We start from the raw sequence: 67951 nt of genomic DNA on the forward strand, positions 1-67951 counted from the left end.
ACTGCCACCAAAACTTAGATAAAGAGCACTACTTTGAACCCTTTGCAAGATAATTCAGAAACCATCAGATGCAATTAGTCTCGTTAGTCATGACCAAGAATTAAAACCTATGAGCCAAGTTACTGGTTTTTTTAAATCTAAATCCAATCACAATATGATTTTTAGAGCTCTAGAGTGTCTGGTCACTCCTTCCAATTGGCAATCTTTCAAGGTATATATATATATATATATCTACACCTTCATCACATCTCAGTACCAATGCACAATGTGGGTCCACAAATCATAGTCATCTTACCGAAAGCACTTTAGTTAGATAGACCAAAGATAAACCTCAAATGAACATTACTTTTTGCAATCGTTTCATAGTTTTATTCCATTCATGAGATAGTAAACATTACAAGTTTTATTCAGAAACCGTCTCTCTCTCACACACACACTTCAACTTCTTTGGGCGAATTCAAAGACAACAGCAAGTTCTTTTTCCTCCTTGTGGGATGCATGGACCACGTGTAAGGCGGTCAGCATGACAAATTCTTGCACAATCAAATGTAGTCTTGCATGACCCAAGATACTTCTTACAGTCACTATCGTCATTGAGATAAGCAGCATTTGGTTTAATGTCTGCATCATAAGTTTCACGTTAAGAAAAAAAATTAATCTTTTAAACCCAATTAAAGGAAGAAAGAAAGAAAAAAAGACAAAGAGAGAAAAACTCACCAATAGATTGAGCAAAGAAGATCACAGAAATGAGGAGAAGAAAGACTAAATGGAATTTGACTGAAGCCATTGCTCTTTGCATTGGCTCACCTTTGCAAAGTAGTTTCATAGGTCTAGAATATAAAGGCATCATAAAAAAGAGACAAAGAGAAGTTGGATGAGTTTTAGTTGAATAAGATTTGTTTCCTTCTTTTTCCGCAATTGTTTTGCAATTAAGGAATACTAATAGTAGAGTTTGTTTTAGTTTGTTAGTGTGTATTTAGACTCTTAAGAGAGTCCATCGAAAACTTCGACATGAATCTGTTTTGTTGAACTCCTATGTATAAGATATATTGTGGCAAGTATTCAGTTAACAAGTAGGCTGAGTGATCTGTCTTCCTCTAAAATTCTGGTTTTCTAATTTTTGCTATCGTTTCATCAACAGAGTGCTATGGTGGATCTCTACCTAAGTGCGGAAAAAGAAAAAGGGAAAAAAAAAAAAAAAGTTAGGGAGAGGAGGTTGAGTAATCATGGCAGCCAATAGTTTTTTAATCATCACAGTTGCCGATTGCCGTTTTCAGCTGAAGAAGTACCAATTCTGGAGTGTGAAGTTGAAGACTCTTTTCAAATTGCAAGATCTTTGGGAGCTTGTAGAAGAAGTTTTGGTGATCTTGATGAAGTAGCAAAACTAAACGAAAATTGAGTTGAAGAAAATACGAAAGCTCTCAACCAACTTCAACAAGTTATTCATAAGGATATCCTTTTAACAATCTTGATTGCAGCAATATCCAAGGAAGCATGACTGACATTACAAAAGGAACTCCAAGAACGAGACAAAGTGAACTTCTCTGAGCCTTTGTGAGATGACTAGGAAACCACATGTGAGAATTGGACAAAAAAAAAAAAAAGGATAGATTTTGTGGCTATTCCAACCACTGAATGAAGTGAAACATTATACGGTTAGTCATGTGTCAAATTTCACGCTCTAATTCAATCAGATAGTCTACCATGTATATTGTGCATCTCTATGTATGCCAAATTGCCATTACAGTATTCCAACAAAAATAAAGGTATATTGGCTTAAATTCGAAAAATATTTTGCATGAGGACTAACTGTAAGTTCTCAATTATGCACTGTTGGAATTTGAAACTGGTTTTTAAGGCATGAAATTATTAATATTTTATAATTTTTATAATGAAGGTTAGTGTTGATGTTATTCTTTAATAAGCACTTAAATGGCGAATATATGTCGTTTGGAAAATGAGTTTGAGTGGATAACAAATAAGCTTGAAGGGAAAAGACATGGTTAGCTAAGCCATATCCTTTGGATATAACCCTTAGTAGGTGCCCTTTCTTCTTCTATATAAACAGAAGACTTGATCCTTAATTGCTCAAGCAACAATCCTATACCAATCTTAGTTTTTTGCTTTTCGATCAAAATTTTTTTTTTTAAAAAACTTATGTTAAAGAACTACCTATATTTTGGCATCAAGGTTGAGTACCTTGTCACAGATGGACCTCGTTTAACATTAACATATTCCACGGGCTTAAGTTCTATGGTGTTTATGTTGTCCATCGTTGGGCATTAGCTGGATTGAATGTATAGGACAGTGTATTCAAGCATAGCTTTTGTAGAATTATTTATGTTAACATAGGCCGTGTCGTTTTAACATACACATATGCTCCCACAACTTACTAGGTGATACGGAGAAATTATGATCAAACCGGGTTCATACCTGGTTCGACCCTCGACCCCGGTCGAGACAGAGGGAACCGACTCGCTCCCGAGCGAACCGGATCCAAAAGATGGCTTGCTGAGGAAGAAAACTTATTCAGCTACAAGCATGCCCTAATCCTACTTATGGATTAGGGTAATTACCCTAATGATGGCAAACTCGAATTGACGGCTGCGGCTAATCATTATCGAAGGGATAATCATCGCATAACCTAAATAGTTATCTCAGGAGTCCTCTACTAGTCCAAACTAGTAGAAGTCTATTGCTCAATGGATCTAACTGTTAAGATCCAAGACTACCCGAAGAAGGCTCAAGTGCATCCAACGAAGGAGATTCGAAGGTACACTCTATATAAACCTCTCTACCATACAAGGTGGGGGGATCGAAAACACACAATCTGAGACTCAGGTTCAGATACATACTGATAGACGTAAACTATTAGAGGCTTACGATCTAGGTCACCTTTCCCAGTTCTTCATTCCTTAGCTCTGTGCTTCTAGCAGAGCCGTTTGTGATTAAGTTCATCAACTGACTTAGCCTTCGGAGGTGGACTCCCGACCCCTGCGGTCGGGCCACATCTGACGCTTTCATTTTGCAGGTCATCACGAGGAGATCTAAGGGCTGAGCAGATTTTGGACGCATCATTTGGCGCCGTCCGTGGGAAAACGACTTGAAAAGCCATGGTGACTAGATCAGCAGCAGCCGCTGCACAGCGCAATTCCGGTGTTCAGATCCCTGGAGTGAATAATCTAGATATTCCCCTGGGAAGCCAAAATCCTATCAAGGTAGATGGTGGTCAGAGAGGACGTAATCCTCCAGACACATTCCAAGATCAATTGGATCAAGTAAAGATTCAACTTTTGGAGGTGAGCCAAGCACTCCGCCTGCTCACCAGATGAGTGGTTTTACCACAAGAACCTGATCAACGTGATTCAGGGAGACGTGTGTTACCACGTGATCAAAGATTGGCTGAAGACCAGAATATCGCTCAGAATTTTCGTGAAGGAGACCGAGGACCTAGGAGGATTGACGATCAACCTAGGCGAGACGATCGGTTCGACAGACCGCAAGAGAGTACAACTGATTCAAACACAAGGTTGTATACAGGGGTAAGAACTCACTCACCAACTGTCAGAAGAACCGTTCGCGATGATCAAGAAGTTCGCGACGAGCGGAATGTTCGGGAAGGACGGGCTGTTCGTGATGATCGGATAGCACGGGATGATCGTGTTAATCGAGGTCGTGATCATATTGCTGAAGATCACCCGACCCAGATTGGTCAGGAATTGGCCAACATCAATGAGAAATTAGGGCAGCTGGCTAAGGGCAGGATAGCTGAGGATATTTAATCAGTCATTCGGAAGACCCCCTTTGCCGAGCCAATTGCGGGATACCAGTTTCCCCATAACTTTCATTTGCCTACCTTTTCTACATTCGATGGCTCCGGAGATCCAACAGCTCACATAGGCTATTACCAACAGACCATGGCGGTTTCGTGTAAATTCGATGAAATTTTATGCAGGGTTTTTGGTTCATCTCTAACTAGAGCAGCACAAAAATGGTTTTCGAACCTCCCCTCTGGAAGAATCGTAAACTTTGATGAATTGGCGCGCAAATTCATAGGGCGATTCCAGAGTGGAATATAGGTCAAGAAAACGGAAGAAACCTTGTTTACTGTCAGACAAGGAAAGAACGAATCAATCAGAGAGTTTTTGAAAAGATTCAACAAAGTAACGATGGAGATAGAAAAATTTGGATGAGCAAGTAGCCAAAACTGCTCTATTCACGGGACCCACTAATCGGAAACTCCTGGAGTTATTACTATAGGATATGTCTGCGACTTATGCTGAGTTGGTACAGAGATGCCAGAAGCAGGCTGAAGTCATGGAGATTCTTGACGCGCGCCAAGGAGATAATAAAGTCTCCAATAAGGAACTGAAGGCTCCTGAGTAGAAGCAGAAGCCAGAGAAAAATGTCCGTGATCGGGTTGGAAAATCTCAGGCTTGGCGCCAAAGGTCTCCCGGTAAAAGTGAGTACACTCCATTGAATGTTCCTCGGGCTGATATTTTAAATATCATCAAAAGAAAAAATATCTTGAAGTGGCCGCCTAAAATTCTTTTGAAACCCGGAGAGCAGCAGGATCGAGAAAAGTATTGCCGATTCCACAAGGACTATGGTCATTATACAAATGACTATCGTCATCTGAAAGCAAATATTGAGAGATTAATATCTCAGGGATATTTGTCCAGTTTTGTTAGCAGAAGCAGGGAGGAGCCACGTGAGCCACGCGCGGCTGCTCCTAAAAGGGATCGTTCTGTTAGTTCAGAACGATCAAGGGAGGCCCCGAAGTCTAAGAAGGGCAAGGAGGTGATTGAAGCTACTCGGTCACCGATCCTTACCATCTTCGGGGGACCAGAGCCCGAATCACTCCTGAGTTTGAAAACAAAATCCAAATTTGTCGGAACCGGAGAGACGCAGAAGCGAAAAAAGCTTAATGGTGAAGATTCTATCACCTTTAGCGAGGAGGACGAAATAGACGTTTGTTTACCTCATGATGATGCCATAGTCATCAAGGTAGAGATTGCACGTCGGGAAGTGCATAGAGTTTTGGTTGATACAGGGTCTGCAGCTGACCTAATTTCCTACGAAGTGTATCAAAAATTGAAGTTGGACCAGGACTTGATGAAACCTTCATCCACACATCTATATGGTTTTGCAGGGTCATCTGCGGTGGCGGAAGGATCGGTCCAGTTGGACTTATCTATTGGAAGTTTTCCTAAGGAAACAACCGTCCGAATCAATATTTTGGTGGTTCGGGAACTGCCAGCTTACAATATTATCCTCGAGCAACCATCTTTATCCAAGATAGGTGATATTGTTTCGACAAAACACCTAAAGATAAAATTCCTGACTGATATGGGAATTGGTCAAGTCTCCTCTGACCAGAGGATCTCTCAGCAATGCTACGTTGCCTATTTAAAAGACAAGGAGGGCCCGAGGAAGGTAATTGCCCTACCTATAGAAGTTCGAGACGATCGGGAAAAGCAGAGATGCAAAGACCCGAACCAGAGGAGAAGTCGGAACAAATCCAGCCATGTACCGAGGATGAGAAAAAGATTACTTATATCGGGTCCGAACAACTGGAGGAATTTAAAGATGAGTTGAAGTTATTTCTTCAACCGAATAAAGACGTATTTGCATGGTCCGCTGAAGACATGCCAGGAATCGATCGGCTGTCGTCGCAGAGCATAAACTCGGATAGATCCTAAGGTGAAACCAAGTGATACGTAAAAGGAGAAATTTCTCCATTGAAAAGTATGAAGCCGTTCGTAGCGAAGTTGAAAAACTCAAGAATTCTGGTTTCATAGAACCAATTGAATGCCCAACTTGGTTGCCCAACGTGGTAATGGTAAAAAAGGCGAATGGGAAGTGGAGGATGTGTACATACTACATAGATCTTAACAAGGCTTGCCCTAAAGATTGCTATCCGTTGCCTCGAATTGACCTCTTGATAGATGCGACTGCAGGATATGAAACTCTAAGTTTCATGGATGCCTACTCAGGGTATAATCAGATCCTTATGAATAAGGAGGATGAGAAGTTTACAGCTTTCATGACTGATCGTGAAAGCTATTATTATAAGGTCATGCCTTTTGGCCTGAAGAACGCAGGAGCAACATATTAGAGGGCCGTCAACAAGATTTTCAAAGAGCTTATAGGAAAGATTGTTGAAGCTTATGTTGACGACATGCTAGTGAAGAGCTTTACAAAAGCAAATCATATTGCAGATTTGATCGAGGTATTCTCAAGATCGCGAAAGTATCAAATGAAGTCGAACCGTGAAAAGTGCGCCTTTGGAGTCTCCTCGGGCAAATTTTTGGGCTCATGGTATCACAGAGAGGAATTGAGGCTAATCCTGCCAAAATACAAGCTCTGGTTGATATGGAGGCTCCCAAAACTGTTCGTGATGTGCAGTGTTCAAGGCACTCAAAGACTTGAAGGGCAGCAAGGAAGCAAAATGGACCGAAGAGTGCCGTAAAGCTTTCGAGGAGTTAAAAGAAGCACTCGGACAACCACCGATCTTGTCCGAGACAGCAGAAGGGGGAAATATTACAGCTATATCTAGCGATGTCCCTTTCGGCGGTCAGTGCAGTACTTGTTCGTGAAAAAGATAATAAACAGTGGCCGATTTACTATGTAAGCCACGTGTTGCTAGATGCGGAGACAAGATATTCGCAGATTGAGAAGCAGACTCTGGCTCTCATGATGGCCGCCAGAAGCTAAGGCCATATTTTCAGGCTCATCCAATTGAGGTATTTACAACTTTTCCTCTTAGTAAAGTTCTTAATAAACCTGATTTGTTTGGAAGGATGGTGTCCTGGTCGGATGAACTCAGCGAGTTCCAAGTGAGCTTTAAGCCCATAACTGCAATCAAGGCTCAGGCATTAGCCGATTTTGTAGTAGAAACTACTGCACCGGTGGAGTCCACCATCGAGGATCCCATTATACCAACCACTTGGGAGGTATATGTAGATGGTTCGAGTAATAAAGATGGAGCAGGAGCTGGAATTCTATTAAAAAGTCCAAGCAGATTTATTATTCGATATGCTTTGAGATTTGCATTTGAAGCAAGTAATAACGAAGCAGAATATGAGGCTCTGATAGCTGGACTTCGGTTGTCAAAAGCATTGTCTATTGCAGATGTTACTATTTGTAGTGATTCTCAACTTATAGTCAACCAAGTCCAGGGGGAGTATGGTATTAAAGAACCACGCTTGCAGAAATATCGAGAGATAGTGCAGGCATTTCAAAACCAATTTCGGAATTTGAAGATATCTCAGATTTCAAGGAAGGAAAATTCAGTGGCAGATGAGCTATCCCGACTAGCCAATGCCAAAGAAAAGAATCTAGACCCTTCGGTCTACATTGAAGAGATAACTTTTCCAAGTTATCATGAGAAAGAAATTTCTTATATTGAAGCAGAGCGTTGCTGGATGGATCCGATAATCGAGTATCTGAGAGATGACAAATTACCTGAGGATCCGAAAGAGGCAAAGTTGATCAAGATACGATCAGCTAGATTTGTCATGAATGGGAGACATACAAAGATCTATCGGACCCTATGAGATGTAGGCCCCAAGGAGCAAAATCGCTTGGCGAGGTTCATGAAGGATTTGTGGAGCTCACATGGGTGGACGAGCCCTGGCTCACAAAATTCATAGACTTGGGTTATATTGGCCTAAGGTCCAAGAGGCTGCTATGGAATATGTTCGTCGGTGTGGTAAATGTCAAATTCATGCTACAATATCGAAGCGCCCGGCTGAAACCATGACTTCAATTCTGGATCCCATTCCCTTTGCGATGTGGGGAATTGATATCATGGGCAAATTCACCAAGGCGTCAAAGCGGACGGGAATATCTCGATAGTAGCAATTGATTACTTCACAAAATGGGTTGAAACCAGTGCACTGGCAGCAATTACTGAGAAAAAAGTGGAGAAATTCGTGCTTGAGTCAATTATATATCGCTTTGGGATTCCAAAGATTATCATCACTGACCATGGTACTCAGTTCGACTGTCCGCAATTTGAGCAATTTTATGGAACATATATGATCGAGCATCGTATGTCCTCAGTGGCATACCCCCAGAGCAATGGACAGGTAGAGGTTACTAATCGAACGCTACTGTAAGGAATAAAGAGAAGACTCGAAGTAGACAAAGCTTCTTGGGTCGAAGAACTTCATAATGTACTGTGGGCCTATAGAACTAAGGTTCGAACACCCACAGGAGAAACTCCATTCAGGTTGGCATATGGATCCGAAGCATTGGCACTAGTGGAGATAATGGCGGGGACATTACGGGACCGTGAGTTTGAGGAAAAAGCAAATGAACAAGGACTGCTTGATAGTCTTGATCTGTTGGATGAAGTTCGGGCAAAGGCAATAGCACGAACTCAACATTATCAAAGAAGGATACCGTCTCATTATAATACTCGAGTGAAGAATCGTCGGTACTTAGCCGGAGATTTGGTGTTGAGAAACACCCTAGCTTCCGACCCGCGTCACCAAAGAAAATTGGACCCTTCCTGGGAAGGACCTTATATGGTTGTAAAACCAGTTGGTTCGAGGAGCTTACAAGGTGAAGAACATCAACACCCGTAAAGAGTTGGATCGGTCGTGGAATGCCAGGCATCTCAAAAAGTTTTATCCTTGATGATGATTTCAATTTTGTTCGCGATGTAAACATTTTCAACTCAATCAATGCAATTTTTGGCTTTCAACAAACTATCTTTTGATTGGGGGGCATCATACACCACATTCAAGAACAAGATCCAACTATAAGGCATCGGATGAAAATCCGTGTGGGTCCTTCAACACTTATGGAATTTTTTCGGATCTTCTTAAGTCGAGGCATCGGATGAAAATCCGAGTGAGTTCCTTTTGCAAGGCGTCGGTTTGAAACCCGAGTAAGTTCCTTCAAGACTTATTGAATTTTTGAATAATCCTTAAGTAAAGGCATCGGTTTAAAACCCGAGTGAGTTCCTTCTCAGACTTATTGTATTTCTCCGGAAATCTTTAAGTAAAGGCATCGGTTTAAAACCCGAGTGAGTTCCTTCTCAGACTTATTGTATTTCTCCGGAAATCTTTAAGTAAAGGCATCGGTTTAAAACCCGAGTGAGTTCCTTCTCAAACTTATTGTATTTCTCCGGAAATCTTTAAGTAAAGGCATCGGTTTAAAACCCGAGTGAGTTCCTTCTCAGACTTATTGTATTTCTCCGAAAATCTTTAAGTAAAGGCATTGTTTCAAACAACTAAGACCTAATGCAACAGCGATTCAAGTGGCTAGCAAAGTTCAAGATGAAGTTAATTTCTTATTTCTTCAAAAGATCGAAAGAGGCCAAGTATCAAAACAATTACAAGAGCTGGATACAATCTTCGGTCAAAAAAGAAAGTCATCATCGGTGACTGTTAAGAAGTTATACAAGATCGACACAACTTTGCTAGAACAAACATATGAGTCAACCATTGATGTGGATTCAAGGAAAAGGAGAAATGAGGATTACAAAAAATATCTCGGTATGCATAAGATCCTCCGCAATTTCATACTCTTTGTCCAGCTTGTCCAGGAGAAGCATGGTCCTCGACCAAACTTGCATTCAAGACGAGCTCGTCATAATTGACTTCTTCCAAGGGAGAATAAATAGGAGAATCTTCCAGATAATGCATAATATCTGGATCGGAAGGTGGAGGATCAATCTTATCTTTGGTCCAGTCAGGAGGAGGAATACCCGTGTCGGTAAATACTTCAGGATGGCAAAACAAGACCGTAGGGAGTCGTATCAAAATGAGGATCCTTCCTTAATATTGATTCCCATACTTCGTTCTCACCATCCTAGTACGCTTGCAAGTTATAAGCATTCAGCATATCAACAAAGGGCTTACTGTGTAAATACTTGAAGACGCAAGCTCTGCGAACATCAGTTGGAAGGGATTCGGGCAAAGGAACGACAGCTTGCCTTTGGGGTAACGTTTCAGATCCTTTGGCTCCTGACTTTCCAACTGCTCGCTCCAGTTGCCGGATCTTCTCCCTGGCATCATCCAAGTCCGACTGAAGACGACCGATCATCGAATTCTTTTCTCCTACAACCTCCCAAGCTAGTTTCCGAAGGCGAGCAATCTCAGCATCTTTAGCTTTAGAGATTTCCCGAAGCTTGGAAACTTCATTGCTCAACCTATTGAGCCTATAGGATGCTTCCACTTGGTGGTGGAAGTTACCAATAAGACTCCTGCAAATAACTTTCGAGTTAAAAAGGAGCAGAAGAGTAATTTTTCAGAATCAAAAGATAATGAAGAAAGACTTACATCACCAGTGACTTCATAAAGACTTCATCTGAGAGTTTGGAAAGCACCGCGCTCTCGAAGTCATTCGAGCAGCAGTGCACCATTCCAACGCTCTGTCAAACTCGTTTGACACTAATTCGGGCGAAGGATAAGAAGGATGAGCTACACCAAGAGAAGGATGAGCTGCATCACCTGTCACCCGACGGCGCTTCCTAGTGGCAAAATCCTCCAACTCCAAAGGAGAGGAGGAGGATGCCAAACAAGCACTGGAATTGGAAATAGGAGCAGCGCCTGCTGGGACCACACCTTCATCAGACGCCAACATAGTTGCCTCAGATGCCCGAAGAGTCTCCTTCGGGGGTGCACCAACGGTCTCTGCAGCAGGGGCGTCAGCAGCGCCATCAACAACGGAGTGATCAAGATCTTCCTGGGAAAGACGAGCGATCACTTCGGGCAAAAGAGGCGTATGGGCGGCATCAATAGAAACTGTGGGAATCTGACTTGAAGATTCACCAACAGCAGTCGCCTTACGCTTGGAGGATTCACTAGCTGAAACCACCTCACTGGCCCCAACCACCGCCGACGGAACGATTTTCTTGCTAGACTTCGCTCTGATAAAGTTCGGGTTGATCTTGGGAGCCACTATGCAAACAAAAAAGCCGTATCAGTATAGATATCCAACGACAACAAAAAAAAAAGGGAAAACCCTAGTTCTCTATCACTTCAGAAAAACCCGATTAACTAAACCCCAAGTACTACTACTGTGCAGTTTACTCAAGGGGGAAGTGGGGAAAGAGATGAGTAATCAAAAAAAAAAACTCACTTGTTCAGAAGTTGATAGAGCTATTGTTGGAGTACGAGGAATACGGAAGCAGGCAGAAGGACGGAATGTCGCTTTAGCACTTTAGCAAATCTAACTTGCAGATAGCAGGATAAATGGAGAGTACCCACGAAGGCTTTAAATAGCCTTAGGTATTAAGACGACGGTTGAAAGCTAAGGACAACCAACGACCCAGATCGAAATGACGCTTCGAAATCCGCAGAAAGCAAGATCAACGGTCGGAGGGATGCCACATGGAAACATGTGGAAGCGAGCACCCGATGCAGAGATACCTCCAATCGTCGCACCGCCATTATAATAATGGGTGTATTTCCGATTCATTGGAAACAGTGAATGGTATACAAAAGCAAGAAAACGTTTGGACTTCGCAGAAGGGAAACGTGTGGACTTTGCAATAAATGAAGTAGTGGGGAAGATTAATGCATCTTTCCGAAACGCATCTTCACAATATTTCTACAAGATTATTATTCGTCGAAGAATGTGAAGTTGAGTGATAAGTTTTATCATTTATACTTTGATATTCAAGACAAGATTTCAGCAGAGACAGGGGAATTGGAAAGGCCAACATGAAAAAGAAAGGTCTATTCATTAACAAGGAGGTCAATCTTTACAAAAAAAAAAAAAAAGATAACTCCCTAAGCCTCTTCTTCATTGTTGCCCGAGGGACCCCTGGTCGGGAGGACTTTTCTCAGGATCTTGAGAAGAGCCTTCCTCAAGAATGACATTGATCGAGTCCTCTATAGCAGCAACAACTTGAGACTCGGCTTGTGATTTCTCCTCCTGGAAGCGCCGGCTCGTCAGCCAGGTATGCCTCATATTGAGGGTCACTGGAAAAGGATCATTTTCTTCCCGAGCCCAGTCTGGGAGATCCATGCCAACTTTCCCGAAGACCTCTTTATGGCACACCTCACGAAAGGGAGCAGTATCGAAGGAAGGGATTGATGCGAGAATTCGCTCCCAAATGTCATTCTGCCCCAAGCGATAAGCTTGAATGTTGTAGGCACCTAGCAGCTCGGAGAAAGGTACGTTGTTCAGGTATTTCTAAACACACTCCTTCCGAAGCTCTAGCTTGATATGCTAGGGCTTGTTAGGGACCGCCCACTTCAGATATTATTCGTTCTTCCTACATTGAAATTCAAGCTTGTCACCGAACAACGTGGCAGCTTCCTTTTGCTTCCTGGCCTCGCGCTCGGCAGCAGCGGCCTGAGCCTTGAAGCATCAAGGGCCTCCTTGAGGGAGATCACTTCTTCCTCATGCTTTCTCTGCAGCTCCTCAGCAGCTGCAGTCAGCCGATCTATCTCAGAATTGGCCTTGGCCAAATTCTCCTCACAGGTGTGCAGCAAAGAGTTGTTGCAGCCAACCCGGCTCAATGCTTCCATGTGTTGATAGAAGCTCAACACGGCATTCCTGGGAAGGCGGAAAATATCAGAAGAAGTCATAATAAATTATGAAAAAATAAGTAAGCAAGAAGACCGGTACCTTGTGGATTGACTAACAAGGGCAACGTCATCCAAATTTTCAAATTCCTGGCGATCAGAAGGAATAAGACTGAGGGAGCTCCACTCAGCAGCTTTCTCAGGGTCCCGAGTCACCCTGTCGGTCAACTTCAGGGTCCACTCGGGGGTGAAGACCTCCTCACAATCCGTTGAAGCTTTGGATTTTTTATGGGAGGAAGCATCAATTGTATCATGCCTCCTTTTGGTTCGGGCGGAGGAGGAAACATTGGACCTCTCCACCATTGGCTTCTTCCCTTTACCCGAAGCCATCAGCCACGGGCCTGATATTCCTGATACCCCTATAAGAGGGGTCGGGAGAGGGAACAGAAGCCTCTTGATCTACGGTCAAGGCTCTGGGTGATCGTTGCTCGGCTGTCGCAACGGCCCTAGCGGCCTTCACTCGCAAGTTCTCGGGGTTCATTCTTGGAGGCACTGCAAAGAAGAACAAGAGTCAGAATTAAAGACATATCACTTCAAGAAAATTAAAGGATGATGGTTAGAAGCTCACAATGAGCCAAGCCCCAAGATCGAAGAATGGAGTTATACTCCACCTCAAGTCCATGTATCTCTTGATACCATGGAATGGATTTGATCTTCCTGACGGCCGCCTCGTCTTCTTTGGATAAGGGGAGGCCTCGGTTATTCTTGGAAGAAGAAGTACACCGCCTCCAGGCGGTTGGGAAGTTAAGATCCGATGGAAGCGCTCGACAGAAAAAGTATCGTTCGCGCCATTTTTTGTGGTTAGAAGGGCAAGTTCCTTTGGCAAGGATGCTTCCCCTCCAATCAAGTTCAGCCTTGTTACGTTTGGACAGAAAAACCCATCCGGGAGGATGGGAGATAGAAAGAACATGAAAATGTACAAAGAGAGAAAGAGATGGCGTAATGCCAAGTTCAAAACACAAACCCAAGAAGCCGACGATGAGACGCCAGCTATTGGGAAGGAGCATTCCGGGACAAATGTCCCAATGATTCAGAACTGCGGAGAACAAAGGATTAAAAAAGGGAAAGCGAACCCCGCTTTCAAAGTGCATCTATGTACGAGAGAAAATTCACCCGAAAGGGTTGAATCAACCCTCTCATCAGAAAGGGGAGCCCTAACCTGATAAGAGGAAGGAAAATCAAAATCTTGGATGGCTGAAAGAAGGGTTTCCTCATTATAAATGGAGGGAACAGAGCCAGGTCCACCATCGGACCTGGAAGCTTGAGGCTGCCTAGAAGACTCGACAATCTTGGAAGATCCAGACTCGAGGAGGGCGGAAGGAGTTTCGGTTTTTCTCTCTAAACCTTTTTGAGAAACTTCAGCAAACTCACGCCGAGGGACGAGTTAGGGTTTTGTTATCACTATCCGACTGTTTGGAAGCAGGAGAAGCAAAAGCTTCACTACTATTACCAACACTGGGTACCAGAGAAGCCCTATTATCCGCCATTACTTGTTTCAGTAAACTACAAAAAGAAAAAGACCAGTAAACTTACTGATTCAGTGAGGCAAAAGCTTGAGAGCAAGAAGGCGTGAAGCGAGCAACAAAGGTTCAAATTCCAGATGGGAAGAATGAAACCTACGAAGACAACGAACCGCTTTTAAAACACCCGCACGAGTGTTCAGGAATCTGAATGATCGAGATTGATTCAAAATCGACGATCGAGATTGAAAGACGTTTTGAAAGTTTGAACTCAGGAATCCTAAACAGGCGTTCGGAAACCGTCGCTAGGATTACGTGAGCCACGACAGATCGACTGCAAGGAGACACGTGGCCTTACCCTCACACGCTCGAGGAAAAGTGACCACCGTATTAAATGTGATATGACATTTAATGGAGCACGCAGAGACTATCGCCTGATGAAGAACCTAGTTAAAAACCAAGCCCTCGGGATCGACCGAACGCTTGGTCTGGGGGGCTCGTGATACGGAGAAATTATGATCAAACCGGGTTCATACCTAGTTCGACCCTCGACCCCGGTCGAGACAAAGGGAACCGACTCGCTCCCGAGCGAACCGGATCCAGAAGATGGCTTGCTGAGGAAGAAAACTTATTCAGCTACAAGCATGCCCTAATCCTACTTATGGATTAGGGTAATTACCCTAATGATGGCAGACTCGAATTGACGGCTGCGGCTAATCATTATCGAAGGGATAATCATCGCATAACCTAAAGGGTTATCTCAAGAGTCCTCTACTAGTCCAAACTAGTAGAAGTCTATTGCTCAACGGATCTAACTGTTAAGATCCAACGACTACCCGAAGAAGGCTCAAGTGCATCCAACGAAGGAGATTCGAAGGTACACTCTATATAAACCTCACTACCATACGAGGTGGGGGGAACAAAAACACACAATCTGAGACTCAGGTTCAAATACATACTGATAGACGTAAACTATCAGAGGCTTACGATCTAGGTCACCTTTCCCAGTTCTTCATTCCCTAGCTCTGTGCTTCTAGCAGAGCCGTTTGTGATTAAGTTCATCAACTGACTTAGCCTTCGGAGGTGGACCCCCAACCCCTGCGGTCGTGCCACATCTGACGCTTTCGTTTTGCAGGTCATCACGAGGAGATCTAAGGGCTGAGCAGATTTTGGACGCATCACTAGGGAGTCAGCAAATCTGGCGACTTCTCTAGAAATATTAAGAAATTCCACTCCTTCCTAAAATTGTTACCCATATATTAATGGAAAGAACTGTAAAGCCCATAATGGATCAAATTACATGGGAGAAATGGATGCTAACGGCTTCAACACAAGGCGAATTTGTGAGGCGCTTATAGTCTTACCTCAACGATTTTTGCTCAAAAGTTTTTTCGATACTTGGATCTCAAGTTACAATTTAAACTCATAACCGGCCCATGAATTCAAGCCATACAACTACGATTACATTTTACCCCTCTTCTTGTAATTATATAGTTTCTCGTCATGAAAAGTATGATTTCGAGGTCAACTTACCAAATTGGTGCTCTAAATTCAGGATTTATAATTAGATCAATAACAGAGGTTGGCATGTAAATAGATGCCTTCATGACACTGATATTTTTTTGGTCTAGAGGAAAATTATATTAGATTCTTTAGAGTAATTCTAGAGGAGTTAAAAAGAGTCATGTACAATAAAGTTGGGTAGAGACTGCCACCAAAACTGAGATAAAGAGCACTACTTTGAACCCTTTGCAAGATAATTCAGAAACCACCAGATGCAATTAGTCTCGTTAGTCATGACCAAGAATTAAAACCTATGAGCCAAGTTACAGGTTTATTTAAATCTAAATCCAATCACAATTTGATTTTTAGAGCTCTAGAGTGTCTGGTGACTCATTCCAATTGGCAATCTTTCAAGGTATATATATATATATATCTACACCTTCATCACATCTCAGTACCAATGCACAATGTGGGTCCACAAATCATAGTCATCTTACCGAAAGCACTTTAGTAAGATAGATCAATGATAAACCTCAAATGAACATTACTTTTTGCAATCGTTTCATAGTTTTATTCCATTCATGAGATAGTAAACTTTACAAGTTTTATTCAGAAACCGTCTCTCTCTCACACACACACTTCAACTTCTTTGGGCGAATTCAAAGACAACAGCAAGTTCTTTTTCCTCCTTGTGGGATGCATGGACCACGTGTAAGGCGGTCAGCATGACAAATTCTTGCACAATCAAATGTAGTCTTGCATGACCCAAGATACTTCTTACAGTCACTATCGTCATTGAGATAAGCAGCATTTGGTTTAATGTCTGCATCATAAGTTTCACATTAAGAAAAAAAATTAATCTTTTAAACCCAATTAAAGGAAGAAAAAAAAAAAAAAAAAAAAGACAAAGAGAAAAACTCACCAATAGATTGAGCAAAGAAGATCACAGAAATGAGGAGAAGAAAGACTAAATGGAATTTGACTGAAGCCATTGCTCTTTGCAGTTGCTCACCTTTGCAAAGTAGTTTCATAGGTCTAGAATATAAAGGCATCATAAAAAAGAGACAAAGAGAAGTTGGATGAGTTTTAGTTGAATAAGATTTGTTTCCTTCTTTTTCCGCAACTGTTTTGCAATTAAGGAATACTAATAGTAGAGTTTGTTTTAGTTTGTTAGTGTGTATTTAGACTCTTAGGAGAGTCCATCGGAAACTTCGACACGAATCTGTTTTGTTGAACTCCTATGTATAAGATATCTTGTGGCAAGTATACAGTTAACAAGTTGGCTGAGTGATCTGTCTTCCTCCCAAATTCTGGTTTTCTAATTTTTGCTATCGTTTCATCAACAGAGTGCTATGGTGGATCTCTACCTAAGTGAGGAAAAAGAAAAAGGAAAAAAAAAAAAGTTAGGGAGAGGAGGTTGAGTAATCATGGCAGCCAATAGTTTTTTAATCATCACAGTTGCCGATTGCCGTTTTCAGCTGAAGAAGTACCAATTCTAGAGTGTGAAGTTGAAGACTCTTCAAATTGCAAGATCTTTGGGAGCTTGTAGAAGAAGTTTTGGTGATCTTGATGAAGTAGCAAAACTAAACGAAAATTAAATCGAAGAAAATACGAAAGCTCTCAACCAACTTCAACAAGTTATTCATAAGGATATTTTTTTAACAATCTTGATTGCAGCAATATCCAAGGAAGCATGACTGACATTACAAAAGGAACTCCAAGAACGAGACAAAGTGAACTTCTCTGAGCCTTTGTGAGATGACTAGGAAACCACATGTGAGAATTGGACAAAAAAAAAAAGGATAGATTTTGCGGCTATTCCAACCACTGAATGAAGTGAAACATTATACGGTTAGTCATGTGTCAAATTTCACGCTCTAATACAATCAGATACTCTACCCTGTATATTGCGCTTCTCTATGTATGCCAAATTGTCATTACAGTACTCCAACAAAAATAAAGGTATATTGGCTTAAATTCGAAAAATATTTTGCATGAGGACTAATTGTAAGTTCTCAATTATACACTGTTGGAATTTGAAACTGGTTTTTAAGGCATGAAATTATTAATATTTTATAATTTTCATAATGAAGGTTAGTGTTGATGTTATTCTTTAATAAGCACTTAAATGGCGAATAAATGTCATTTGGAAAATGAGTTTGAGTGGATAACAAATAAGCTTGAACGGAAAAGACATGGTTAGCTAAGCCATATCCTTTGGATATAACCCTTAGTAGGTGTCCCTTCTTCTTCTATATAAACAGAAGACTTGATCCTTAATTGCTCAAGCAACAATCCTATACCAATCTTAATGTTTTGCTTTTCGATAAAAAAAATTTTGTTTATTAAAAAATAATTTGAAAAACTTATGTTAAAGAACTACCTATATTTTGGCATCAAGGTTGAGTACCTTGTCACACATGGACCTCGTTTAACATTAACATATTCCACGGGCTTAAGTTCTATGGTGTTTATGTTGTCCATCGTTGGGCATTAGCTGGATTGAATGTATAGGACAGTGTATTTAAGCATAGCTTTTGTAGAATTATTTATGTTAACATTGGCCGTGTCGTTCTAACATACACATATGCTCCCACAACTTACTAGGGAGTCAGCTAATCTGGCGACTTCTCTAGAAATATTAAGAAATTCCACTCCTTCCTTAAATTGTTACCCATATATTAATGGAAAGTACTGTAAAGCCCATAATGGATCAAATTACAAGGGAGAAATGGATGATAAAGGCTTCAACACAAGGAGAATTTGTGAGGTGCTTATAGTCTTACCTCAACGATTTTTGCTCAAAAGTTTTTTCGATACTTGGATCTCAAGTTACAATTTAAGCTCATAACCGGGGCATGAATTCAAGCCATACAACTACGATTACATTTTTACCCCTCTTCTTGTAATTATAGAGTTTCTCGTCATGAAAAGTATGATTTCGAGGTCAACTTACCAAATTGGTGCTCTAAATTCAGGATTTATAATTAGATCAATAACAGAGTTTGGCATGTAAATAGATGCCTTCATGACACTGATATTTTTTTGGTCTAGAGGAAAATTATATTAGGTTCTTTAGAGTAATTCTAGAGGAGTTAAAAAGAGTCATGTACAATAAAGTTGGGTAGAGACTGCCACCAAAACTGAGATAAAGAGCACAACTTTGAACCCTTTGCAAGTTAACTAAGAAACCACCAGATGCAATTAGTCTGATCAGTCTTGACCAAGAAGTAAAACCTATGAGCCAAGTTACTGGTTTATTTAAATCTAAATCCAATCACAAGTTGATTTTTAGAGCTCTAGAGTGTCTGGTCAATCATTCCAATTGGCAATCTTTCAAGGGATATATATATACACCTTCTTCACATCTCAGTACAAATGTACAATGTGGGTCCACAAATCATAGTCATCTTACCGAAAGCACTTTAGTTAGATAGATCAAAGATAAAACTCGAATGAACATTACTTTTTTCAATTGTTTCCTAGTTTTATTCCATTCATGAGATAAACATTACTAGTTTTATTCAAAAACCGTCTCTCTCTCACACACACTTCAACTTCGTTGGGCGAATTCAAAGACAACAGCAAGTTCTTTTTCCTCCTTGTGGGATGCATGGACCACGTGTAAGGCCGTCAGCATGACAAATTCCTGCACAATCAATTGTAGTCTTGCATTACCCAAGATACATTTTACAGTCACTATCGTCATTGGGATTAGCAGCATTTGATTTGACATCCGCATCATGAGTTTCACGTTAAGCAAAAAATAATCTTTTAAACCCAATAAAAAAAAAGTCGAGAGAGAAAAACTCACCAATAGATTGAGCGAAGAAGATAATAGAAATGAGGAGAAGAAAGACTAAATGGAATTTAACTGAAGCCATTTCTCTTTGTCAGTTGCTCACATTTGCAAAATAGTTTCATAGGTCTAGAATATATGGGCATCATAAAAAAGAGATGAGCAAAAGTTGGATGAGTTTTGGTTGAACAATATTTGTTTCCTTGTTTTTCCGCAAGTGTTTGGCAACTTAGGAAGACTAATAGTAGAGTTTGTTTTATTTTGTTAGTGTTTATTTAGAATCTTAGGAGAGTCCGTTAGAAATTTCCACATGAATCTGTTTTGTTGAAGTCCTATATATAAGATATCTTGTGGCAAGTATTCGGTTATGAAGTTGACTAAGTGATCTGTCTTCCTCTCTAATTCTGTTTTTTGCAATCATTACATCCACAGAGTGCTATGGTGTATCTCTACCTAAGTTAGACGAAAAAGAAAAAAAAATAAAGAAAAACAGAGAGAGGAGGTTGAGTAATCAAGGCAGCAAATAGTTTTTTAACCATCACAAGTTCCGATTCCATTGTTCAGTGGAAAAAGTACCAATTCTTGAGTTTGAAGATGAAGACTCTTTCCAAAGTGCAGGATCTTTGGGAGCTTCTAGAAGAAGTTTTGCTGATCTTGATGAAGTAACGAAACTGAAGGAAAATTTAATTAAAGAAAATGCAAAAGCTCTCTACCTATTACAACAAGCTATTCATGAGGATATCTTGTTAACAATCTTGATTGTCGCAACATCCAAGGAAGCACGACTGACTTTACAAAAGGAATTCCAAGATCAAGACAAAGTGAATTCTTTGCATCTAATTTGTGAGATAACCAAGAAACCAAATGAGAGAATTTGACAAAAAACAAAAATAAGGATAGATTTTTTGTCTATTTCAGCCACTGAAAGAGTGAAACATTATAGGGTTAGTCATGTATCAAATTTCACGCTCTATTTGAATCAGATATTCTACCATATATATTGTGCAACTCTATGTCTGTCAAATTTTCATTACAGTATTCCAAAAAAATAAAGGTATATTGACTAAAATTTGGGAGATATTTTGCATGAGAATAATTGTAAGTTCTCAATTACATATTGTTAAAATTTGAAACTGGTTTTTAAGGCGTGTGATTAAAAATATTTTATAATTTTCATATTGAAGGTTATAACTGATGTTATTCCTTAATAAGCCCCTAAATAGCCAATAAATGTCGTTTCGAAAACAAGTTTGAATGGATAATACATGATTAGCTAGCCCATATCCATTGAAGATAACCCTTAGTAGGTGTCTTCTTTTCTTCTATATAAATAGAAGACTTGATCCCTAATTGCTCTAGCAAGAATCCTATACCAATCCTATAAAAAAATTTGTTTATTAAAAAAAAAATTCAAAAACTTATGATAAAGAACTACCTAATATTCGACATCAATGTTGAGTACCTTTCACACATGGACCTCATTTAACATTAACATATTCCACGGCCTAAAGTTCAGTGGTGTTTACGTTGTCCATCGTTGGGCATTAGCTGGATTGAATGTATAGGACAGTGGATTTATACATATCTTTGGTAGATTTATTTATGTAAACATAGGCCCTGTGGTTCTAAGATACACATATGCTTCCCCATCTGACTAGCGAGTCGGCTAATCTGGCGACTACCCTAGAAAAATTAACAAATTCGACTCCATGCTAATGTTGTAACCCATACATTAATGGAAAGAACTGTAAAGGCCCATAATCGATCAAATTACTAGGGAGAAAAGGATGTTAAAGGCTTCAACACAAGGGGAATTTGGGAGGCGCTTATAGTCTTACCTCAACCATTTTCGCACATAAGTTCTTTCGATACTTTGATCTCAGTTTAAAATTTATACTCATAACCAGCCCATGAATTCAAGTCCTACAAGTAAGATTACCTTTTACCACTTTTTTTGTAATTATATAGTTTCCCGTCACAAAAAGTATGATTTTAAGGTCAACTTACAAGAGTAGTACTCCAAATTCAGGATTTATAATTAGATCAATAACAGAGGTTGACATGTAAATAGATGCCCTCATGACACTGATATTTTTTGGGTCAAGAGAAAAATTATATTAGGTTCTCTAGAGTAATTCTAGAGGAGTTAAAAAGAGTCATGTACAATAAAGTGGTTTAGAGACTCCCACCTAGATTGAGATAAAGAGAACTACTTTGAACCATTTGCAAGTTAACTAAGAAACCACCAGATGCAATTAGTCTCATCAGTCATGACCAAGAATTAAAACCTATGAGCCGAGTTACTGGTTTATTTAAATCTAAATCCAACGAAGATTTGATTTTTAGAGCTCTAGAGTGTCTGGTCACACATTCCAATTGGCAATGCTTCAATGTATATATATATATACAAACACCTTCTTCACATCACAATACCAATGCACAACGTGGGCCCAAAATCATAGACATATTTCCAAAAGCAAGAAGTGGTCTTCAGGGATTATACCCATATTCATAACCCATATGATGAGACAAAACTCTCAGCGGCCAATTCCACAATTGAAGCCGTTGATCCATCTAGTGTGCATTCGACATCTATACCCACCACATAATTCGAACCAGGTCAAACATCGATGAAGATTCATATTGATGCTAATATTTATATATATATTTCACCTCCAGATACGGGGCAACAGTTGATCATCAATGGCAAAATTGACTCATCCACACTCTCCATTTTCCTTTTCAAAAGACCAACTCATGTTGCATCACCCGCTTGAAATAAACCCTTATGACAGATGATAGTGACACATGAATGTCCAAAAAGAATCTCTCTCTAATGATTAACTAGTAGCCACCTCCTTTTTCCAACAAAACTGAGAGACGTCTCAAGTTTTTTTTTTTTTTGGGTTGAAGAGACGTCTCAAGTTTCTTCCTATGCATTTAGAAAATTTGGTGGAAACTTATTCACTATTTTCATTACTCTTTTTGCTTCCTTCACTTTTGAATTCTTAACCAGCCCTTCAACCAAATCCCTCATTGTTCTAAAGTTTGGAATCTTATCTTTAGTTATACTTTCCTTGTAAACCTCAAAGGCCTTGTTAATTTCCCCTTTTCTACATAGATGATACATAAATGTCCTAAGAGTTGCAGCATTAGGAGTACAAAAATTTTCCTCTGAGGCTATCATGTACATTTTTAACTTCGTCAATCAAACCACGCTTAGAGTAACAGGGGGCCAAAGGTAGTTGTAACTGATGGTGTCTCTGGCTTCAATCCTGCAGAACTAATCTCTTCAATCAAAGCCAAGACATCCTATAGTTTCCCATGATGGGTTAAAATCTTCACATTATCAGCACAAACATTTGAGGAACCCTTCTCAATCATTACCTTCCAGGTTTTCCCAACTTCATCGATCTTAACATTCTTATACAAGGAATCCAAGATTGCCATATAATTGCTGTAACCTCTACATCCTCTCTTCCATTTCTTTCAAAACTGGAACATACCCCTCACACAACAACTTGATTAAAATACCATAAGAAACCTTATGAGGAGAAATGCCATATATCTGAGAGAATAGGTAATGATCAAATTTCTTGCATTGATTAAATGCAGAAAAAGGAGCATTAAAGGGTATAGTAGATCTTCGAGTGCCAAGTTCATCCATCTGATCAAAAGTCTTCTGATCAGTCATTTCTGCAAGACCATAAGATCAAATTAAGGTGGCAAGGAAAGATTTTTCCAGTGATCTTGGGAACCTTCTTGTGGGATTCAATTAGAGCTTCGATGTCAATAAAGTGATGAGATTTCACTAGGAGCCTGACAGCGAGGTCTTGATGAGCAAGCTATCGTAAGGGTTATCGAAGAAAGGCGCTTCACAAGGTTGAACAGAAAAATGAAGAAAAAAAGAAAGAAGTTTTGATAAAAGAATGCAAATTACCCATATTAGTAAATTTAATGAAGGAGATAAATTAGTAGATCATGATAATATCATAAAACAAAATCTAAAAGATAATACATATTTATATACTCAAAGACAAGATATTAATAAATCAAGATAGGTTTAATCTAAAATGTATTCTTACTCAAGAACAAATTATTAAATAAAAAGAATAAATCATTTACTGATAAATTATGTAAATCAAACATCATCTAAAACGCATTCATAATTAAGATCAAATTATAAATTTAAAAAAATAATCAATCACTAAGAAATCATGTAAAACCATAAACTTGAACGTAGAAAAATAAAACAATAACATATTGAAAGTATAAAGATTGTACTTATCATGGCAAAATCACAAAAATAATAATCACCCTTAGATAGAGGGCCTTCAACACTCTATATTATCTTCTTCTTTTCCTACATCCTTGTATTTCGTCTCTATTCTTACTTAACCAATACGGATTTTCAATTATGTTGTTTAATATACTCACCATTAACTCCACGTTCTCACCATCTTTCTTCTCTCCCCTAAATATTCCCTCTATTTTCTCTCCTCTTAAATCCTCTAAAACTCCACATTTTTCACCATCCATTTCTCTCTCCTCTCAATATACTTCAATATTCCCTCAATATTCTCTCCTCCTAAATCCTACTAAACTCCACGTTTTTTTCCACCATTCATTTTTCACCATGCATCTTCTCTCTCCCCTCAATATTACCAAAACATGTAATATAATTTATGCAGCTATGAGACATTAAACCTTGGACCTCCTCCTTTATTCAAAGTGATTGTTAACCGTTTATTTAATCCTCAACCTATGATTGAATTTAGCAAATAAATTATAGTAAGTTTGTCAATCTCATACCAGTTCGACCTTTAACCATAATTATTTGAATATCAATACAAAATGCCAATAGTACCCCTATGCTTTAGTTACAGGTATTACAAATAGTGAGTAATGATGATGGTGATGCTGAAAAGAGTAAAGGAATGAGAAACCTATTGAACTCCCAAGGATGTAAGCATGTCTTGGGAAAACAGTTTGCCTTCCTTGGAATTCTCCTCTTTAATCAGGGTTGAGTTCATTTTCTCAACAGCTGCTTGCAGATCCTACAAGAATTTAAGAGCTTGGAACTGACCCAAAAAACATAGCCCAAATATTACAACACAAATACACATCTCATGCATCCAGGAAATAATAAGCTGTTGCACCTGTACAAGAGAACTAATTAGTATGGCATCCCAACAGTAATATACCAATAAGAAAAGCTTCCAGCCATCAAACGGAAGTTCTGGAATAAATGGAAGTCTGAAATTTCATCCCTAAACAGAATAGAAGCTTTCAAAAGTTATAAATTTATCTCTAGAATCTAAACAAATTCAACGTCTCATCCTTTTTAAGAAAGAAAATAAAATAGAACTTAGTTTTTCTTTTTCTTTTTTGTTTTTGAGATTTTGAATCCAAAGTTCTCTTCTTTCTTAATTTGGCCAAAGAAAAGAGAATACCAAAAAATTGTGAAACTTCAATTTTTGAACCATGCACCTAACCAACAAAATTTGGAACATTGATGCTTGAAAATCTGAAAGGAGTAGTTTCTGATCTTAGAGCTAGTAGTCTAATACGTTGGATATGCCCCATCAGCTGCAACAGCCACTGGCTTCTATCAAATGCATGCGAAAGAGCAGGGTGAGCTTGTACACAACCCCTTGCAACCGGATCCGATCAATTAGACTACAACGATAGTTACCCTACCATCACAAAGGAGATGCTTGTGATAATGTTTACAAACCTTCAGATGTTAAGAGTTGTGAGACAGACATTGGAAAGGCCAAGTTTTGTGAGCTTAAGAATTCCTCAAATCTTGCAATTGTCAAGAAAGACCTAAGATCAATTCGTTTTACAAAATATTGATGTGAGATCAGACTTGGGAAATTTAACCAGACATTTCTTGAGAGCTCGTTAAAAAATTGAGAAAATGAACGGGTTGGCCTTAATACCTATATGATGATTATGGATCATGCTAAGCACATGGAGAAGTGGAAAAAAGATTAGCAGAAAAAAGATACAGAGGGCCTTCATCATGCCTCTTCATAATTGAGCCCGCAGCAGAAAATCTCCACAAGAGACAAAAGATAGTTCCAATCCATTCTACAAATTGTTTAGTTCAGAGTCTATGCGGTAGGTGTCTCTAAATCTTCTTCACCGTCTTCATGATCATAAACCTCGACGGCTACAAATAATTGGAGGATTAAACATAAATAAAATTAAAGAACTGATCTAGTTAATATATATATATATATATATATATATATATATATATTTAATCATCAAAAATAGTTGCTCGTCCGGTCCCTAGCATTGCTGATCTCCGAAGAATTGTTTTAGAAGAAAAGAAATCCAACCCCAAAGTTATCAAATCCTCCAACAAAAGAAAACACATTGCCCTTCACCCTTCAAAGAGAAAAACTGCCGAGAAGGAAGTCTCCCCTGATCAGGAAAAAATTGACCAAGTGCCAGAAGATTCCACCAAAGAAAACATTGATGTTCAAATTGTGAAGACTGTTGCAAGCAAGACACCTGGTCCCAAGGCGAGGACCACCAAAACTTCCAATACACTGAGATGTAGACTTAGGTCTATAGGTCCAGTTTCTGACCAAGGTTTGTCTGGCTCGAAGAAGAAGAAAAGAAAAGAATCCCACTCTGCTCCAACATAAATCCCCACTGAGAAAGATAATCCTCACGATGAAGTTCCTACTGCCACTGAAGTTAATGATGAAGAAAATAGAGAAAGCTCACTGCCACACATACCAGCTGATTTATCCCCCGATACTTCTATCTTTCCAGAAAAGATGGTTGAGGATGAAGATCGAGGTAAGGGCTTTTTTGACTACTCTCCTGATCATCTGAAGAGAATTGCTGAAGACATATTAATTCATGTTGCAGGTAATATTATTGAGGAAATTGCTGACCAATTATGTGATGTAAATGTTGATATGCCTGCCTCTCCCTTGGATGTTGCTGCCAAGGACCATGTGAATGAACCCTCTGTTTCCGTTTTACCCTTATCCATCCCTATGTTGGATGTTGTTGCTCCAGATACTAATGTACCCCCTTTTGTTGAAGAAAATGATCAAGATGTTCCTCCTTTAGAAGAAAATAATCAAAATATTCCTCTCCCTGAAGAAATTCATGAAGTTGCCCCACCAGAATATAATGTTGTCAATCCGGAAGCTCTTATGGTAGCTGATCCCCAGATTGGTCATGGAGATCAAGAAAATATTGTCATGCATACTGGTTCAAATGATGCTGCTGTGAATGCAAATCTTGAGAATGTAATTGAGATAGCTGATCTTCAACCAGTCCCTAACCAGCCTGATGATACCATGAGTGTTGCTGACTCGAGAAATCCTTTCAATCCTGAGTGGCTTTTAAAAGAAAACCATACAGCCAACCGCAATTGGGAGGTTGCCAGAGAGTGGGGCACAAAAGGCCGAATCCCTCGTGACAAGAGAAAAATTGCTCGAATGTCTGACTCTGAGCTTTACTCTCACAGATGGGGGTAATAAACAGATCTCTCTTCTCATTCCTTTACAAAATTGATTTACTATTGATCTAGTTATTTATTTCTGTTTAGTTTATATTGACTAATCTATGGATGTTTTGGAGCTGCCTTTAATGAATTTTCTGAAGTGTTGGAGAGGAAAAAAATTTTATCCCAAGAAAATGATGATCTGATCAAGAGGAATTTTGAGTTGATCAATGAGGTACAAGAACTTCAAGTAGACTCTTCAGAGAGAAAATTGACAGTTGCTGAATTTAGAGAAATAGATTTGATGAATGATCTAGATGATTTGCACACTGATTATGAACTCTGCTCTGATCATTGTGCTGATTTGCCGGAAGATATTTCTATGTTAAGAGATGTTGTTTCAAACTATAAGGACGGGCTTCTTCAGCTCGAAATGGTAAAGAATAATGCCCTTGAAAGGGCTAGGATTGCTACTGCTGATAGAGAGGATTTTAAGGAAAAGCTAACCAGAGCTTTGGTCTGGTCACAAAGTATTGAGAAAGAAAAGAATGAACTTCAGGAGAGGTTCAATGAGATTGAAAAGCTGAATACAACTTTAGAGTTGGCCCAAGAATATCATGTGAAAGCTTTCAGTTCAATTTTACAGGAAAAGTCTGCTTTAGAGGATAAAAATGATGGTTTGGGATTGAGACTTAGTGAGGTGATAGTAGAAAGAGATAATCTTGAGGTTTCCCTAGGCTTGGTTTCTAAAGAAAAGGAAAGTCTTCATGCTCTTTTGGATGAAACTTTAAAATTCAAAACTTTACTGCATGAAGATTTGGAAGCAGAGAGAAGACAATTTGAAGCAGAGAAGAAAAGAATACAAAGTGAAAACCCGATTGTCTTAAATTCAGTCACTTCCTCAATGAAGGAAGTTGGAGATAATCCAGCTTTCCTCGGATTTTGCAAGAATATGGTGAAGAATTGCTCTGATCAAATCTTCTCAGAAATCCTCAAGATTCATCCTGATATAGATTTCAGATTGTTACCTCCAAAATTTCTCCCATCTAGAACCTTTTTTTATCTTAGGAATTTGAGATACCCAAACTCTGACAGTTCATCAGAAGATGATCTTGATAATGACAACAGTGAGTCTTCCAGCCCTGGCCAAAATCATTCTGGCAGTGATTCAGATAATAATGGTGATGATGACTCACCTCTTCAAGATGATAAAGAAATTGCTGCCAATGATGTTGCTGATGTCGATCCATTTGATAATGTTGCAGATGTTGATCCATTTGCAAAATCACAAGTTTGAAGAAAACATTTCCTGTGTTTATAAATTTACCTTTTTCCTCTCTTTTGTTTACCTCTTTAGCATATGAGGTTTTTGAACTTGTCTAACTTTTATATTAATGAAATTTCCTTTCTTTCCTTTTCTCTTTTTAGCTTTGACAGAATAGTATCTTTTATAATATTGGCTATCATCCTCTGACCATCGCATATTTGATTAGATACATATCTCTGATCATACTTGTATTCTTCATTGACTTCTGATGAGATACTGAAGAGAAAATATTTGATAAAAACCTCATTAGCTGATCAGATATTCTCAGATAATGGTCTGCAGAAAATCTTTGAGCTTTCAATAAATAATCCTCCATATAACCTGATCCTTGAATTGTTTTATTGATTAATTCCATTGTTCTCCATCAAAAGGCTGCCTTAGAGAGATGTTGCCTTAGCGAGATGGCTACTAGAGCCTGACTTCGGAAAGTCGGGATCATCCTCGGAAGGAGTGATCCGGGATCATCCTCGGAAGGAATGATCCGTGATCAACTTCGGAAAGCATGACCAGGCCTCAGAAGGCTGGCTACTTGAGCCTGACTTATAAAAAGTCAGAACCACCCTCAAAAGGAATGATCCGTGATCAGCTTCGGAAAGCATGACCAGGCCTCGAAAGGCTGGCTACTTGAGCCTGACTTATAAAAAGTCGGGACCACCCTCGGAAGGAATGATCCGGATCAGCTAGCATAATCACGCCTCAGATGGCTGGCTACTTGAGCCTGACTTCAGAAAGCCGGGATCACCCTCGGAAGGAATGACCCTGAATCAGCGTTGAAAAGGCATGATCAGACCTCGTAAGGTTGGCCACTTGAGCCTGACTTCGGAAAGTCGGGATCACCCTCGGAAGGAATGATCCTGGATCAGCGTTGAAATGGCATGATCAGACCTCGTAAGGCTGGCCACTTGAGCCTGACTTCAGAAAGTCGGGATCACCCTCGGAAGGACTAATCTTGGATCAGCGTTGAAATGGCATGATCAGAAGACTGATTTGCCAAAAATGTTCTTTGGATTAAAATGAAGAAGAAACTTTTGATGACAAAGATTAATAAGATGATTTCTTCAAGAATACCAGAAAATCCTGCCCTCTTTCTATTGATAATATTCTTAAGGTGAACTACATTCCACGGTCGTTTCAAACAACTCCCATGAGCATCCTTTAGCCAATATGTGTTTCTGCTCACAGTTTTTGTTATCACATATGGCCCTTCCCAGTTTGCAGAAAGCTTTCCACAGTTTCTTGGATCTGATGCCGACTTCTTTCTCAAAACCAAATCTCCCACTCTAAAAGACTTGGGTTTGACTCGAGCGTTGTAGTACGCCACCGTTCTCCTCTGATATTCTATATTGCGGTATAAGGCTTTTTCTCTGACTTCATCTAAGAATTCAAGGTTTGCCCTCAATCCTTCTTCATTAGCTATTGGATCAAATCCTTCATATCTGTTTGATCCCACCATAACCTCCACTGGAGCCAACGCTTCTGACCCATATGCTAGTCTGAAAGGTGTTTCTCCTATTGGAGTCGTGACTATAGTCCTATATGCCCACAGAACATGAGGTAGCTCATCGATCCATAAGCTATTTGCTTCATCCAATCTCCTTTTTATTCCCTGTAGAAGTGTTTTGTTGGTTACCTCAATTTGACCATTGCATTGAGGATACGCCACAGATGAGTGCTTGCATTCAATATGATAATCTGCACAAAATTCCTTGAATCTTTCATTGTCAAATTGTGGTCCATGATCAGTCAGTAGAATCTTTGGTAGGCCATATCTGAATATGACATGATTTCTAAAGAACTTTTTGATTTGACTCATGGTAGTCGGTGGCCGGGGCTTCGCTTCTACCCATTTCGTGAAATAATCAATTGCGGCCACCACAAACTTTTTCCCTCCAGTTGTAACAGGAATGGCCCTAACAAATCCATACCCCACATAGCAAATGGAAGGGGATTAAGAATTGATGTAGTTGCTCTGCTGGCTGGCTCTGAATTGGTGCGTGAATTTGACATTGATGACACCTTCTTACATACTCAATCGCCTCAGATTGCATGCGTGGCCAATAAAACCCTTGTCTTAGAACTTTATAAGCCAAAGCTTTCCCACCTAAGTGACTTCCACAAATTCCCTCATGGACCTCTGATAAAGCATATTGTGCATCAGATGGTCCCAAACATTTCAAAAGTGGTCCAGAAACTGTTCTTTTATATAACAGCTCATTCTTTAGAATAAACCTAGCAGCTCTTCTTTTCACCGTTCTGGCCTTTTCCCTATCTTCAGGAAGAATACCATCTTTCAGATACTATACAATAGGATCCATCCAAGATACTTCTACATCAATTTCCATTATCTTTGGATCTGAATATGTTGGAATATCTAGCTCCACAAAATATATAGTTTGTGGTATAGAAGTAGATTTTGCAGATGCCAACTTTGCCAAAGAATCTGCTTCATTGTTTTGATTTTGGGATATCCTCGTGATTGAGAATTGTGAAAACCACTCTTTACATTGCCATACCTTTTTAAGATAATTGACCATCCGATCATCCTTCGCATCATAGGCTCCTGTAACCTGGCTGACCACCAGTTCAAAATCACTTTTTACTTCAATGTTCTGTACACAGAGGGATTTAGCCAATCATAAACCTGCAATGAGAGCTTCATATTCTGCTTCATTGTTTGAAGCATGAAAATTAAATCGAAGTGCACTCTAAATTACAAATCCGAACGGACTTTGTAAAATCACTCCTGCTCCTGATCCTTGAGAATGGCTTGACCCATCTACATGTAGAATCCACCCAGAAGACACCTCAAATGATTGCAGACATTTAAAGGCAGATATTGAAAGATTGATCTCCCAGGGACATTTGTCCAATTTCGTCAACAGAAGACGAGAGGAACCACGTGATGCAGGTACCAAAAGGGACCGTTCGGTTAGTTCGGACCAACCGAAGGAGGCTCCTAAGTCTAAGAAGGGTAAGGAAGTGGTTGATGCTACTCGGTCACCGATCCTTACAATTTTTGGAGGTCCCGAGCGTGAATCACTCCGAAGGCTGAAAGCAAAATCCAAATTCTTTAGGACCGGAGAAACGTAGAAGTGTAAAAGGCCAAATGGTGAGGGTTCGATCACCTTTGGCGAAGAAGATGAAAGAGGCTTTTGTTTACCTCATGATGATGCCATAGTCATCAAGGTAGAGATTGCACGCCGAGAAGTACACAGGGTGTTAGTTGATACCGGGTCTACTGCAAATCTTTTATCTTATGCAACTTATCAGAAACTTAAGGTGGATGAAGACTTGATGGAGCCATCATCCACGCATCTATATGGCTTTGCAGGATCATCTGCAATAGCGGAAGGATTGGTCCAGTTGGACCTGTCAATTGGAAGCTTCCCCAAAGAAGCTACCGTTCGGGTAAATTTCTTAGTGGTTCGAGAGCTCCCAGCTTACAATGTAATCCTTGGGAGACCATCCTTATCAAAGTTAGGTGCTATCGTTTCTACGAAACATCTAAAAATAAAATTCCCGACAGAAATGGGAATCGGTCAAGTTTCATCTGACAAGAGAATTTCTCGACAATGTTATGTTGCATATCTAAAAGATAAGGAGGGCCCAAGGAAGGTGACAACGTTACCAATTGAAGTACGAGATGATCGGGACGAGGCAGAAATGCAAAGGCCCGAGCCAGCAGAGAAACTGGAGAAAATTTAGTTGTATCCCGATGATGAGAAAAGAGTTACTTATATCGGGTCTAAGCAGCTGGAAGAATTCAAAAGGGAGTTGAAGTCTTTTCTTCAACAAAATAGTGATGTGTTGGCGTGGTCTGCAGATGACATGCCAAGAATCGATCGGCATGTTGCAGAGCACAAACTTTGGATAGATCCAAAGGTGAAACCTGTTATCTAGAAAAGAAGAAATTTCTCCATGGAAAAATACGAAGCCGTTCAGAGCGAAGTTGAAAAATTGAAGAGTTCTAGTTTCATCGAACCAATTGAATGCCCAATCTGGCTGGCCAATGTGGTGATGGTCAAAAAGGCAAACGGAAGGTGGAGGATGTGTACAAATTACACAGATCTCAACAAGGCTTGCCCTAAAGATTCTTACCCGTTGCCCAGGATTGATCTGTTGATAGATGCAACTGCAGGATATGAAACCTTGAGTTTAATGGATGCATATTCAAGATATAATCAGATACTCATGAACAAGGAGGACGAAAAGTTTACGGCTTTCATGATTGATCGTGAAAGTTTTTATTATAAAGTCATGCCGTTCGGCCTGAAGAATGCAGGGGCTACTTATCAGAGGTCCGTCAAATTTTTTTTCAAAGATTTGAACGGGGAAAACGTGGAGGCCTATGTTGATGATATGCTGGTAAAGATCATTGCACGGATGAAACATATTGAAGATTTAATGGAGGTATTTTCAGTGCTGCAAAAATACCAAATGAAGCTGAATCTGGAGAAATGTGCCTCGGAGTTTCTTCAGGCAAATTCTTGGGCTTCATGGTATCACAAAGAGGTATTGAGGCTAATCCTTCCAAAATACAAGCTTTAATTGATATGGAAGCCCCCAAAACTATTCGCGATGTGCAATGCTTAACAGGGAGAGTAGCCACTTTGAACCGTTTCATCTCACTATCAGGAGAAAAATGTCTACCTTTTTTCAAAGCACTCAAAGACTTGAGGGGCAGCAAGGAGGCAAAATGGACTGAGGAGTGTCAAAAAGCTTTCGAAGAACTGAAGGAGACATTTGGGAAGACCACCGCTATTATCTCGACCCGAGAAGGGAGAAATCTTGTAGCTATATTTAGCAGCATCCCCTTCGGCAGTCAGCGCAGTACTTATTCGGGAAAAAGACAAGAAGCAGTGGCCAATTTATTATGTCAGCCACGTACTACTTGACGCGGAGACACAGTATTCTCATATTGAGAAACAGGCTCTAGCTCTTATGATAGCAGCTAGGAAACTATGGCCATATTTCCAGGCTCATTCCATCGAGGTATTTACTACTTTTCCCCTTAGTAAAGTTCTTCGTAAACCTAATTTGTCTGGAAGAATGGTGGCTTGGTCGGTTGAGCTCAGTGAGTTCCAAGTGAGCTTTAAGCCTCGCACGGCAATCAAAGCTCAGGCACTAGCCGACTTTGTAGTCGTGACAACCGCACCAATGGAAGACATCGCCGAACCCACTATCCTGACCGTTTGGGAGGTATATGGGGATGGTTCGAGTAACAACCAGGGAGCAAGGGCTGGAATTCTCCTGAAAAGTCCGGCAGGATTCATTATTCGGTATGCATTGAGATTTGCATTCGAAGCAAGTAATAACAAGGTAGAGTACGAAGCCCTAATAGCTGGACTTAGATTGTCAAAAGCATTGGCAATAGCAGATGTAACTATTTATAGTGATTCACAGCTTATTGTCAATCAAGTACAAGGGGAGTTTGGTGTTAAAGAACCCCGGTTACAGAAATACCAAGAGATTGTGCAAGCATTGCAGAAAGAGTTTAGGAATCTAAAGTATGTCAGATTCCAAGAAAAGAAAATACAATGGCAGATGAGCTATCCCGATTAGCCAATGCCAAAGAAAAGAATTTAGACCCTTCGGTCTACATAAAAGAGATAACATTTCCAAGTTATCACGAGAAGGAAATTTCCTATATTGAAGCGGAGCGTTGCTGGATGGATCCAATAGTCGAATATCTGAGAGATGATAAACTACCAGAGGATCCAAAAGAGGCTAGATTAATCAAAGTGCGATAAGTGCGATTCTTTATGCAGGATGGAAGGCTGTACAGAAGATCTTATTTTGGACCCCTCCTGAGATGTTTGGGTCCCGAGGGATCGGAATCAGCTCTGGCTGAGGTGCATGAAGGAATTTGTGGTGCTCACATGGGCGGTCGAGCCCTGGCACACAAAATTCTGAGGCTTGGGTTGTATTGGCCTAAGCTCCAACAAGTTGCTATGGAATATGTTCGCCGGTGTAGCAATTGTCAAATCCATGCTATGGTATCTAAACGCCCAGCTGAAACCATGGCTTCGATTCTAGATCCCATCCCTTTTGCAATGTGGGGAATCGATATCATGGGCAAATCACCAAGGCGTCAGGCGGAAGAGAGTATCTTATAGTAGCAATCGACTACTTCACCAAATGGGTCGAGGCTAGAGCCCTGGCAACCATCACTGAAAGAAAAGTGGAGAAGTTCGTGCTCAAGTCAATTATATATCGGTTCGGGATGCCAAAAATAATTGTGATAGATCAATGCACTCAATTCAACTGTACACAATTTGGGCAATTCTGCGGAACTTATTTGATTGAGCATCGTATGTCATCAATGGCATACCCACAAAGCAATGGTCAAGTAGAGGTTACAAACCGAACGCTACTTGAGGGAATAAAGAGATGACTTGAAACTGACAAAGCCTTGTGGGTTGAAGAATTGCAGAACGTACTATGGGCCTACCGAACTACGGTTCGGACACCTACAGGAAAATCTCCTTTTAAACTGGCCTACGGATCCGAAGCATTGGCACCTGTCAAAGTAATGGCTTGAAAATTGCAGGATAGAGAGTTCGAAGAAAAAGTGAATGAACAAGGACTGCTAGATAGCCTTGATTTGTTGGATGAAGTTCGTGCAAAAGCAATAGCATGAACTCAACATTATCAACGAAGGACAGCATCACATTATAATACCTGAGTGAAGAATTGTCGATACATAGCAGGAGACTTGGTATTGAGAAATACCTTAGCTTCAGATCCACGCCATCAAAGGAAATTGGACCCTTCATGGGAAGGACCATATATGGTTATTAAACCAGTCGGTTCGGGGGCTTACAAGCTGAAGAACATGACAACCCAGAAAGAGTTGGATCGTTCGTGGAATGCCAGGCATCTGAAGAAATATTATCCTTGAAGACTATCATTTTCGTTCATGATGTAACAAATTTCAACTCAATCAATACAATTATCAGTTTTTCAACATACTGTCTTTTGATTGGGGGGCATCATACAACACTCAAGAACAGATCCAGCGGACAAAATCAAAAGGCATCGGTTTAAAACCCGAGTGAGTTCCTTCTACAAGGCATCGGTTTAAAACCCGAGTGAGTTCCTTCTCAGACTTATTGAATTTTTTCGGAAATTCTTAAGTAAATGCATCGGTTTAAAACCCGAGTGAGTTCCTTCTACAAGGCATCGGTTTAAAACCCAAGTGAGTTCCTTCTCGGACTTAGTGAATTTCTTCAGAAAACTCTAAGTGAAGGCATTGTTTTAAACAACTAAGACCTATTGCAAACAATGACTCAAGTGACTGACAAATTCAAGGATGGAGTTAATTCTATATTCCTTTAAATGACCAGAAGGGGGCAACCTTTACATCAAATATACATATGAGATAACAAGTGTTGGGGTACAATCTTCATTCGGTCAAAAAGGAAAGTCATCATCGGTGATCATCAGGAATTCAAATATCTTTGTCAGAGGCAACACAGAGTCAAGAAGCAACACAGATTCAAGAACAAGAAGAAGAACAGAGTCGGGAAAACATAGGTTAATAAAATCCTATGCAATTCCATACTCTTTATCCAGCTTGACCGGGAGAAGTCTGATCTTTGATCAAACCTGCGTTCAAGGCAAGCTCTTCATAGCTGAATCCTTTCAGAGGAGAATAGGGAGGAGAATCGTCGAGATGATGCATTATATCCGGATCTGGAGGTGGAAGGTCTGTCGCATCCTTGGATCAGGGAGGAAGAGGAAGTCCCAGCTTTGCAAACACTTCAGGATGACAGTTGGCGTGGTGGGGAGTCATGTTGAAATAAGGATTTCTCCTTAATGTCGATTCCCATACTTCGTTTTCGTCATCCCGGTATGCCTGCAAGTTATAAGCGTTCATCATATCAACTGAAGGCTTACTGTGCAAATACTTGAAGATGCAAGCCCTGCGAACATCAGTTGGGAGGGACTTGGGCAAAGGGATAACAGCTTGCCTTTGGGGTAAAGCTTTAGACCCTTTCGCCCCTGACTTCCCTGCTTCCCGTTCCAGCCGACGGATCTTCTCCCTGGCATCATCCAAATCCAAACGAAGACGTTCGATCTCGGAATTCTTCTCTTGTGCAATCTCCCAAGCTCGATTTCCAAGACGAGCAATCTCAGCGTCTTTGGCTTTGGAGTCTTCCTGAAGCTTGGAAACTTCATCACTCAGTCTACTAAGTCTAGAGGCTACTCCCACTTGGTTGTGGAAGTTACCAGTGAGACTCCTGCAATAACTTCAGAGTTAGTCAAGAGCAAAAGAAAAATCTTCGGAACAGAATGTAATGAAGAAAAACTTACATCACCAGAGATTTCATGAAATCTCTGTCTGGGATCTTGGAAAGGGCTTTGTTCTTGGGAGGCATCTGAACAGCAGTGCACCATTCCAAGTCAGACCTCTTCAACGACCAAGAAGGATGATATACATCATCAGCCAACCTAGGGCGCTTCCTAGTGGCAAAATCCTCTGGCTCCAAGGAAGGAGCGGAGGAGGATGCCAAACAAGCACTAGAGTTGGAAATAGAAGCGGCACCAGCAGGGACCGCATCTTCCTCAAATACCCGAAGGGTCTTCATCATGGAAGACCGAACGATATCTTCGGCAGGGGCATCATCAGTACAAGCAACGATGGAGGGAGCCACGTCCTCCTTTGAAGACCGAATGGTTTCTTCAGGCAGAGGGAGCGTAGGAGAAACATCAGCAGAAACTGTGGGAATCTGATCGGAAGATTCACCAACAAGCAGTCTCCTCATGTTTAGAAGATTCACCAGCGGCAATCACCTCAGAGGGAGCAAACTTTGTCGGTACTGGGGCAATTTTCTTACAGGAATTTGCCCTAATAAAGTCCAAATTAATTCTAGGAGGCACTGCAAATACAAAAAAGCGGTGTCAGTATGAGAATCCAACAACATACAGAAAAAAACCCTAGATCTTTGTTGAACATGAACCATTCAGAACTTCCGTTAAGTAAACCCCAAGTATGAATACTGTGGAAATTACTCAGGGAGAAGAGGAGATTCATGACATGGACAGAGCAAAAGACTTACTGGTCTAGATTCTGATCGAAGATATTGTTGGAAGACAAGAGTACGGATACAACAAAGGAAGACGGAATGTCGTTTTGCAAATCTATCAGACAGAAATAACTTGCAGATAGCAAGAGATATCCTTAAAGGAGTTTAAATAGCCTCAAGGAGAGATGCGATGGTTGAAAGCCCAACATAATCAAGGGACAGAATGGAAGGAACGCTTCAAATTCCTGAATGTGCAGGATCAACGGTCAGGGGATAACGGCACTTCAAATTCGACAGTTGAACGCTGAACTAGGTTTCCAAGTGGAACGGTATGCACATGATACGAGGATACAGCCAAATACCAACCGTCGCACCAGTATTAAATAATAGGGTATTTCCAATTCCTTGGGAAAGGCAATTGGTATACAAATACGAAGGAGACGTTTGGACTTCGTCATAAATAAAGGAGCCGTTGGGAGATAAAGGTTCAGATGGCACAACAAGCTTAGAGGCCGAACATGCCTCTCCAGAACGCATCTTCATAATATCCCGAACGTTATCTCCTGTTAAGGTACAAGTTAATCTATGTGATAACTTATATCATTCATATATTGTTCTTAAGACAATTTTTTTGGATATGAGATGAGGAAGTATTAAGGCAATCATTGGAAGAGTTCGAGAAAACAAAGACTGATTTCCATTTCTATTAAAATTGTGGAGGGCCAACCCTTACAAAAGAAAAAAGAAAGTAAAGAGATGGTTTCCTATGATTCTTCCTCATTGTCGACCGAAGGATCTTTATCGAGATCTTCCTCCGAGGCATGCTGTTGAGGTTCTTCGGGAAGAGGCGGCGAGTCAGAAGATACTCCTCGATATTCAGATCCGCTGGAATAGGATCCTCCTCTTCCAAAACCCAGTCAGGGAAAGACAACTTGAGCTTCCCGAAGATTTCCTTGTGACACACCTCTCGGAAGGGAGTCATGTCAAAGGAAGGATTAGATTCAAGGATCTTTTCCTAGACATCATTTTGCCCTGCTCGGTAAGCTTGAAAGTTGATGGAGCCCAACAGTTTAGTGAAGGGGACGTTGTTCAGATACTTCCGAATGCAGTCCCTCTGAAGATCTGGTCTAATATGTTTGGGCTTGCTAGGAACTGCCATTTTCAACAAGCGCTCATTATCCAAGGACTTAAACTCGAGGCTCTCGCCAAAAGCAATAGCCTCATTTTTATGCTTCTTGGCCTCACATTCGGCAGCATTAGCACGAGCAATTGATGAGTCAAGTTCCTTCTTCTAGGAATTCATCTCATCATGCTTCTCCTTCAACTCTTCGGCTACTTTCTTCAGCCGGTCCACCTCAGAAATGGCCTTCGCCAAATTCTCTTCACAGGCCTGCAGCAAGGAGCCATTGCGACCAACTCGGCTCAATGCCTCCATGTGTTGATAAAAGCTGAACACAACATCCGTGGAAGGACGGGAAGATTATCAGAGATCTCATGAGAGATTACAAAACAATTAGCAAAAGATCAAGAAAAATAATACCTTGTGGAATGACGAACGAGAACATCATCCTCTAGGGCTTCAAAGGCCTGACGATCAGAAGGTAAAAGACCGAGAGAGCTCCATTCAGCAGGCTTCTCGGGATCCTGTGTTGCCCTATCTGTCCGCGTCAGCATCCATTGAGGCACGAAGATCTCCTCAGAATCTTTATTCTTGGATTTCTTCGGGGCGGAAGCATCAGCGGAGTCGTGCTTCCTTTTAGTTCGAGCAGGAGAGGGGATATCTACCTCTTCCACCATTGGTTTTTTCCCTCTCCTAGAAGCCTCAACCACTGGCCTCAGGTTCCTGATACCCTTGTAGGAAGGGTCTGGAGGTGGTGCAGAAGCTACCAGTTCTACAGTCAAGGTTCGAGGGGACCGTTGTTCAGCAGTCACAACAGCCCTGGTAGCCTTTACCCGAAGACTTTCGGGATTCATTCTTGGAGGCACTGTAAAGAAAGACAAAAGTTAGAGTTGAAAGAATTCACAGTATTTTCAGGAAAGTGATACGTGGCAGTTAGAAAGCTCACGTTGAGCCAACCCCGAGTATTGAAGGATGGAGTTGTATTCCATCTCATATCCATGTATCTCTTGATACCATGGAATTGACTTGATCTTCCCAACGGCCGTTTTGTCTTCTTTGGATAATGGAAGGACCTAGCTACCCTCAGAGTATGAAGTGTACTACTTCCAGATGGTCGGGAAGTTAAGATCTGATTGAGGCGCTCGGCAGAAAAAATACCGCTTGCGCCATCCTTTATGATTGGAAGGGCAAGTTCCTTTGGCAAGAATGCTACCCGTCCAGTCAAGCTCCATTTTATTGCGCTTAGAAAGCACAACCCAACCGGGAGGATGGGAAATAGAAAGAACATGAAAATGTACAAAAAGAAGAAGAGAAGGTGTGATGCCAAGTTCAAAGCATAAACCCAAGAAGTCGACGATAAGACGCCAGCTATTGGGAAGAAATATTCCAAGACAAATGTCCCAATGATTCAGAATGGCTGCAAACAAAGGATTGAAGAAGGGAAAGCGAACCCGCTTTCCAGTGTATCAATATACTGGGAAAATTCGCCTGGAAGGGTCGAATCGACTCTCTCATCAGAATTGGGAGCCCTAAGATGGTACGAAGAAGGAAAGTCAAAACCCTGGACGGCTAAAGGAAGGTTTTCCTCGTTATAGGAGGAAGCAACAGAATCAGGTCCACCGGCGGATTTGGTAGGTTGTCTTGACTGCCCAGAAGATTCGGCAGTCACCTTAGGAGTCACAGATGGTCCAGGCTCAGGAAGGGCAGAAGAAGTCTCAGCTTTTTCTTCTACTCTTCTATGTTGGTTGACTTCTACGAAGTCACGCCAGAGGGCAGTTAAGGTTTTCTTATCACTATCCGACTGCTCAGAGGAGACAGAAACAAAGACCTCATCACCACTATCGCCTTTACCGGCGCTAGGCACACGAGAAGTCTCAGAAGAAACCCTATTATCTTCCATTACTGAAAGGTCTGATTATGGTTTCTAGAGAAAAATAAACCTGGAGACGAAAGTAAACTTTGCAAGGGAGTCAGTAAACTTACTGAATCACTGAGGCAGAAAGCTCGAGAGCGGGAGGATCGTGAAGGCGCGAAGAAGACGACAAGGTTTCAAAAACCTAGACAAGGAGAATGAAACCTACGGAGACAACGAACCGCTTTTAAGCACCCGCACGAGTGTTCGAGGACGTGTACGATCGAGATGAATTCGGCATCAACAATCGAGATTTGAAGACGGTTCAAAAGTTTGAACTCACGAATCCAAAGCAGGCGTTCAGAAACCGTCGTTTTGGATTGCGTGAGCAACAATAGTTTCAGCTACGAAAGGACGCGTGGCGTCACCCTCACAATGCTCGAGGAAAAAGAGACACAACCGCATTAAATGTGAAATGACATTTAAATGGGTTGAGAATTACGCAAGGCTATTGTTCGACGAAGAACCCAGTTAAAAACCAAGCCCTTGGGATCGACCGAACGCATGGTCTGGGGGGCTCGTGATACGGATAAAATATTATCGAACTTGGATCATTCTTGGTTCGACCCTCAACTCCGGTCGGGACGAAGGGAATCGACTCGCTTCCGAGCGAGCCGGGTCCATGAGACAGGTAGGAAGAAAACTTACTCAGTCACAAGCACGCCCTAATCCGATACTTTCGGACTAGGTTAATTAACCTAGTGACAGCTAGCAGAATTCGACGGCTGCCAGTCATCGCTATCATATGGATAACCATCAGATAACAATTGGGTTATCCTAGGAGTCATTCACTAGTCCAAACTAGTAGAAGTCTATCACTCAATGGATCTATCAGTTAAGATCCAACGACTATCCGAAGAAGGCTCAAATACATCCAACAAAGAAGATTCGAAGGTACACTATATATTTGGTTGGTTCAAATACTATCGAAATAAAAAATTCACCAAAATTGAATTTGGCTTTTTGGAAACCAATTTTTTTTTAATTAAAAAATCTTTTATCAGCATTTTGTAAATGCCAACATATGTCACATAGAAACATAGAAAACATCGGAAAAAACAACATTGAAGTCTATGGCGGCGTTTTATAAACGCCGCAACAATTGACTTTTACCGGCTTTTAACGCCGTTTTTAAAAAGTGCTTTTGCCGGCGTTTTTAAAATGCCGGGAAAAGTTTACAGCGGCACTTTTAGACTTAAGGCGGCGTTTTGAAAATGCCGCCGTAGGCCCTTTTTCTTGTAGTGTAATGAAAGTTAGAGTTGATGTTATTCCCTAATAAGCACCTAAATAGCCAATAAATGTCGTTTGGAAAATGAGTTTGAGTGGATAACCAATAAGCTTGAAGGGAAAAGACATGGTTAGCTAAGCCATATCCTTTGGAGATAACCCTTAGTAGGTGTCTCTTCTTCTTCTTCATAAATAGAAGACTTGATCCTAAATTGCTCTAGCAACAATCCTACACCAATCTTAGTGTTTTGATTTCCGATCAAAAAAATTATGTTTATTAAAATAAAAATTTTGTAAAATTTATTTAGAGGACTAACTAATATTTGGCATCAAAGTTGAGTACCTTGTCCCACATGGACCACGTTTAACATTAGCATATTCCACGGGCTTAAGTTGTTGGGCATTAGCTGGATTGAATGTATAGGACAGTGTATTTAAGCATATCCTTTGTAGAATTATTTATCTAAACATCGGCTGTGTCGTTCTAACATACACACACACACACACACACACACACACACACACACACACACACACACACACATATATATATATGCTCCCAAAAATCTGACTAGGGAGTCGGCTAATCTGGCGACTACCCTAGAAATATTAAGAAATTCCACTCCTTGCTTAAATTGTTACCCATATATTGGAAAGAACTGTAAAGCCCCATAATCGATCAAATTACTAGGGAGAAAAGGATGTTAAAGACTTCAACACAAGGAGAATTCGTGAGGCACTTATAGTCTTACCTCAACGATTTTTGCTCAAAAGTTCTTTCAATATTTTGATCTCAGGTTACAATTTATACTCATAACCGGCCCATGAATTCAAGCCATACAACTAAGATTACCTTTTTACCACTCTTCCTCAAACACCTTGTCGCCTAAAAAAAAACCCACCAGTTTTAAATCGTAGGTGAGCTTGACTATGTCCCAAATGAATTTGTTTTTACTTCTTAAACAGGAAGCCTTCTACTATCAGAGCCAGGTTTCGATCCTGGGACCTGTGGGTTATGGGCCCACCACGCTTCCGCTGCGCCACTCTGATTGTTGAATTTAATATTACATTAATTTTATATCATTATCAAAATGATGTTTCATCGTTTCTATAAATTTTGTTATCAATGCTTCATGCAGTTGGCCATGATAATATAAATTCTTCCATGTCAAAAAACTCTCTAATAGGTTAAAACAAGGGAATACTTATCATTCCACATTCTCGAAGTAGAAACGAACTTATGGTTCAAACATGGGAACCACATCCATAGTTGCAAAAAATGGTATAGGGTTCGAATGATATAAAATACTCAGTGGAATGTCAAAATTATTAAAATAAGTACTAAAAACACACTAGATGTGAATCATATTTTAAAGAAAAAAGGGTGAGAAGGACGGGGCATTGAATTGAATATATTTGTAATAACCATTTTTGTTTTGACCAAATAGATCACAACTTTGCTAAATAAAATATTTGATAGACAATCTAGTAATAAACACTTAATTGATTATTTTGAAAATCATTTGCACCGGTAGCTTTGATTGCCTCAATGGTGGAAAGTCAAATCTCCTTCCTTAGAGGCCAAGGGTCAAATACTGGTACCTGGAAACCCATCATAAACCATAAGAAGAGGTACTCTAAAATACCTCAATTTTCCTGAGTGTTCATGATTCTAGCTTACATTTAATTTTATGTTAACATCATTAGTTACAATTATATCGTAGTGAGAAGTGTCAAAATTCTCATTTTAACCACCTCAATTTTATATTTTTATGTTCTAATGGTCTCATCATTTTTTGGACAAATTGAGTTTTGAATTCCTAGGTTTGTTTTCTGGTGCTCTTATGGGTTCCTCCCTCTCTCAATGAGAAAACTTAAAAAAGAAAAAAATAGGGGTTTTCACAAGGCTTGTATTGATCAAGTATTTAACAATATAATTTTTTTGTTCAAGGAACATGAATGTTTATCTGAATAAATAAGTTACAAGATAATTGCATTTTTTCAGGTCAAGTACCAATAAGGCAATAACTATTCTATTTTTTTTCTTCTTTTTTTTTTTGGTATGAGGTACCATTAGCTTTGGTTGCTTTAATGGTCAAAAGCTTGTAATGCTCCCTGGGAAATGAACTGTTCTAATAGTTGTACAAACGGTTTTCCATAGGTTCTCTTCAGAAGGTATTAAAATACCTCAATTTTTTTATTGAGCAAAATGGATCACTGATACAGTGTTATATCAAGTTTAAGTCTTTAGATGAGTTCGACCATGTCCTATCTGAAATTTGTCCATTTTTCGGATGAAATAGAGAATCGCACCACTTCTCAAATGAGTCAAATCCCAGGTGAGCTTGACCATGTACAACCTGGAATTTTTTTTTCTTTTTCTGGGATGAAACATACTCCCACCTCTTTTAAGTCCTACGTTAGCACAAAGATGCCCCATCTGAAATTTTTCCTCTTTTAGATGAAAAATAGTCTCCCACCACCAAAGACGTTCAGGTAGGCCCAAGCTTCAATGGATTCAATCAATGTAATCTTCAAGGCAGCATTAGATGATAATCAGAACATGTTGAAGTCACTCCATTAACAGAAGAACGAATGCTTAGTTCATGGCATAAGCAGCAGAAAGTCACCCCACACCACAAAGGAAGAGATGACAAGAAACAGGAAAAGAGAACAAAGTCGTGACAACAAGAGCTCTGATGCCATATAACAATATCAGGGAACTATAATAAATTAATTCAATGCTCTCAAATTCAGTTCACTTTCATAATACAAACCATGCACACACTACTAAGACATCAATGTCACAAGGAGAATGAGAATGTAAGATTTACCTCTTTATTAGACCGAGCAGCTTCGATAAAGCAGACAAGGCAGACAGAAAAAATGTAAGAACAGTTAAGGTCCACTCAAGGTTATCCAAGATCGTCTTCTCCATTCTCAATAGTTGTTCTCAAGTATATGTTTTGTCTGAAATGCAGATAAAGTCCCTGACCTAGTGACCTGCAAAATCATAAGTACCCGACAACCCAAGGTTACATATGATCAACGAGGGAAAAAAAAGCTTTTATGTCTATGAAAGTGATCGTCAAAAGTGGAAGGTGTTAAATTCCCAAAAAAGGCGTAATCTCTGTCTCCTCCTCCTTTGTATTTGACCTTCAAACAACTCTGGAGTCTAGACACCTCACTTGAATAGCAGAACATGGAAGTTTTTCCATCTTCACAATAATTTCTGCTTGAGCCCTTGATCTTCTTTGAGTGGTGATGCTCTGCCTGAAGGGTCTCCTTTGATCAATGGTAATCCTGCATCTGAAGTACCGTATTCATGTTCCCATACTGAGTTCCTTCAATAATTATCCCTTGTCTCAGTTCACCTATTTTGTGGCCAATCAAAACCCAAACTCCATTTTGAGCAGGTTATTTGGGATTTCATGGAATTAAAACCAGAAATCAAAATGGGTGAAGGTCCACCGTCCACTACTGGGTCCTCTTTAGGCATCAAGCATCAACAGATTTCCTTAAACTGCTCATGGTGACTCCTCTACCAAGTGAAACATGTTATGGGGGTGGCAAAGTAGAACATGTATTGATCACACTGCATGCATAGGTATGATCTCAAGTCTAAACCAGTTTGACTGTATTCCATACAATTGATAACGCATAGGAATCATTTTTGTAGAACGTCACTTTTGTTAGAAAAATATAAATTTGATAAAAAGGTCTGATGAAGGTCCTTCAAGAACATCCTCACCCTCACGCTCTGCTCGTAAATCTCTTTTTAGTTCGTTCTCCAGTCCAAGCCTTTGGTCGAAAATTAGGAAAGATTGGGCCGGTTGTTTTTCCTATTTCTAACAACAAACAGTTTCTTACTGACAAAAAAAAAATGTAAAGAAATGATTTGTACAATAATGTCAAAGAACCAAATTGTTAACAACCTTAAACACTAAAGACTTGATCTTATATTCAAGTCCTTAAGTATGGTAAAAGCTGCCTACATTGACCCTTTCTAACTCTGCTGAGTCTTATGTGCTAAATACAACCTTTTAATTAAAATGCGGATGACTTTTCTCCTTATAGTTCATCTGTCTCGTGAGTTTAAGTTGTTTCCAATGAAATCTTTCACATAAGTATGCTAGGGACATCAAAGCTTAATTTGGAAGCTGAACCAAACAATTATTTGAAACCAGATTAAACAATTAATCTGTTGATTTAGGTTAAGTGATCATTGGGATTCTGTAAAAACTTGTAAAATGAACCCAACCATAAGATATGGAACTTGACCCCTACTACCATCACAAAACTTCACAAAGTCCATTTCAGGTCCCCACAAAAATGTCAGGAGTGGGAAACTTCTAAGAACTGGTACAAGAATTCAAGACACACACATAACAATTTCATTTCATTTTTTTTGTGATGAAATCTAAACTCAAATTATATTGATAATCTTTTTTTCTCTATATATTCTTCAAAACTCATGCTGTTTCAAACTAATCTGCCTTACACCCTCATCAAATATTCTTAGAAACATTATAGAGGAATTACAACATTTTTTGCAATATGTAATATAGTTGTATATACACTTCAGCTACTGTTTACTGTTTCTTTGAATCCAAAACTATTAGAATTGCCATAGTGAACCAGAAAAATCATTCAATTTGTCTTTCATAAATAAAATAAACTCTGACATATTTGTTGAGCGGCTGTTCAATTTCAGAGGAGCCAAATGATTGGATATCGAAGAAGATAGCCTGGTTGAAAGATTAATCAGACCATATATTGACATCTCCAAAAAGCTAACAAACAAAAAAAAAACAATCAAAGAAAACCCATAAATACCCAAGAAATCTAATAAGAAAAAAAATTTCAAGGAAAGTAAATGAATCTAAAACTAATAAAAATCACCAGTGATTTTAATTGATTCTAAAAAAATTTCATGGAGACTAAATGATAAAATAAGAAATGATCATATTAGAGTTGGTTTGGGAGTTGCTCCAATAAGTGATAAGCTTCGAGAAATTCGTTTGAGATGGTACAACCATGTTCAACGTAGACCAATAAATTCTCCTATATGGAGAAGTGATATAGTCCAGATTGAAGAGACTAGAAGTGCTAGGGTACACCTAAGATAACCTGAAGAGAAGTGGTGAGAAATGATATGCAAAACTTATACCTTATATATGGTGTGACCAAATTGATTAGAAGGCAAGAATCTATGTAGCCGATCCCATTTAATTGGGATAAGGCTGCTTGTTTGGTTATAATGGTTACCTCATTCAATTTTTATTATTCCATTTACTCGATAAGAAATTCTTTCAAAAAGAGTTTGTATTTTAAATACTTACTGAAAAACTAAAAGAACTCTGTTCGTCCAGATTCTTCTTCGTTTGTTCCTCTGCATATTGTTTGTGATTCCTTCTGTTTGTTCCTCTGCATATTGTTCATGATTCCTTCTGTTTGTTCCTCTGCATACTATTCGTGATTCCTTGTTCTATCGATTCTCTCTAGATGTCCTCTCTCACCATCTTGTCCCATGTCGAGAGGCACATAAACATTACGAGTTTTTAGTTGAGAGTTTTTGAAAATTCTAAGATTCCTTTCATTGGCACATTTGCCTTCCAATTCTTTCTGATAACTAAATTCATAAAAAGAAGGGTTCTTAGGAACAATGAACTTTGTTAGTTTACTCCAACATCTCACTTTTTTTGAAGTGTGCAAAAGAATCATAATCAGCCCATTTGTATCTCCTAAAAAAATTTAGAAGTCTGCCAACACAAAAAAGAGAAAAGACTTATCTCGAATTACGAAGGGTCCACCTTTAATTGATATGGTTGTGATATGGAGAGATTATGATCAGACCGGGTTCATACCTGGTCCGACCCTCGACCCCGGTCGAGACGGAAAGAACCGACTCGCTCCCGAGCGAACCGGATCTAGAAGATGGCTTGCTGAAGAAGAAAGCTTATTTGGCTGCAAGCGTGCCCTAATCCTACTTATGGATTAGGGTAATCACCCTAATAATGGCAGACTCGAATTGACGGCTGTGGATAATCATTATCAAAGGGATAATCATCGCATAACCTAAAGGTTATCTCAGGAGTCCTCTACTAGCCCAAACTAGTAGAAGTCCATTGCTCAACGGATCTAATTGTTAAGATCCAACGACTACCCGAAGAAGGCTCAAGTGCATCCAACAAAGGAGATTCGAAGGTACACTCTATATAAACCTCACTACCATACAAGGTGAGGGTATCGAAAAGAATACTATCTGAGACTCAGGTTCAGATACATACTGATAAACCTAAACTATCAGCGATCTGCTATCTAGATCACCTTTCCTAGTTCTTCATTCCTTAAGCTCTGCGCTTCTAGCAGAGCTGTTTGTGATTAAGTTCATCAACTGACTTAGCCTTCGGAGGTGGACTCCCGACCCCAGCGGTCGGGCCACATCTGACGCTTTCGTTTTGCAAGACATCATGAGGAGATCTAAGGGCTGAGCAGATTTTGGACGCATCAATTGGCGCCGTCTGTGGGAATCAACTTGAAAAGCCATGGTGACTAGATCAGCAGTCGCAGCAGCCGCTGCACAACGCAATTTCGGTGTTCAGATCCCTGGAGTGAATAATCCAGATATTCCCAGGAAAGTCAAAATCCTATCGAGGTAGATGGTGGCCGGGGAGGACGTAATCCTCCTCCCCGATACAATCCAAGATCAATTGGATCAGGTAAAGATTCAACTCTTGGAGGTGAGCCAAGCACTCCGCATGCTCACCAGATGAGTGGTTTTACCACAAGAGCCTGATCAACGCGATTCAGGGAGACGTGCATTGCCATGTGACCAGAGATTGGCTGAAGACCGGAATATCGATCAGAATTTCCATGAAGGAGACCGAGGACTTAGGAGGATCGATGATCAACCGAGGCGAGACGATCGGTTCGACGGATCGCAAGAGAGTACAACTGATTCAAACACAAGGTTGGATACGGGGGTAAGAACTCACTCACCCACCGTCGGAAGAACCGTTCGTGATGATCGAGCAGTTCGCGATGAGAGGAATGCTCGGGAAGGACGGGCTATTCGTGATGATCGAGTAGCACGGGATGATCGTGTTAATTGAGGTCGTGATCATATTGCTGAAGATCACCCGACCCAGATTGGTCGGGAATTGGCCAACATCAATGAGAAATTAGGGCGATTGGCTAAGGGAAGAATAAGCGAGGATATTTACTCGGTCATTCGGAAGACTCCCTTTGCCGAGCCAATTGCTTGGATATCGTTTCCCCGTAACTTCCGTTTGCCTACCTTTTCAACATTCGATGGCTCCGGAGATCCAACAGCTCACATCGGCTATTACCAACGAGACCATGGCGGGTTTCGGGTAATTCTGATGAAATTTTATGTAGGGTTTTTGGTTCATCACTTACTGGAGCAGCACAAAAGTGGTTTTCGAACCTCCCCTCTGGAAGGATCGTAAACTTTGACAAATTGGCACGCCAATTCATAGGGCGATTCCAGAGTGGAATACAGGTCAAGAAACGGAAGAAACCTTGTTTACTGTCAAACAAGGAAAGAGCGAATCAATCAGAAAGTTTCTGAAAAGATTCAACAAAGTGACGATGGAGATAGAAAATTTGGATGAACAAGTAGCCAAAATTGCTCTATTCACGGGACTCACTAATTGGAAACTCCTGGAGTTATTACTACGGGATATGCCTGCGACTTATCTTGAGTTGGTACAGAGATGCCGAAGCGAGCTGAAGTCATGGAGATTCTAGATGCGCGCCAAGGAGATAATAAAGTCTCCAATAAGGAACAGAAGGCTCCTGAGCAGAAGCAGAAGCCAAAGAAAAATATTCGTGATCGGGTTGGAAAATCTCAGCCTTGGCGCCAAAGGTCCCCCGGTAAAAGTGAGTACACTCAATTGAATGCTCCTTGGGCTGATATTTTAAATATCCTCAAAAGAAAAAATATTTTAAAGTGGCCGCCTAAAATTCTTTTGAAACCCGGAGAGCAGCAGGATCGAGAAAAGTATTGCCGATTCCACAAGGACTATGGTCATTATACTAATGACTGTCGTCATCTGAAGGCAGATATTGAGAGATTGATATCTCAGGGACATCTGTCCAGTTTCGTTAGCAGAAGAAGGGAGGAGCCACGTGAGCCACGTGCGGCTGCTTCCATGTAAAATATGAACCATTAAAAAAAAATGGATGAGCTTATTGATGGTTATAGAATTTTCTTTGCCTACCTCCTCATCAAGTAAAATTATCTTAAATATCTTCCTTGATCCTTTCCACATTTGATAATTCCTTACGTTTATTTTGGTAATACGGCCTTTATTTCTCAAGCATTCATGCTTCTATGTAATTGATTTATGTTGATTACCATGGAAACAGACTGAAAACCATAAGAGGGAGAGGGAGCGAGATTTAATGTAGTTCACTTAAGAAAGAACTCAATCTACATCCATGGACTGAACTGGATTCTTTTCATTATGGATTCCTTATCTTTAGTAGTTTTTATTTTATTTTATTATTATTATTATTTTATTTTTTTGCCTATAGTGATGGAAGGCAAAATTTGATATTAACACAAAACCAACCTCCTGTTTGATGTGGATTCAATTGTGAGGGCTTCTATTGGAATATTGGCATGAAAAGATTGTTGAGTCGACCTGTTTCTCTTTGTAGAAGAACTCGGCAAGGCTTACTAGGATCCTTTGCAGAAATTTTTGTGGAAGTAGAGAATGATGCTCTTGGGGTTGATGACGTTCAAATTGAACGCTGCAAACTTGGGTCTTCAAAGGTTTTCAGCTTCATGCAACATGTGGTCTACAAAGATGGGACAAGTAGGATTCAATTTGTTAAAAGCCTAGCCATCTTGCTACGGCGAGTAGCAAACTATGGCGAAAGCAGCGAGCTCCGCTTTCATAAGCGAGCCAGAGTAGCGCGCTAGCACGCGGATTGCAAGGAGAGGAAAGATGTGACAGCAAAGATGCTAAGTCAGAACTTCTAGGAGTGTCAATTGGGTTTCCTTGTTCAGGGTTTCTCTATTTCTCTTTCTCACCTTGCTCTATTTCACCTTCATGAAATCAAGGTTTCATTTAGCCTTTCTAGTTCTACTCCGCCGATGTCTCTACTCTTCATATGAGACTGTGTGGGTTTGATTTAGGATGATGTCCAATTATACTTATATACCAACTAGGGTTGTGGGATTTTCCCATTACCCTAGTGACCTTATATATATATATATATATATATATATATATATATATATATATATATATATATATATATATATATATATATATATATATATAATATATATATATATGCACTTAGACCTAAGCTCATGAATTTTAGGTGTCTAGAAGTGTTTGACTAGATAACCCCATGAGTAGTGCTACCCTTCTGGTAAGGGTATTGAAGCCGATTAACCCATTATATTAGTGGCTGGATCATGTGAGCATCAAGTAGGCCCGCTACCATCATTAGATGGTAGGGTTGCATATAATAGATAAGGGCTCATGGGTGCTCAAGACTAGTAATCAACCCATGAGAGGACGTGGAGAGCATCATGTCCATTATATATGGATGACCATAGAGTTGAGAAATGGAGTCCAACAGATTCCTCATGTTGTGGATCCCATTTCTAGGTTGATAAGGATATCAGACCAACAAATGCCTCCTATTGAGGAATGATATCCGGGCCATATGTAGTACGATACTTTATGACTATACGTTGGGCACCTAGAGTTGTTCTTGACACTTGCCAGTTCCATGCCAAATGATTATGTGAGAGAGTGGTGACTTATATCCCCAGCCACAGATTGATGTGACTTTACCCAACAACCGCAGAGAACCCAATAGACAACTCTTGTTAAGGGAGAGTGACTGAGACTGCTCAGAGGAGAATGGTGTCAAATTAATGCATGTCTACTATAGAGACTTCATGATAGAGTTAGTAGCATAACATCATACTCTTTCATTAGTTATATTATCATCGATATCCATATTATCATTATTAATCTTATACGTGTGATGTGGTAAATTGTTGAATGAATGAATGCATGCTATGTTGTTGAGTTGACCTCACTAAGTTCTGATGAACTCATTCCTTTTATATGTGTGTTTCTTTTAGATTATACTATAGGTTATGAGGACTCCATTCAAATGGAGGATCTATCACTGACAGACCATTATGAAGAAGCGATTTGCAAGGAAGTGGAATCACATGGAGCTTTGTGCCCATGCCAGGACTGTTCCTATGGAGATGGATTCCAGTAGGAAGCTAGCGATACTTTGGGATTCGATAGTGTCCTTCATGGCACTATTTTATTTTTACACCCTCATATCTTTTGAGAAGGGAGACGACATCTTCTACTAAGACATTTAGTTTATTTCCGCTGCAAAACATTTTTCCTTTCACTCTGATATTCTTTTGATAAACACCAAACTGAGCAACAGGTTCGGCATCTACTACAAAAGAGATAATCCACTTCAGATAACCACGCCTCTGCTAGGCAGCATGTGGAATGGCCGAGAGCGGACCTTTTTGGATATATAATCCAAGTCGAGAGTGGAGTTACGGGACCAATGGATGGCTCGGATAGCTGCCAAACGGATTCCCCGCGGGGGGCAGCCCTATTAGACCACTTCCCGGAATAGAAGACAAGAAGGAAAGGTGTGTAGCTGCCTTCCCCTAGAAGCAAGGCTAGATGGTGATGAATTGTGATTGGTCCAAACCTTCGACCAGCGGCTTCTTGCGACCTGCCCAAAATGCCCATACATACCAAGACCTTGTTCACACAGCGAATAAAGGCCGGGTGGAAGGGGGCAGTCAGCTAGCTGCTTCTTGGCCACATAAGAGTTTCATTTTGTACATCAAACATAAGCTGGCAAGGCTACCTAAGGTGGGGTGCTCCCTTGGGAATTCTTTTGAAGCAAAAGGGTCTGAAAGAGCTCACCGAGGTGAAGCAGCACCGAGAATGTCAGCTTGAGTAAGGCAAACATTGGTGAGAATCTAATGCCCCAAAAACCTAAGGGTTCCTCCGCAAGGTTCGTCCATGGAGGGTGAGTGCATGTGGGTCGTTTAAGTAGGTTGGGCCAGGTTTGGCTGATCTTTTGGAGTTATCTCCAAGAAGGATCGTCCCTTTTCCTTATTGATGTCCATGTTCTCTAGAAGGAGGGGATGATTTCTCCACCTCTTGCAAAACAAGCCCGTCTCGGGACCAAGGATTCTATAGGCTCGTAGCTTCTTTTCTTTGAAAGATAGATAATAGGTCCTTGAGAGTTGGTTGGTTTAAGAGAGATGCTGGATTGGACCAGCCCTCATTCTCACAAGAATGGTCTGCCCCAGCGGAAAGCGCCTCACTCCAGGCTATATGCTGGCACATGCTGACGAATCAACATCCCTTTTGGGGATTTGCCCTCATACTCAACCTCTTGTTGCAGAGCTACCTTAACCATTGAATGGGACGGGATGGCTTTCCAGGTGGGTACCCAACTCATACCCTGGTGCACAGGTATGGAGGATACTCTCCATCTAGCGGCGGCAAGGAAGGAGAATATTAATACTTAGTCCATGGCTGCGGGATGTGGCACCGGGAGAGAGTGCTCGTAGAGCACCCTTGCCTTGACTCTACCAACCCCTAAGAATTTGTCGTAGTAGTTTGATTGCTCCATATACCAGTCATGAGCGCCACCCCAACTCTATCTTCCTTATCAGTGAACCGAACATAGTTTTTAGGTACTCTTCGATGTGGCACCAAGAGATCCTGCTTCTTTTGAAGAGTTGGATTGTTGCCCAAGGAAAGAAATCCTTACTATTCGGATTAGATACTTGACTTTCTACCACTTATTCTCCAAGACAAGTTCGCATGTATCGATGCGGATCAATTGGCGCAGCACCTCCCATATCTTCTTCTACATTTGACCACCCGCATGGAATTGTCTCCCCATCAATTTTTGTTATGTCGATCAAGTTGGAGAGCAAGAGGTCCCATACATAATGTCCTGTCCTGAAGTAGCACTCAAACTACTGGCTTTACTTTAGCTCCACTCTTGCACTGGCTTTAATTTTTGTTATGTCGATCAAGTTGGTTCATGACATACTTGGTCTAGTTCTTGGGAGCGGTGTAACGAAATGAAGCCTCGGGATCTACGTCTTACCCCAGATGAGTTGTTTGTACTGAGAAAGTCCAAGATTTTCTCGAGTTCTAGCTCTTGCCCCTTACTTTACTTATCTTACTGGTCTTGACTATCTTCCAAAGCTAGCAAGAAGGCTAGCTCTTCCACCCTCAGCCAATGGAAAAAAGCACCCCACCAAGAAAAAGGAGGCTCTCCGCTCCGTCTCACTAAGTAGTGCTATTCTGTCCTCCGGGGGACTCCACCAAGAGGTTCTTTCTCTCACGTAATTTTACCTACAATTGAATCGAGTGCTTACGTTTGATCCAGCAGTAGCACAGGACTTGGTGTCACATCCCCCCAGCCGGTACCCTAACAGGCATACCCGGGAGTGTGATCCACAGCCCTGAAGATCAAGTATCGAGGAAATCATCCTCCCACATATACAATAATATAATCATAAACAGGAGATAATCATGGTTTAAATATTATAAACAAAAGATTAAAGTCAAGAAATGAATAATCAACATAATCAGAGTGCAGAAATGATATCAGATATCCGAAGATATCAAAAGAAGTAGAGCGAGGCAGAAACTCACTCCATAGATACAGCGGAACGTAGTATGTAAGTCTAAAAGGAATAACAACTGAAACAAAAGAAAATAAGAAAGACAAACTAAACTTAAGAGTCTTCTATCCTATAGATGACATTTTCAAAATAGTGGACTTCATCAATCCAACAAAGATGCTCCAACTCCACGTTACGTCTAATCGTAGTACACAACTTGATAGCTCGAGGGATCATCAGTGTAATCTTGATTGTCGCCAACACTTTGAGTGTAGTACGCTTCATCGGCTTGCACTTCATTGTATTGTCCTTCATAGTAGTCAGTACCTGTAGAATAGTCTAACAAAAGATTGTACAAAAAGGAATGAGTTTCGAAAGAAACTCAGTAAGGCAAGTTAACTCATAACAACATAAATAACATACGGCAAATCATAACAAGATGCAATGCAGTATGAAACAGATAATGTATGTATGCATCTAAACTCTATGTATGCTGGTCTCTATAGGCAGACATGCTTTAAGTCATAACATCGTACTTCTTTGGGTAGGTCAATCACACAATGTCAGTGGGTAGTGGGTCCTTCATCCCTGGGGACATTCCATGGCTGGGGGTTAAGTCATCGCTCTCTCACATCACCATTGGTCTAAGTACTGGCGCATGTCAAGGTTAAGCCTAGCCCAATGCAAGTCATCTACTCAGTTCAAGATACGTCCATTCCTCGTCCCTGACGATTCTTTCCGGTATCCTTCGCACTAGAGTCCTAATAGTCCCTGACTACGGACTCATCAACCCTATTGGTTATCCACATATGGTAAACGGGAAGCTCTCATGTCCTCTCACGGGTTTGTTACCGGTCTTGAGCGCCCATGAGCCCAAGTTTAGCCATATGCAACCCTCCAATAAATGGCCCCCACAATATGATTCCCGTCCTCTCACGGATATAACTCAATGGTCTTAAGCGCCCGTGAATCACATTGCTACCACGGGTCGTTCTGTCTCAATACCCTTCAGATTCGGGTGTCCGATAACGAGGACATCCTAGCCAAACACTGCTAGACAGCCCTAGGTATGACAACCAATGATTTGTGAAAGCGTCGATGGGCATCTTCGGAGAACATCCCATACTATTCCCTCCGATGTCCAAGGACAAAAGCGTCAAAAAGACACTTCCCAATCCCAAACCATACCTAATCAAACACATTCTCGGATTAATCATGACATACACAACCAACAATTCATCATATAAAAGAGAATGTAAAAGCATAAGCTAATCGTTAAACAATATAGTAATAAACAATTCATATAAGCTTAAATAATGAAAAAGAAAACATAAGTGAAGTGCTACTGTAGTTACAGTAGTACATCAGAAGTATAAAATATAAGAACAGTAAACAAACTCCTAGTTTCATAAAGTAGAAACCAGAGAGTATGCGATCTATGTTATTATGAAATAACTGTCCTTACCTTGATTATCGCCGAATATAATCCAAAGATCAAAGAGAGCAACTCCAAACTTAGCAAATAAACTCCTAACAAGCATAAATACAACATTAGGAAAGATGCCTAAAAGATCAGAGAGCAAACGAATCAAATCAAGCAAAAAAACGAAGCTACGACTCCTTTGGTCGAGTGCTTGGTAGACTGGCCCAGTTGACCAAGCAAGTCAGTACGGAATTGCACGAACTGCTTTGGCCATTTCTTCTACGTTTGAAGTCGGATTGATCCGAAATTCGAAGGGGAACTTCCTAGAATGTATTAGAATCATATGGGAAGCTAAATCATTAAGTCATGGTAAAAATATGGGTTCTTGATTTGACCCAAGAAATTAGGGTTTCAACCTTTATGGCTCTCATAAAAAGGTTATGATCACGGAATGAAAGGGAATGATTGCAATCAAGAACATAATAAGAAAATCATTGAAAGATCAAGTTTAGATTAACATAAATATTGCCCATGAGGGTTTCCCTCCTTTCGCGGGGAGGTTACCAAAGTTTTCCAGAAATCAAACAAGGGTTAGGGTTTCAAGAAATTTATTCGGCTAGGGTTAAGATCATGACGATGATCATAGATCCAAATATTTATGATAGGTGCAGCTTCCTTTCCAAATCTGCACAGACATCCAAGTATGGAACTCCATCATCAACATCCATGGGTTTAGAGTCAAACACCATGTCTTCTACTGATATGGCCCATAGTTGGCTTCTTCCTTTACTCCGGGTCTTCGGACCTAAAAACAACTGGGTTACCGGGTCAAGGTCAAGGTTAGGTTAGGGCTGGGTTTCACACTTGGCCATTCAATCTTGTGAACCAATCGAGACCAAAATTGGAGAAGGAGATATGAACGGAGAGGAATAACCAATCAATGAAGGAACATGAAACCATTCTATTTCAATAGAGGTACGCCTGGAGGTATCAAGATACCATGTCGTACAATTTCGGCGATTAGAAAAATAAATGAGTATATCCCTCTACCTTCGTGTCTTTCCACTTCCTTCGTTCAGGAACAAAGACTTTCCTAATTCTTTTGGGTCTCGGCCCGGTTTTTCCCCACTAACCAATTACGCTTGTGAAGCTGAAGTGGTAGCCTCCCTCATGATCATAGTTGCCCATATGGAACTGGATTACCCGCTAGCTATGGGCATCCACCCCATACTAAACCAATAAGGGCCGAATGGGAGGGACATGCATGGAACATAGAAAGAGCCAATCTGTTAGACCCAGTCAAGTTTGATCTATGGAGCTGTATACATCAAGGCAACGCTCTAAATTACATAAAGGAGCAATTTGATCAAAGGTACCATCGGTCGGTAACGAGGATAAAACCTTCACACACCAATCATTGATGACATAAGCGCTCTTGGGTGGGGTGGGCCATCATTTGCTAGGTCTTTGAGTGCCCGTCGTACCACGTGGTTGGTGCACTAGGCTGATCGTAGACCAAACAAGCAACATAATATTCCGTCTCTGTTGCGCGTTAGTGATCTATTCTCTCCTTGCGGTCGGCAAGGTTCTACGAACTGGTCAAAGACTAAACGACAATTGCATCTGGGGGGGGGGGGATCGGTGAGCATACTTTAACCTGCCCCAGCCACTACCCTTGGGAGTACTAAATGTAGAGAAGCAACTTGGGAGAACCGCAAGGTTCCCCGGAAATGACGTTCCCTTTGGAAAGTAGGCCTTTTGATAACTAATTAGAGTTGACATGAAATGGATCACTAGCTCGTGCAATCAACTACAAATTCCTTCACCTTAGGCTCTTTTTGGTATCAATTATCGTTCTCTATTATGAGATTTTTTTATTGTTTTAAATTGTTTGGCATCTATTATCATTTTCATTTTTATTTAAAATAATAGAAAAACCTTCAAAATCCATAATGGACTAAAAGTCCATTGTGGATTATGGGTGAAAATTCATTAGCGGGGGTATACTTGAAATTTTAAAGTTAAGAGGGTATAACAGTAAAAACACAGTATTTAATAAATCACCTCTCAAATCCTAACGCAAGCTCTCAATTCCTGCAAAAATTCTATTCAATTCTAACAGCGGCTTCTCAAACCATCCTTCCCTGTCTCCAACAGTTTTAACCCTTCCATGGGTCACTCGCATTCCTGTTACCATTCTTTTTCTTTATCTTTCTTAGAAAAGTTGCAAAGCACCCATCAATTAAATCAAATCCTCTCCCAGGCTATCATCAACGGCCGCTTCACAGACCCTTTTGTATCAAGTAAGTTCCTTCTCTCTTTCTTATCTGCTGATCTCACCTCTGCATGCATCATTTTTTCTCAAATCTCAAATCCCAATATTTTTGCCTGGAATTTCATGTTCAGAGCTTACGCTAGTAGTTTTTTGCCTTGGGAATCGATTACTCTTTACAATTTCATGCGAAAAAATGATGTTTTACCTGATAAGTATACTTTCCCTTTCATCCTAAAAGCTTGCAGCTGAAGCCGGTTCCTCGAGAAGGGTCTAGAAATTCATGGGTCGAGTCTTAAATTGGGGTTTGAGTTTGATGTCTTCGTGCAGAATTCTCTTATTTCAATGTATGCAACCTGTGGTGTGATTGAAAATGCACGCATGGTATTTGATTTGATTCCCGATTGGGTCCGAGACTTGGTGTCCTGGAACAGTATGATTTCAGGGTATTTACAGGGGGAATTTTGTGGGGAAGCACTGGAATTGTTTGGTGAAATGATTGAGGTATTGGAGACCTCGATTTAGGTCGGAAAGTTCATGGGTTTGTTATAGTTAATGAGTTTGTTCAGGATGTTTTTGTGGGTTCATTGCTGATTGATATGTATGCCAAATGTGGTTGTATACAGATGCTCAGAAGGTGTTCGATAAAATGACTGATAGAAATGTGGTCTCGTTGGACGTCTATGATTGCAGGTTATACGCAGATTGGGTCTGTTTAAGGAAGCAATTCAGTTGTTTAGAGATATGCTGATAGAAAATGTGATGTCAGACGAAGTGAAAATTGCTTGGGTTGCTTCTGCGTGTGGACATTTGGGTGCACTTGATCAGGGCAAGCGGGTACATGCATATTGTGAAATTAATCAAGTCGAGATGAACCTTATTGTGAAGAATTCATTGATTGATATGTATGCAAAGAGTGGAGATATTAATAAGGCTCTTTTGAAACTTTTCATAAGTTGATTAAACGGGATGTGTTCTCATGGAGTGTTATGATTTTTGGGCTTGCCATGAATAGTAAGTAGACCTGTAAATGGATTGGATTCGGTTCGGATACACACCAATATCCAAATCCGATTAGCAAAGCGCTATCCGAATCTGATAGAAATTTGGAGAAGGCATCTGAATTCAGATCCGAAACTTTATATCGAATATCCGATAATAATTCGATCCGATAAACTCTCCGATTATTGATTGATGATTGTCATTTTTTTATATTTTCTATTTCTGATTTCTATTTTTCGATTACCGATTACCGGTTTTGAAATCCAATTATTAGCCCATTTTTAGAGAAAAGTGTTTAATCCTTTACTTTAACCGGATAATTTCCAATTTCCGATTATCCAGCTAACGATTACGAGTATTCGAATCCGATTATCATCCATTTTCAGAGAAAAAAATGTTGAATATTTTACTTTATCCGGATAAAAAATTTATCCGAATATTATCCAATTCGATAAGCAATTATCCGAATCCAAATCCGGTTTCTTAGCGGACGAATGCGGATATTTTCCGGTAAGAAAAATTCTGGATATGGATACACTTAAACGAATACGAATAAGAATTTGGTGGCAGATTTTTGCTATCCATTTACAGGTCTAATGGTAAATTTCATGAAGTGCTGGAATTATTCTCTGATATTCAAGTGAGGTTCGATTGAATAATGGGAAGCATATTGAAAAGAAATTGCAAAACAAATCATGGAAGCTTATTAGGATAGATGATGAATGCATGGATACTTATTTTCCTTATAAGTGTTTGGTGTAGTTTTAATTTAGTAGACATTACATTGATATTGTAGTAAGTATGATTGTTTTCTTACAAAACTCATAGTTTATATGAATATTGTTAAGTTAATATTTTGTTTGATGCATTTTTTGGTAATTAGTTAATTGTTAATATTTTGATTAATATGATTTTTTTTGTATTAATTTTCATTATTAGTTTCTAATAATTTTTCATTTTGACATACCAAATTTATTTTTCATTCCATAATTTATTCTCAACAAATGTCACCAAACCATTTTTCATTCTCGACCAATAATGAATTCTTGTACTTATTTCTTTTAAATAGTCATAATAGAGAATGAGAATTGATACCAAAAAGAGCCTTAGTAAGCTAGCTTTGTAAGCGTTGCAAGCTTGGTTCGGAGGGCACTACAGTAGGACGTGGATCGCCTTTCTCTCGGCATCACTTTCAGCTTGCTTCTTTGCCTTTTCTTCTGCACTTTCATTGCCTTGAGTTCCCTCTCTGCTTTATCTCTTGAATATTCTTTTTCTAGCTTTTTGTGCAGGTAGACCTATGGGACCCCTCTTAGGCCCTCTTCGCACTATAACACCATATTTTGGTGTGGTATTGTGCTTAGATCAGTGGTAGTTCGTCGGGGGTTCAAATCCCTCCTCACCCACAACTGGCCCAAAAGGGAAGGACCTTTCCTTTACCTATGGGGATAGGAAAATCATGATCGGGATAGCGGACCCAAAGCTATGGAACTCGGGTGTGGGTCTTTTGTCGAAATGGAATGGCCTCTTTTGTTTAACATTTCTGGAAAGACCACCTATTTGTTTGTTTACCGGGTTCGGCACGAAATCATGAATAAGCTCTACCAAGGATTGCCAAGCATTTGGTACTGAGTTTCCCCCTCCCTTTTTAGTTAATATGGTTAGGCCCACATATTTGCTTATGTTTTGACTCATAATACAAGCAAGTGTTGATGGCTACTTGGCTTTGCAGAAAAAAATTGTAACTAAAAGAAGTATTTTAATTCCTTTTTCCCCTTTTTCCACCAAAAAAGTAAAACTAAATAAAAATAACACTCTCCCCTACCCATCCCAAATTTATTCTAATGAAAATTTGTTATGAATAGAAAGACCTTGTAAAACCTTTTTTCTATCATTTGTCAAACTCAATTAAAAATCTTTGTAAGCGTTGATTTGTCTTTTATATATGTTTTTTCTTTTCTTCTTAAAGAGTCTCTAATTTATGTTCATGCATATGTCCTGATGTTGTTCATTCTTGAAATGTAAAGTACGATCAAATAACTCAAATGAAACAAAAACATGAAAAAATAATGATCTGAATGTCTTTAGACCTCCAAATCCGATGAATGAGTGACAGAAGCATATAAATAAAATAATCAGGAACTTTTTTTTTTTTGGTTGGAATGCACCTACAGACTTATGTGTATACAATTGTTACCATTTATATATCTTTCATTATTAATAAAAATTAAAAATATATATATAACTTTGATGTTTTATACCAAACTATCATGCATTCTTTTAGCATTCTTATGATCATGAAGGGTAAAAGAGATGGGAAGTAAAAGAAAAAGAGACAACAAAGAAATAAGTCAGTTTCTAGAGTTCCATTAATTTACAAATTCAATATGAATTTTAAATCTGTTCTAATATATGAGATATGGGAGGTAACTAACAATTTTTTAGTAGTACGAGTTTGCAAGAGAGGATTTGATGGTTTATAATTTTCTAGAGTTCACGTTGAACTTGGCTGTGAATATTGATTTTGTTCTTTCGTCCATTTTTTGGCGGTTCACTTTGGGTTCCAGTATGTTCAAAACCTTTAAAGAGATTGACACCATTTAATTTAGTTAAAAATAATAGTTGAAGGGATTAGAACTTATGAACCAAGGTAAGTTGAGATTTTTTTCTTTTTTTTTTTTGCAATTGGGGCCAAAAGATGTAGACATGTGGAAAAAAGACTTATGGGTGAAGCTAAAGTGAAGACCTTTGTGATGGTGACTAATTCAATTGGAACCTCTCATGTGGGGATGTCAATGTTCTTTGCTCATCATTAGACCTTTGTAGAAACATAAACTTGGTAAGGAAATACTAAATGCCCTGTCATCAAGGGGGTTCTAGGTTTGGCTGAATGAATGGTGAGTAAGGCTTGGAGTTGAAAAGCAGATGTTGTTTTAAAGTTTAAAAATAGAAAACACTAACTACAATTTCGAGTTTGAAAAGTTTGAAAGTGCTGATCCATTAAGAAATAGGTAAAGATTGTTTTAAATAAATGCATAAAAGGATCTGAGGACAACCTTCTTCTCTTGGATACTGCTGAGGGCGAAAAAATTCATGGCGAATCTCCTCGGACTGGGTTACATCAACTCACCCTCACATGCTTGCCTCATCATATCCAGAGCAGTGTTATGATTATAGATAAAATTAGTTATCTGTCTGACCCTCTCCGCTATGCTATAATAATGATGATCTTACCGATGTCCTTCAACATGAGGTCGATACAGTGAGCTGTGCAGGGTGTTCAATAGAGATTATATTCAGGTATATTAATCAATACATCACCCGCCTTCTTGAAGTTGGAGTCTTTTTTGGTGACAATCTGCACCACATTCTTCTTTCCAACCTCATCAATAACATCCTATAGGAGTCCCAAGTATATATTTTTTTGTCTTTCGTCCGGCTGTAGCATCCACTGATTTGAAAAAAATGGTCCGCTTGTCACATTACACCATAAAGTTGACAATAGACTTTCTTGTTGAACCAGTCCATCCATCACACATAATGGTGCATCCATATGACTCCCACAAGGATCTCAAACTACTGACGTAATCTTTTAGCTCCTCCTTCTCCTCAGTCGGTAAGGTGGTCATCACCTCTTTAGGAATGGGACCAACATATCTAGGACTTGCCTCTGCTATATTGTCAATCATATTCTTGTAATACGGACCTATGTTGTGTTTTCAGGAATAGAACTGTAATACAACCACTTTGCCATTACCTTCTTTACCCTTTTAGCCATCCCTTTCCATGCACCTGTAATCTTGGGCTGCTTGGCCCCCTTACTTCTGAAAAGGTCAGGATCCTGCTCTAGGATAAGATCTCTCCTGCGTGGATAGTCACATGGTTTTGGATGATCTGTTGTAGGAGTGGCCCTCTGACTCTATGATCAGCTGAACATACCACGTATACCACCCATGTTCCTAGATCCAAATGCTCCTACCACTACAACTTTAAAGGGACTAACTCTGGCCCTCTACTGTTCTGGGTATTGCATCTCCCTGCTCTCAGCTACTGCCATCTGATTTTCCTCTCCTCCTGCTCTCTAATATCAATGAAATCAACATCCCGATCAGAATTTGAGTCAACTTTATACAATGACAGTGCCTGCACCATCTTCTCTATTGCAATATCATCCCTCCCCTTCTCCTGTTTCTCTCCATTTTGCTTTTCTATCTCTCTCAATGCCTTCACTATATCAGCATGGACCTCAGCGCACGTGGGCACATCCTTCAAACTACCAGTGATGTGAGCCTTGACCATCTAATGCCACCTGAGTTCAACTCCTTACCACAGAAGTTACATGTAACAACCCCTGTATTTCTAACCCAGGATCCATATTGCAGATCTGAATACCTGAAGGTCCATCCATAATAAGTTGTGAAAAATCCCAATTGAAGTCCATGATCCATACCCTAAGTCCATGGATCTGGATTTTGCTCATGAAGAACCTGCCATTTTGGGAACTCGAAGGAGATCCTTTGGAAACCTTGATGGATTGGGAAAGTGGATAGTCATTAGGAGTCAAGTTATGATTGGAGATGTTCAGGGTTAAGGTAAGAACACCCTCACATGTTGTTTAGGGTTAGGTCAGTGTCGGGGAACAACCGGTTGAGCAAAGCCCCCAAGTACTAAAAAGTACTAGGGGCAGTTGCTTAAGGCAGTTGGTTGATCAACCAACCGCCCCAAGTGATTGCTCCAAACCTTTATATATTGCCAACCACGTCTTATTTATTTAAAAATATATTCATGGAGGCTGCTGTGGATGGTTAGGAGTCAGACAGCACATGTTGGGAGGTGAATGAAGCGTGATTTGCAAGGAAGATCCAATCCCTCATCAGTTTAGCGAATCTTTCGAAGGTAAGTTGATGTCACACTCTCCATACCCTTTCCTTTTCTCTTAAATAGTTTGAATCTATCCTCCTTAATTTTGTGATAAGTTATATGTGATGGTTCTATTCTCCCATCAGTGATCTTGATTAGATCATGTCCGAAAACGGATCCTTGCATCCGAATAAAGGATTAATCTAATTGAAGGAGATGACGTGGTTATTGAATCATTTAAAATTCTAGGTTTTGGTTTGTGCTTGTGATGTAGGCTCCTTAAGGATGAAATTTGGATTTAGACCATCCCAAAATCGATTAAAATTGGGATATCAGAATTTTGGACTTGAGATGCTGTCTGGAATAGGGGCGGTCGATTGCCCAACCAATAGCCATAAGTGACCGGCCGAGTCACAGTAGCCCAGTCAGGTTGGTTGTTGCTTTGTTTTGACTCATATCTTTAATGTATTTTTATAAACCTATTCTAAGTAGTCTCTAAACTTCTCTAGATTTTGTAATGTTCGGTTGCAATTATAGTCATTTTTACGCTTCTATAGGTAAGGTTACATGCTTACATATATATACCAACATGATATAGGATGAATCACCATAACCTTAAATGCATTTGTATTCTTGTACCTTGTTGTAATAGTATTTTCATTTGAATTATGGTTAGTTATGTATTGTGAATTATGAGTAGTACTTCAATTACTATGTGATGTTGAATGTGATGTAACTATTATTGAAGGTATCCTTTTGGGTATCCATTGTTTAGGATATTTGGGGTTGTGGTATGGGACTGGATGACATACCTATGAAGTCTAGATTGCATGGCTAGATACACATACATGCTACTACCCTTTTGGTAGGGGTATTGAAGCTAAATGACCCGTGATGATAGTGATGTGACTTTGTCTCATCCTACAATGATAGCCAGTCTATGTGGAGATTCAATGGTCTACTGTTGATCATGCATTGGTAGGGTTGCATATGTTAGGGTTGGGCTCATGGGCGTCAAGGAGCAGCCGGGAGTCGTGAGGGGACATGAGAGCATCTGCCCCAACAATATGTGGATGACCATAGGATTAGGGAATGGAGTCCAACAGAGGTAACCAGTCTGTGAGGATTCTCATTCCTAGGTAGAGAAGAATAATGAACTGAGTTGGTTGGTGCCATAAGGGAAGATTCTTGGTAAAATGTAGTATGTTACTGAATGACCTTGCATTGGATTAGAGACCCTAACATGTGCTAGTACTCATGCCAATGGTTGTGGTGAGAGAGTGTGGACCTAAACTCGATCCATGGTTGGTTGACGAGGACTAAATCCCTTGCCCGGGATCCCAATAAAGGTAATCAGTTTGTGAGTGATCAGAGTGACTAGACCTACCTAGAGGAGAGCTAGTGTTATATCTTAAAGCATGTCTACCATTCAGATACTTGCATTGTTAGAGTTATAGTTGCATCCATATACTTGCATATCATTCTTTATATATGTTGTTTACCATGATACAATGTCGATATGTATGTGAGATGTGTTTCCTTACTGAGTTCGTCAGAACTCATTCCGTTTTGTGTGTTGAATTATATTACATAGATGGGTATATTGGATCAAAAGAAATTCCATGTGATTGGATTGACCCCTATGAAGAAGTAATGGAGGCGCCAATGGGAAGTGGAAATGTATGCCACTATGCCACCTAGGATGCTTGGAGTGCGCTTATAGCACCCATTAACGGCAGGAGGAGGCAGATAGCGTGTCATTTTGAGAAGTTAGTGGAGGAAGGTTGGATGACTCCCTTCATTGCAAAATTTGAAGAAAAGACCATTGCCCTTGAGAGAACTAAAATAATCAAACTGAATTAACTTACTTTTGCTTCTGCTGAACTCTATAAATTTTGGAACATAATACTTTATTCTTTTTTTCTCTCGTTCATTCTTTTGAGTATTGGACTCATATAATTCCTTTTTTATTTAATTATTTAGATTATTCTTGCTCTTAATTACTATTGCATGCATTTATTTCATTGATGGTAAACCGTGGATCTTGTGACTGTGAATCGCACCCACAAGTTGTCAGGCTGGACCCATACCAACGGGTGGGGTGTGACATTACATCTTGTCCTACTTTTGTTGCCATCAAGAGCAACACAACACTACCATGTGGGATCAGCCCTCCCCCTCATTGCAAGTCACTATGGCTATGGTTGTGGCTATCCCTAGCCTTGTCTTGTCACATCCCACCTTGCCAGTTCCAGACATACTCGATTACCCGTGGGGGTGATACACTCCGAGATCAGGTTTGCGGGCAATCCATAACAATGCAATACCACATGGCATAATCAAAGAGTAAAGGAATTACAATATCAAATCATTAAGTTATTATAGTCATCATCAAATCATAATCAAAGTTAATGAATTCGAAGTCAGAGTATGAAAGGAAGAAATTGTTTAATAGTGGAAGTCTAAATGTTATCGAGGAAAGTTAAGAGTACAAGTAGTGCTATTGTCTAACAAATAGATAAACAATGTAACTAATCGCAATTACAGCAACTATTTTCTCATGAGAAATCTCCATGGCCTCAGAAAGGCTAGACTTCATAAGTGCAGTCCAAGTAGGACACATCTCTCCTTGTATCTCTGTGTCCTCGCTTGTCGGTCCCTTGTGAGACTTTGCTTGCGGTGAATTCTCCAAGTAAAGAGTGTCCTCATAACCTGCAACAGGGTCTATATATATAGTGAGTTCCACAGAACTCAATGAGTTGAACATAATTGTACATCGCACATCCATCACACACATAAATAAGCAATATAAATATAATGAGAAAATATATGAATTATGTTCCTAAACTCTAAAAAATGTAGTCTCTATGGCTGACACGCATTAGCTTGCAACACTATCCTCCTTTGGGTAGTCTCGTCACTCTCCCTCATGGCACTCAAGTCATCTTTTGGGAACCCGCAACAATGGGATTAGGTCACATCACACCATGGTTGAGGATTAGGTCACCATTCCCTCACCAACATCATTTGGTCTAAGAACTAGCGTATTTCAGGGATAAGTCTGACCCAATGCAAGGTTAACTACATCTCATACTACATGTGGTCCAGACACCTTCTCTCATACCTAGTGCCTTTTTGGTCCAGCATCTTTCTCCACCTAGGAATGCTATTCACGGCACTCAAGCCATCTTTCAAGCTACCAATTCTTAACCCTATGGTCATCCACATATGCTGGGGCGGATGCCTCTCATGTCTCCTTACGGCACGCAAGTCGTCTTTCAGACGCCTTATGAGCCCAACCTCAATATATGCAACTGGACCACTACATGATAACAATGGGCATGTGTCTCCTCACGACACTCAAGTTGTCTTTTTGCCACTACCATCACGGGTTGCTCAGCTTCAATAACACTGCCAAAAGGGTAGTAGCACTTATCAGGGTCCATTAGCCAATACATTTAAACACCTATGACCATGCACTTAGTGAGTCTAAGTGGATGCATAGGTAATGGGTGAACCCACAACCTTGGGTTGGTATATAATTACATAGGTAGTACCATGCCACTTAACTTCATCACGTTTCACATTCTCAAACATCAAGTCACATTAGCTTACGTCCACACAAAGTCTCACAACAATTCATAAAATCATATATACAACATTTGCCATCATAAGAAATAGAATCATTTTAAATACACAATAGATGATAAGTGTATTCCTCACCCATCAATGACAAGAATGATCTCCAAATGTCCAAGAAATTCAAAAATTCAAGAGTGTAAACAAGTTCTATTTCGAGTTTGTTTCGAAATCAAAAGATTTGGAGGTTTTTGGACTTCAATGGAATAGTAGTATTGTCCTGAAAACACTTTCAAAATATTACAATTAGTCCAAAATCAAAAGGCCCCAATTTGGTTCTCAGAGAGTCACCCGTAGGCATTTCAGAGAGGGTTGATCAGTCTCAAATGAGTGAAATGAAACCAACCAACACTCAAAGTGGTTAGAAACACAATAGGGAATAAGAATAAGCTTTCAATTCATGAAAACTTCCACCATTCTCATCATTATTGCAAACAACCACCATAAATACTATGAAGGAAATGTTGAAAATAGGGTTTTTTAGGTCTTGTTACCTCAACATACGATTATCCTTGTGATTCATGCTTCAACACCCCCAATCGTGCAAAGATTCCTCCAAACTCCAAGCTCTTCTCCTCTCTCAAGCGCTTAGCCTCCAAGTAGCATAAACAATTCGTTTATTAAGTTAAAAGACAATAAAATAGGGTTTCTTGACTTAAATT

General features: G+C 40.0%; 1 non-coding gene and 2 pseudogenes across 1 annotated transcript; 1 reads left to right on the forward strand and 2 right to left on the reverse strand.

Annotated features, from left to right (window-relative positions):
* Positions 1-22245: 22245 nt before the first annotated feature.
* Positions 22246-23852, reverse strand: LOC149018712 (small ribosomal subunit protein mL103 (rPPR7) pseudogene; annotated as a pseudogene).
* An 18531-nt stretch (positions 23853-42383) lies between these two features.
* TRNAM-CAU (transfer RNA methionine (anticodon CAU)) lies at positions 42384-42455 on the reverse strand. Its single transcript has one exon. It is a non-coding gene; the product is annotated as a tRNA-Met (tRNA).
* Positions 42456-50055: 7600 nt separating this feature from the next.
* LOC149018714 (pentatricopeptide repeat-containing protein At1g08070, chloroplastic-like) lies at positions 50056-58813 on the forward strand (annotated as a pseudogene).
* The last annotated feature ends 9138 nt before the right edge of the window (positions 58814-67951 follow it).

This window comes from Hakea prostrata, chromosome 4 (genome assembly GCF_041222555.1).
Source record: "Hakea prostrata isolate BN-2017 chromosome 4, UWA_Hpros_2, whole genome shotgun sequence".
NCBI classification, from domain to species: Eukaryota; Viridiplantae; Streptophyta; class Magnoliopsida; order Proteales; family Proteaceae; genus Hakea; species Hakea prostrata.